General features: G+C 39.3%; 6 non-coding genes and 2 gene segments (V, D, J or C); 6 read left to right on the top strand and 2 right to left on the bottom strand.

Annotated features, from left to right (window-relative positions):
• Nucleotides 1–21,208: 21,208 nt before the first annotated feature.
• On the bottom strand, nucleotides 21,209–21,279 carry trnag-ccc (transfer RNA glycine (anticodon CCC)). The gene has a single exon. It is a non-coding gene; the product is annotated as a tRNA-Gly (tRNA).
• Nucleotides 21,280–25,826: 4,547 nt separating this feature from the next.
• On the top strand, nucleotides 25,827–25,899 carry trnav-uac (transfer RNA valine (anticodon UAC)). Its single transcript has one exon. It is a non-coding gene; the product is annotated as a tRNA-Val (tRNA).
• A 222-nt stretch (nucleotides 25,900–26,121) lies between these two features.
• On the top strand, nucleotides 26,122–26,194 carry trnai-aau (transfer RNA isoleucine (anticodon AAU)). Its single transcript has one exon. It is a non-coding gene; the product is annotated as a tRNA-Ile (tRNA).
• A 167-nt stretch (nucleotides 26,195–26,361) lies between these two features.
• trnag-ucc (transfer RNA glycine (anticodon UCC)) lies at nucleotides 26,362–26,433 on the bottom strand. The gene has a single exon. It is a non-coding gene; the product is annotated as a tRNA-Gly (tRNA).
• An 11,230-nt stretch (nucleotides 26,434–37,663) lies between these two features.
• Nucleotides 37,664–38,174, top strand: LOC132847894 (T cell receptor alpha variable 26-2-like). The segment is given in 2 exon segments: nucleotides 37,664–37,703; nucleotides 37,828–38,174. Coding segments are annotated over 2 exon segments (387 nt in total).
• Nucleotides 38,175–42,519: 4,345 nt separating this feature from the next.
• LOC132848104 (Ig kappa chain V region K-25-like) lies at nucleotides 42,520–43,055 on the top strand. The segment is given in 2 exon segments: nucleotides 42,520–42,586; nucleotides 42,736–43,055. Coding segments are annotated over 2 exon segments (387 nt in total).
• A 5,296-nt stretch (nucleotides 43,056–48,351) lies between these two features.
• Nucleotides 48,352–48,433, top strand: trnal-uaa (transfer RNA leucine (anticodon UAA)). Its single transcript has one exon. It is a non-coding gene; the product is annotated as a tRNA-Leu (tRNA).
• A 12,231-nt stretch (nucleotides 48,434–60,664) lies between these two features.
• Nucleotides 60,665–60,746, top strand: trnas-gcu (transfer RNA serine (anticodon GCU)). The gene has a single exon. It is a non-coding gene; the product is annotated as a tRNA-Ser (tRNA).
• Nucleotides 60,747–63,995: the final 3,249 nt, after the last annotated feature.

The following is a 63,995-nucleotide window of genomic DNA, read 5'->3' on the forward strand; positions in this document are numbered from 1 at the left end:
TGTTTTATTTTTTTATTTTAAGATTGGTTTATTAATGTTTTATATCTTCCTACTTTTTACAAAAGAATGGTTTAGTGAACTCCACAAAATTTTGTCCTTAATTAGTGTTCATAGAATATAACTTTAAAAGTAGCGGAACCTTTCTTTGGGAAATAGTTGCATCATGCGGTCGCCTCAGTCTATCTTGCGTATGAGGCCGATGATGACGCATGTCTTTTTCACTCCTCCCCTAAATATAGTCTTGTGGTAATATTTCTTCTCTGAAACGCATTTTTGACGCTAAGAGAATGTGATTAACATGATGACAGTTGATTGTGTTACTTATGTTAAAACTGTATCGGTTAATGTGTTTTTTTTAATTATTCAAAACGAGATATAATGTCGTGATCGTGATGCTAACTGTTTAGCATTATATGTACTAGTGTGTACCAGTGAGGGAGAAGCTGACGCCTTGGAATCAGTTCATCCTGCTGGATTTGTTTAAGAGGAGGTTGTTCAATAAATGTTCAGCAAAACATTTGTTTATTCATTTAGTACATTATTATGTTTCATTATTGGGGTGTTTAAAGAATTGATCTATTTTCAGGTTATTCTGCATCTTGGAAAAAAACAAGTTTAATATTCTAGTTTTAATGCATTCTGCACTAAAATTACTTATTATTCAGAGCTTATAAAAAGTGACAATTGCATAATTATAAGCATGTTTGTCTAACAGTATTTTTAGTGACTAGATTTAAGATAAAATATTCTAGTTTTAATGCAATTTGCACTAAATGTATGTATTATTCAATTCATATAAAAATAAAAACTGCACAGTTTTAAGCATGTTTGTCTAGTTTTGTCTGCATTTATTAGTGACTAGATATTTATGCTATTTTCAAGAATTCTTGTCAAGTCAATTTTGCTTACCCCATTGGCAGATTTTTTTCCTTGATTCTAATACACTTTAACTTTAAGCATATCTTGCTTGTTTCTGTTACGATGCAGGACACAGGCGAGTGAGGATCCAAATGCAGATTTTAGAGTTTTTAATCATCCAAAACACAAATGCAGCTAAACACACAGGCAGACAGAACAAGGCAACAAACAGGGCTAAACAGGAAACAGGAACAGGCACACCAACATCCAACATGCAAAAACGACCAACAACAGGGAAGTGAACAAACAGGGTATAAATAACAGACAAGAACCAATCACAGAGCAGAACTAATTAGAGACAAAGACAACACACCTGAAGGAGAGAAGGAGTACAATTAATGTCCATGGAAACCAAAGAGAAAAGAAAGACAGCAGACAGAAACAGGACAGAAACACAGACAGACTCATTACAGAGCCCCCCCCTAGGAGTGGATTCCAGACACTCCAACGCAGAACCGGAGGGTGGTGGAGCAGAGGCGGAACGGGGGGCGGGAAGGCCGGCCGGGTCCATGTGGCGACAGAGGGCAGGGCAGAGCTGGCGAAGCTGGAGGCCAGGGTGGAGCCGGCAGAGCCAGCGACCAGAGCGGGACTGGAGGGCAGGGCGGAGCCGGCAGAGCCAGCGACCAGAGCAGGACTGGAGACCAGGGTGGCGCCGCAGGCAGAGCCAGCGACCATAGCAGGACTGGAGACCAGGGTGGTGCTGCAGGCAGAGCCAGCGACCAGAGCAGGACTGGAGACCAGGGTGGCACCGCAGGCAGAGCCAGCGACCAGAGCAGAGTTGGCGGCCAGGGTGGTGCTGGAGGCGCTTTGAACCTATAAGGATGGACAGGAGAGGGAGAGACTGACAGAGACAGGGAGACAAAACTGGGGACTGATAGAGCAGATAGGCAGAGCCATTCGGTATCAAGCCCTTCAGGCAGGACAGAGAGTCTACGGTGCTAGGGCGCAACCATACTCGCTGGGTCCGTCGACCCGGTCGGTTCGGCTGGTTCTGTCGACCTGGTAGGCCCGGCTGGTTCTGTTGACCCGGTCGGTTCCGTTGACCCGGTCGGTCCGGCTGGCTCGGTTGACCTGGTCGGTCCCATCGACCCGGTCGGTTTGGCTGGTTCTGTCGACCTGGTAGGCCCGGCTGGTTCTTTTGACCCGGTCGGTTCCGTTGGCCCGGTTGGTTCGGCTGGCTCGTTTGACCCGGTCGGACCCATCGACCCGGTCGGTTCGGCTGGTTCTGTCGACCTGGTTGGCCCGGCTGGTTCTGTTGACCCGGTCGGTTCCGTTGACCCGGTCGGTCCGGCTGGCTCGGTTGACCCGGTCGGTTCCGTCGACCCGATCGGTCCGGCTGGCTCGGTTGACCCGGTCGGTTCCGTCGACCCGATCGGTCCGGCTGGTTCTGTCGACCCGGTCGGATCCGGTGTCTCAGCGGGTTCGGCGGGTTCGGGTGCTTCAGCAGGTTCGGGCGCTTCAGCAGGTTCGGCCGTTTCAGCAGGTTCGGCCGTTTCAGCAGGTTCGGGCGCTTCAGCAGGTTCGGGCGCTTCAGCAGGTTCGGGCACTTCAGCAGGTTCGGGCGCTTCAGCAGGTACAGGTGCGTCGGCGGGTTCGGATGCTTCAGGTGCCTTAGGTGCTCCAGCCGGTGCCGTAGGGATGCCGGCCGCCCGAACTGGCACCATTGGGGTGTCCGCCAGCTTGGCGATCAGCCGGTTCCCCCGGGCCTCGCCCGAGCTTTCCGGTCTGGCACCCATGTGGACGGGTTCGGTCACCGGCGTACACAGGCCTGAGTTGGGCCGAGGTACCGTAGGGGCCTCGGGCGTCCATGGCTGGCCTGGCTCCGCAGCCCACGGACCCTGATGCCTACTGCCCCCCCCAAAAAATATTTAGGGCCGGTGTCCGACTCTGTCCTGTGCACGGTTAGGGAGGACCCGCACAGGAGCAACGCTACGTTGGCCAGGTCCGTGAAAGGCCCCACCTCTCGGCCCAATGGCACTAGGTAGCGCAGCCCGTCCTCCAAACCATGCCGGAACAGGTCCTTGAGGGCCCTCTCCCCAAAATCCACCTGATTGGACAAGTCCAGGAACACCTCTACATATTCCTCCAGTGGGAATCCCCCTGACATAAACGGAACAAAATCTCTGCTGGATCCATGTGGTTGGTCGTTCTGTCACGATGTTGGACAAAGGCGAGTGAGGATCCAAGTGCAGATTTTAGGGTTTTAATCGTCCAACACACAAATGCAGCTGAACAGACAGGCAGACAGACAGAGACAAGGCAACAAACAGGGCTAACAGGAAACAGGAACAGGCACACCAACATCCAACATGCAATAACGACCAACACCAGGGAAGTGAACAAACAGAGTATAAATAACAGACAGGAACCAATCACAGCGCAGAAACAATCAGAGACAAAGACAACACACCTGAAGGAGAGAAGGAGTACAATTAATGTCCATGGAAACCAAAGAGTGGGCAGAGCAAACAATTAACAACCGGGAAAGACAGCAGACAGAAACAGGACAGAAACACAGACAGACTCATTACAGAGCCCCCCCCAGGAGTGGATTCCAGACACTCCAACGCAGAACCGGAGGGTGGTGGAGCGGAGGCGGAACAGGGGGCGGAAAGGCGGGCCAGGTCCATGTGGCGGCAGAGGGCAGGGCAGAGCCGGCAGAGCAGGAGGCCAGGGCGGAGCCGGCAGAGCAGGAGGCCAGGGCGGAGCCGGCAGAGCAGGAGGCCAGGGCGGTGCCGGCAGAGCAGGAGGCCAGAGCGGGACTGGAGACCAGGGTGGCGCCGCAGGCAGAGTCAGCGACCAGAGCAGGACTTGAGGCCAGGGTGGTGCCGCAGGCAGAGCCAGCGACCAGAGCAGGACCGGAGGCCAGGGTGGCGCCGCAGGCAGAGCCAGCGACCAGAGCAGAGTTGACGGCCAGGGTGGTGCTGGAGGCGCTTTGAACCTATAAGTATGGACAGGAGAGGGAGAGACTGACAGAGACAGGGAGACAAAACTAGGGACTGACAGAGCAGATAGGCAGAGCAGTTTGGTACCAAGCCCTCCAGGCAGGACAGAGAGTCTACGGGGCTTGGGCGCAACCATACTCGCTGGTTCCGTCGACCCGGTCGGTTCCATCGACCCGGTCGGTTCGGCTGGTTCTGTCGACCTGGTAGGCCCGGCTGGTTCTGTTGACCTGGTCGGTTCCGTTGACCCGGTTGGTCCGGCTGGCTCGGTTGGTCCCATCGACCCGGTCGGTTCGGCTGGTTCTGTCGACCTGGTAGGCCCGGCTGGTTCTGTCGACCTGGTAAGCCCGGCTGGTTCTGTTGACCCGGTCGGTTCCGTTGACCCGGTCGGTCCGGCTGGCTCGGTTGACCCGGTCGGTCCCATCGACCCGGTCGGTCCGGCTGGTTCTGTTGACCCGGTCAGTTCCGTTGACCCGGTTGGTCCGGCTGGCTCGGTTGACCCGGTCAGTTCCGTCGACCCGATCAGTCCGGCTGGTTCTGTCAACCCGGTTGGTTCCGTCGACCCGGTCGGTTCTGTCGACCCGGTCGGATCCGGTGTCTCAGCGGGTTCGGCGGGTTCGGGTGCTTCAGCAGGTTCGGGCCCTTCGGCAGGTTCGGGCGCTTCGGCAGGTTCGGGCGCTTCGGCAGGTTCGGGCACTTCGGCAGGTTCGGGCACTTCGGCAGGTTCAAGCACTTCAGCCGGTTCGGGTGCTTCAGCAGGTTCATGTGCATCGGCAGGTTCAGGCGTTTCAGCAGGTTCAGGTGCCTTAGGTGCCATTGGGGTGTCTGCCAGCTTGGCGATCAGCCGGTTCCCCCGGGCCTCGCCCGAGCTTTTCGGTCTGGCACCCATGTGGATGGGTTCAGTCACCGGCGTACACAGGCCTGGGTCGGGCCGAGGTACAGTAGGGGTCTCGGGCATCCGTGGCTGGCCTGGCTCCGCAGCCCACGGACCCCGATGCCTACTGCCCCCCCCCAAAAAAAAATATTTAGGGCCGGTGTCCGACTCTGTCCTGTGCACGGTTAGGGAGGACCCGCCCAGGAGCAACGCTACGTTGGCCAGGTCCGTGAAAGGCCCTACCTCTCGGCCCAATGGCACTAGGTAGCGCAGTCCGTCCTCCAAACCATGCCGAAAGATGTCTTTCAGCTCCTTCTCGCCGAAGTCCACCCGATTACATAGGTCCAAAAACACCTCAACATATTCCTCGATTGGGGAATTGTCTTGACAAACACAAAACAAAATTTCTGCTGCATCCATGTTGTGGTTGGTCGTTCTGTTACGATGCAGGACACAGGCGAGTGAGGATCCAAACGCAGATTTTAGAGTTTTTAATCATCCAAAACACAAATGCAGCTAAACAGACAGGCAGACAGAACAAGGCAACAAACAGGGCTAAACAGGAAACAGGAACAGGCACACCAACATCCAACATGCAAAAACGACCAACAACAGGGAAGTGAACAAACAGGGTATAAATAACAGACAAGAACCAATCACAGAGCAGAACTAATTAGAGACAAAGACAACACACCTGAAGGAGAGAAGAAGTACAATTAATGTCCATGGAAACCAAAGAGAAAAGAAAGACAGCAGACAGAAACAGGACAGAAACACAGACAGACTCATTACAGTTTCAAGACGGGAATTTTTTGCAGTGTATGAGTGCACAGAATTCAGGGCTGTGTTGCAAATGGCACAATGTAGAAGAAGCTTTATGTGGATTAAGAAAAATGGAATATAAATACTTTTGTGTTTAAGTTCTGCTAGCAAAAATGAGTAAAATGTATAGCTGTGTGATTTGGGTGTTGTCAAATCCAACACATTTTCAATTTTTTTGTACTGTATAAATAATTTCTCAAATTACCAAATATGATAAACAAATTCCCCTTAAAAACCACTGAAACCTGCTCATAATATGGTGAACTTCAACCATAGACTCACAATAATCATTTTATTAAGAAACGTACAAGCATTTTAAAATACAAGGCTCCTTAATCAACATGTAGATGAGCTACAACAGCAGACATCCACATCAAGTTTTGAGATTGTTTTGAATGCCATATGTACTACACATCCAGTACTTGCCAGAAATTCCCTGACCAGTTTACTTCTCTTTTCATCAATTTTGAGGGTAGTTCTTGGTAATGTCACTGTTGTGCCATATTTTCTCCACTTGATGATGACTGTCTTTTCTATGTTCCATGGTATATCAAATGCCTTGGAAATTCTTCTGTACACTTCTCCTGACTGATACCTTTTAACAATGAGATCCCTATGATGTTTGGAAGCTCTCTGTGAACCATGGCTTTGCTGTAAAATTCTACTAAGAAAATGTCAGGAAAAGCCTAGTGAAACAGCTGCACTTTATTTGTGGTTAATCAAGGGCACATTAAATGATGTCAGGTCTGCACTGACTACTATTAAACATGCGTTTGAATGTGATTGTGTCACATCTCAAATTATACTGTAAGAGAAAATATTCTGAAATGATTTATCCTGGTCTCATTTTTTTACATAACTGAAACCTGATATTTTAAACTTTTGTGTAAACTTTTTATATCCACTGTAAATTATTGTGTAGTTATATTGGGGGTAAACGTAAAGTTTGTCTTGCATTGAGTTTGATTTAGGAGTATGTCATTTTAAAGGACAAGTGGGTCATTATATGTGATGTTGTGTAGTTATACATGTTAGACAGTTACCATTAAACATGTTTTGTATTATAGTAAAGTTTGTGTTAGTTTTAGTGTGTAATGATATTATAATAAAATGAATTTTAAAAAAACAACTGAATTTGTATTTGAGTAGATGGAAGTGTAGGTTTAGCATATTCACTATGGGTGAATACACATAGGAAGGTTGCCGCCCCGTCAAGTGTTAGAGGAAATATATAGGCCGTTTGATTGCTCAAGGATTACACCACCTGAAGTTAAGGCAAGGCATCATATCTTCCGACGAAACGACAGGTAAGAGTTTTAACGTATTGGTAGGCTTGTTCAGTGACTTTGTTTTAATTTTTAGTAATTGTAATTATAGTGTTTTTAACAGATTTGTGGTTTAGGGTTTTTTTTTTCCAAAAAAGTAATGAGACTAGATATGTGGTTGATGAGTTCACGTTTATACCAGTAGATTGTGTAATTTGTCAGAGAAGCCGTTGTTTATTGTAAGGACGAGCAGGGGTATTATTTATCATGTAACACAAGATTCCAGTAAGATATATTTATATATTTTTATTGTTTAGCCTATTTATTATTTGTATTTTTTTTTTTTTTTATTAAGTGGTAACTTTAATTTAAAGCAAAAAAGATGTTTTATGCAGTATTGTGTTTGTTTTTTAATCATAAGATGGTGTTTGTAGAAACGTATTTAGTTTGTTGTTATAATTCATACATAAGGCTTTTTCAGGTGAATTACGAATGAATAGTATATTGACAATTTTATTCGATTCATTTAAAAGTACATGTAATAGAGTAGTTTTAGAGCATTTTCTGTTTCGTAGGTAGTTTCTGTTTTGTGTGAGAGTGTTTGTCATAGTTAGTAGTGAACTGTAGTAATTTTACTAGTTGGTAACAGGGAGTTTTAATTACTTAAAACTAAAGGTAAAATGAAGGTTGTTCTTTTTTATATATTGTTCTTATGTGATTTATTTGTATACATCTAATTGTTATTTTATTGTAGTCTAATAATAAGTAACAGTCTTATTTATTATGTAGTTGTTTAAAATGTTGTCCTGTTATTTGAAGTATGAAATGTAGGCATTGTAAGAATGTTTAGTGTTTTATTAAGGTGGTGTTGGTTCAAGTAAATGTTTATTTCAATTATGTGTAGTATGGGGTTTAATCAGATTAAGAGTTGATGCGTTTGATGTTTAATCCATTGTAACAAAATAATTTCAGAGAAAGGGTTGTATTTGGCATTTTGTATTTCAGAAATGGTAGTATTAAGTTTTTTTTTATTTTTTTTTATTTAGTTTCAAAATGTAATGCATTTACAAATATGCATAGAATTGTTTATTATATTTAGTGCAGCATTCTTGTTTAAATTTTACTTTGAACATATATGAAGTACTGTTTATATTTATTATTGTGGTCATTTATATTGTGTAGTGTAAAGAAAATACAGAAAGAAGTTCTACCTTGAATCTGCAATAATTGTTTTTAATGAAATGTCTTGTGCCGTTGTAAATAATCATATGTACCAATTTGGATTACAGTCTTGTAGAATACATGCTTTTAAACTTGACATTTTGATAATAAGTTGCAACTGTGTTTTACAGATTTCAATCTTGAACGCTGCTGTGTACAGTGTTTCGCCAGCAAGCAACACTGAATATTCGGGGGGAAAGATCTGGAATGTAGAACTTGTTGTCTTGCAGATGCAACATCATCTATAGACCTAACACTGTGGATCAAGCATATAGAGATGGTGGAAAACAAGAAGTCTTATAGTTTCCAGAATTTGACGACGAGAAAGTATCATGGGAACTTGAGCCTGACAACTACATGGGAAACTATATCAGCTTTGTCAAAACCTGTGGCTTGCATTGAGGTAAACAAATCTGTCTCATGCAACGTTGATGTGAATCGTCTGAATTTGCCTGTTGAAGGTGCAGCCATTCGTGTGCTGAGATTGTGTCCAAAATGCCAAACCCCCCAAAATGATTTGTCTACCATGGAAATGTTTCACAGATGCCAACGTTGCAAGATTTTAAGAGTATCCAGCTACATAATGACATGTAATGGTACTGTCACATTCATGTTGGAGGATGAGGAACTGTGTCTTTCCATCAATACCTCACAACTTTCACGATTTCTGAAAAGCGAAGGTAAATGTGGTGCGATGGATTTTCAGGACATAGAATTTTTGCTTACAGTGTTGCTTCAGTGACTGAGTATACTGCTGAAAAACCGATCACAAATCTGTCAAAAGGATGTGAAGCGGAGCAGCAGGAGGACCACTGTAATGAAGGCGTGGAAGAAGGAGGCAGCGACAAGGAACTGTGTGGTTTCTCAAAGAGCACAGAAACGTGCAATCATGCCAGAGTGTGCTGTACCTGAAGAATCTTCTGTATCCTCAGAGCTGACAGTTTTAACATCAGCTTTACCGACTTACAAAGTTCAACGGAAAAATGTTGCAGTGTCAACAAAAAACAGCAACAGACAACAACAGGCAAAATGGAGAAAACTTCAAGTTTGTCATCTGCAAATGCAGTAGTTGATGCTACAGATTTTGATGTTAGTTTTGAAATTTAATAATAATCTGCAATTGTGAACATTCAGAATGTAAATATATACATTATATATATATTTTGTTTGTTTATGTGCACTTAAAACATGTCAAAATGAGTACTTTAGTTAATATTGTGTAAATGTTTGCTTTTATATTTAAGTAGGTTTATAGTTGTTTATACTGTTTTACATTTATATGTAACTACAGAACGTTTTTCTTTTAGCAGAATGTTTCATTTTTACATATTATACTTAAAATTGTGAAGGAAAAGGTATCCTTCCTCTTTATTCAATTGTTAAAAAGCACATGTGTGTTTTTTTTCTTTGCACAGTTGTGTTCATTTTGTTTGAGATTTTTTTTTTTGTGGATTTTGTTTTTTTAGCTGTTGTAAAGTATTTTACAGTTTTAAGCCTTAGTAAATGTCATTTGTGCATTTTATTTAAAAATAAAAAGTATTTTGTTGATACTGTTTATTTTGATATTTTTAAAAGTTGTTTTGAATAAAAGATGTTAAAGTTGTGAAATGTTTCTGAGTTATCATTTTGTAGTTTTATTATTTCTGTTTAAGGTATAACTACAGGGCAAAACTTATATTTTTTTTTCTACACTTCTTTACAATCTGAATTTGATTCTAGTGGTCAAGTAGCAATAAAGTAAACTTTTTTTGTATATACATGTTTTGATGTCTCTTTAGTCCACTGATCCAATGTGTTTGCTACTGTATGTAGCGGCCCCTTGGATTTATTAATCAAGAAGAAGCAGAGAGTTCCAAACGGGTGTCGATTTATTTCTTCCTCTCAATGAGCATTATGCACCATAAGCACCATGAACACCTTGAAAACTACATCAGAAAACAGCAAAATACAAAATGCTTCTATGTAGTTTCACAAATAATTAGCACATAAATCATGTTCACATATTAATCATGTTTACACCAAATACAAATCATTTTAACATTTTAACTAATAATTAATATAGAATGAACAATGTTTTTAAACTGTTATGACAGATAAAATATCACATGCTTCTTTTAAATGAAATACAATATACTGTATTACAATTGCTCACAGAAAGAATATATTGCTTTTATCATGAGGACATGTGCAATTAACTCAAACAAATGAAGTTCATGACATTCTCTGTTCCCTAAACAAAATTTTTGATAATCTCTTCTGATAATAATACACACTCCACATTTTTGAGTTTCATACCTCATTCCGCTCTCCAAGGGCACTAATTAAAGAGTTTCCGCCATCAGCTAACATTCTGTCTAGCTCGACACGCACCCTCACAGTTCAAGGCTCTTAGAAATAACAGGTACGAACAATACAAGAATAATAAAGTAAATCACAATGTAAACTCTTTCCTTACAGGATTCAAATGGATGAACATGATAAACAACTAATGTGTTTAAGTTTTTTACCATTACATAAGAAAAACATAAGAAGAAGAAAACGGCGCTTTTCAAAATAAAGCAGAACAGACCACGTGGTGGCACTGTAGAACTACAATGTCTTATTAACACATAAATATAATACTGTGTAGGAGAATATTAATGCAATTTATCAGATATTTACAGTGGGTTGTAAAGTAACACTGGTATTGTTCTGACCTTTATTGGTGACTCAGTTCACTGTCACTGAAACTATGAAGTGATGATCTGTACAAAGTTAAACTACAGCAGTGTCACTTCCTGGGTGTGGCCTTCTAGAGACGTGACAAGTTCAGCACATACAGCACTATTATACAGAATCATCACAGAGCTGTGTTCAGAAATGGCTCAACTGTACAACTTACTGTACATAGTGAGATACACACCACTGATTCTCACTTTAGTTACAGGTCATTCATTGTATTATATAATATTTATGTTTGTTTTTAAAGCATATAGTAATTTCCTAATTTACCAGGTTAATATTTGCTTTTGAAAAATTCGTTGCAGATTTATTTCTTTATATTCTTTTTCACTCCAGGCAGTTTTGCAGATAAAATTGGACCAAAGGATGAAGATGCCAACATTGTGGGGAAAGAAACAGACACTGTTACTCTGAAATGTTCATATGATATAAACAGTGAATATGTTTGGCTTTATTGGTACAAACAATATCCTAACAGCGCACCACAGTTTTTACTGTTTAAAGGAGCGAGGTCATTGTCCCAAGAGCGCAAACCCTCTGACACTCGATTAGAGACAAGAACAAGCAGAGACTCTACTGAACTTACTATCAGAGGTCTAAAGCTCTCAGATTCTGCTCTCTATCATTGTGCTCTTAGAGACGTAACACAGCGATACAGAGTCAGTGAAAGGCTTTACAAAAACTTATAAAACCACATCAAAGATCCTCCCTTTACCAACCTGTTATCAGTTAACCACAGACAAACGATTATTGTGGTAATTATGTGGTATAAATGAATAAAGAAGCAAACAAGCAAACACTCCACAGTGTGTTACAGGTGCACAGGACATGAAATTAAGTTTATTGTACTTTTCCTGACAGTTTTGTTCATGATACACTGTAATCAATAGTCATTTAAAATTTACTGATTAATTAAATGGTGCATTCATTTAGTCATTCAGTCTTGTGTGTGTTATGCATGTATGTACAGCTGCATGTTACTTTGTAGGATGTGAACTAGAGCAATGTCCTTTTACAAACCTCTCAGAACAGATGTGAGTTTGATTGTAGAGATACAATTGTACAGTTTGTACAGAAGATGAAATGGATAAATAAAAAACTTCTCTAGAGAGTAGAAAGTTCAGTAGAAAGTTTGTCACTTTAACTGCGTGTACATTTGATTGCTAAAGGTCAATGTTTCTGTTACTGAATCTATTCTAAAACATGACTGTGAGATTACGGATGTCTCTGACGTTTGAGTTAACTCTATTCTGTTCCCACTAGAACTGTGACATTCAGGATTTCCTCAACACATTTCTATCTGCCAGCATTTGTTAGGTTGCAGCTGCAGGGCACTAAGCACTTGTTTATGATGTTTAGAAGGTAAAGTGGTTTGAATGTGATTATATAATACATTGTAGTTTTACTAATGTCAAAGACACACCTAATATGTTTAAGATAATGTTTGGGTAAAATACATTTATGTCTTTTGGCAATTTTTTCTTTGCTTGCGATGAAAGAGTTACGCAGATTTGAAATTTTCACCAAACAGTAGCACTAATTCACTTCTTATAACCAGCAATGAATAAAGTCTGAGGGTTTTACAGAAGTCACACAATAGTATGATGTTAATGGTGACTTTATGAAACATGATTATAGCCACAACTGTACACAATGGAAGCTAATGAATCCCTGATATTTTCATTTGCTCTGCTCATGCTAATTTACATAATGAATTGCCCACAAATGACCATATATGGTAAACAACTTTCCTTTAAAATAGCCCATTAGACTACTTATGTTGCTGCCTCATATGGACAACAGGAACCATGCCAAAATATCTAAGGAAGGAAACATCAGCAACGCCAATGCTTTGTCTCGAATCCCTCTCATCTCAGTAAAGAGTTTCCTGCACGTTTTAGAATTACATGCCAACTGACTGCATCTTGTGATCAACAAAACTGATAATAACTCAATTATTACAATTGCTTTTATAAGTAACAGTAGGTGGGAAAATAGCTTCTGTGAATCACTTTACCTGAAATTGTCATTTTCTACCACTAGAGGTCGCTGCACAATGTCAGGACTAATGTCAGAATTGACATGACTACACCTCAGTAGGTGGAGCTAGATGTGGTGAGATACAGTTTAGACAGTTTCACAGAGATACTGACATTTATATCTACTGCAAGAGACACACAGAACAATCATGTTATTCTTCTTTGTATTGATAGTTGTCAAACATTTTGGTAAGTCATTTATATTATACATAACCTTTAGGTCGATGCTGGAGATTTGTACTGTTAGATAAACAGGTCCTTAAGCAATGAAAGTAGAAATGTTTGTTGTTTTAATCTCTTTACAGCAGGTGCTGTTGACAGCAGCATTACACCAGACCAAACCATCATATCTTCAAGTGAAGGCAGCAACATCACACTGACCTGCACATATGATCAATCAGCTTTCTATCTCCACTGGTATCGAAAAAACCTTCAATCAGAACCAGAGTTTCTGCTGCTGATTCATAAATCCACAGATAGTGTCAATAAAGCTGAACAACTTGATCCACGACTATCTATCAAACTTCGTAAGAAGCAGAACAAAGTAGATCTGGAGATCTTTCCTGCTGCAGTATCAGACTCTGCACTGTACTACTGTGCCATGGAGCCCACAGTGACACAAAACTCTAACAGACTGTACAAAAAGTCAAGCTTGATATTTTTTTCTCAGCAGGTGGAGCTGTTTATCTGTTTCATTCAAATTCAGTTTTCTTACTTAATTCTCAAACTTTTGCCCTGCGATGGGTTGGCACTCCGTCCAGGGTGTATCCTGCCTTGATGCCCGATGACGCCTGAGATAGGCACAGGCTCCCCGTGACCCGAGGTAGTTCGGATAAGCGATAGAAGATGAATGAATGAATGAATGAATTCTCAAACTTTGATGTATATTTGTTTTGGCAATCTGTTGGTAATGTTTAGCGATTGAATAATCTGAGAATAAATCTTTTAAATATAAATGTTCATCTTTAATCAAAGATAATTATTTCTCTTAATGTCCATGCTGTTGTATTGTTTTTCCCCTTATGTATTAAAAAATGTAACAAAAATCAATAAGAAAATATATGTAAATAATTTAAGATGATAATGTTCAACACTAGTTATCGGAAGACCTCTCTTTATTATTCACAGCTTATAGAATAGCACTTGATCCAGCACACTGATATTAGCCATTCAGTCATCTCTGCAGGGCATCAGAGAGATCACTCACCAGAATATTGAAGCACTTCCGGGTCTTCTACCGCCACTGTGGGTATTTAAACAGGCAGTTCTTTAGACACCAAGCGAAGTATTGTTTGTGCTAGTTATTCTACCAAACCTTTTTTCCCAACCATTGCCACTCTGTGTTACTCACTTTGTGTATTGATCTTTGCTGTGTTTGTTGGATTTTCCTCTTTTTGGATATCGTTATTGTACCTTTGCTACACTGATTCCATTCTGGACCTTTGAATTTAGTGACTTTTTTTTTTTGGATTGTGATTTTGAGCCATTTTGGATTTGTTTGCTGTGCCTTTTCTACATTAAAACCTCCATATATGGGATCTAGAGAAAGGTTGGTTGCTTCTCTCTTTCTCTACTGGTCAGGGTCATGGTTGATTCAGAGTCTGTCCCACACATGATGTGGGAAAACACCCTGAATGTGATGTCAGTCCTTTGCAGAGCTCTATACACAAACACTTTCACACACTCATTCACACAAAAGAGCAATTTCTCCCAGCAAATTTCCTCCTGTCATGTATTTATTGGAGGTGATGAACACACAAATTGACAGTAACCTGAACTCAGCATCAAACTGAGGACCCTGAAGCTGTGATGCAGTAACACAACCTGCTGTGTCACTGTGCTATCACATTGTACAAATCCTTCTGTTTTCTTCTAGTGTGGTGTTGCGTCATTTTTACAATAAAGAAAGATCTTTCTTGATGCCAGTCTTTCACAGTTCATCGTGCACACACATTCACACACTCCTTTATTCCTTAGGGGAATTTGCAATTAAATTAGAAGTTCAATAAAGACAAGCCGTAGCTCCACATATAAAACACTGAACCATATAAAGTATCTAAGACCATTCACTCAGACCAGCAATGAGGTAATGAGGAAATCTCCAGAACTAAGGAAAGAGTTTTAGGCTTTGTAGGAGATAAGAATTAGACCTCAGACCTTAGACCTGTTGGGATGGAGTGTAAGTCTCTGTAATTTACCACTGCAGTGTGTGTAACAGGTTAAAGTGTTGTTGCTTCATTTTATATGATGTGTGTACTTTAAATAGTTTGTTTTACAGTTTTACACAGGAAACCTTCTCTCCACATAGCATTATCTATACAGATGGTATAACCACTACAGACCAATTCCCGGTATTTTTACATAAGTGACTAGAACTGACTTATTTTACATTTCTTTGTGAGTGAAGTATTAAACAAAATAGCTTAAATTGAAATTTGACTGCCCGCAAGAAAAACTAGCCCATGTAAAGTTAGTTGTCTTAAAGAAATGCAACCTCGTGCTCCATCATGCACCATCAGCATGGTGTTAGCTAGTACATTTCGGTTAATGCGAGTCTGTTGTATCATGACATGCTAAATAAATAAATAGATAGCTAGATAATACTTTATTTTGGATAGAAATTTTGTAGATAACAGATCAAAAGATTTTAACAGATCAATTTTTTTCTTGTCATCATGTAAAAAGCAATTTAATGTTTTTTATTAGTCTGCAGATTCAACTTCAAAGCAAGGCTAATCAAGATGATCTGGAAATGTAAGTATTGCATATTTGCTTGTGACAAAAGGGGATACTTGTTAAAACATTACAGACTTAAACATGGGAGCTATGCAAGCCAGCCTTTTCCATGCCTGTATCAAGAATGTTTATGTAGTTTTAAGTCTTTCAATAGCCTTAAAATACACTTATCCCGTTTTCATACAGCAACTGATAAACAACAATCGGAGGGAAAATTTGAAGCTAAGTTTCGCTGTCAACTTTGTGATTTTCTTGAACCCTGTCAGGGTTCTGAATATTACTGAATATTTTGCCCACCTTCGGCATAGACATCTCAAAGACCACCAAAAAGTTCAATGTCCATTTCAAGGCTGTAGCTTTGAAAGTAGTGTATATTCCACGTTCAGTGCACACAAACGTAAGCATCACCAAGATCAAAATGAGAGAATGTTTAAACCAGAGTTAATAGTAAGAATAGAGAGTAATGAGAATGAAACTGATGACAGTGTAATTGACACTCAGGATTGTGCTGTGCAGGAGATGCTTCCAGGTGAATTTGGCCAAGATGATTTCAATGCAGAAGCAAGCGAAACACAATCTCAAGATTTAGGAGAACAATTGGAACATAATTTAGCAGCTCTTTTTTTAAAAATGCAAACCATCCTTTACATGCCAGAGAACTCTGTTCAGGAAGTAATTCAACAGCTTTGCCAAATAGTTGTTGTCCCTGCCACTTTTGCACAAGAATGTGAAGACTGTTCTTCAGAAACACTTTGGAGATGTAGATGAGTCAGTTTTGAAAGAGGTGGTTGAGACTGTGGCAGAGAGTGATATATTGTCCAAATCATGTGGAAAAAATGGATGTCTTGCAACTAGTAAAAGGAGAGCATCATATGTAATGCGCAACTTTCCTCTGGTAATGCCTATAGAGTTTGTTGTTGAGAAAGGAAGAAAAACTTTAGCGTATGTTCCGCTCTTACAGATGCTACAAAAACTGTTAAACAAGAAAGACATTTTGGATAAGGCTATGTCAAAACAAGAACATAAAACACATGAATATAGGACATGTAGTGATGGCTTAGTTGTGATGAATTCACAATCGCTCTGGGTCTGTACATCATTGATGATTTCGAAGTGGCTAACCCTTTAGGAACATCTAAAAGAAAACATAAGATGTGTGCACTTTATTGGGTTATTGCAAACTTGCATGGAAAATACAGATCCACACTAAACTCAATTCAGTTTGCTCTTCTGTGCAACACTGAAACAGTTAAAGAGTGTGGTTATGAAAGAGTTCTGTACCCACTTCTTTGTGATTTAGCCACTCTCGAACAGCATGGGGTCTACATTGAACATCTTGTTAGAAGTGTTAAAGGGACAGTACTCTTTGTGTCAGCAGATAACCTCGGTGCCCATTATCTTGCAGGATTTTATGAAAGCTTCATTGTGGACAAAGCATGCTTTGTAAGTATTATTTATGCATTTTTACTGTCATAGGTTTATTATAATATTTTCAGCTGGAAATATGGAAACCTTGCTGTGCATTTATGTTAGTAAGAACAATTAAAAAAACACCAAAAACAATCTTATATTTTACATAAACATTGAATGAAATGGGTGAGGAGGAAGTTTTAATTTTAAATCATTCAGGAGAAATTTAAATTCATGTCATGACACCTTTGAAACACTTAAATACAATCAAGGTTAATCTCATAACGTTTTATTTTAATCAGTAATTCATGTCATATGCAAAGACTATACAAAAGAAAAACATACGCACTTAATGTTTAAATATAACTGAACTCCTGGATGCACTTGTGTACATAATTTACAAAAAAAATATGCAACTAAACAAAAAAATGTCCAATAAAATTAATATCTAGAAAAAAACTGTATACTGCTAAAATGTATTTTAGTAATCTCCAATCTCTTGTCCAGGCTTCTGATGATGGAGACTCGTACCAACATGTGCCAGTTGGAATCCTTAGCTTAGAAAATGAAGATGTGGCTCTGCAACCCCTGTCCCTCCGTCTCCACCCATCCTCGGTGGGAATCATCTTGGAGGGGAATGTTGTAATGGACAATTTAGACAACATACCCCAGGCCATGTGTCTTCTTTTTAGACTACCCAAAGTGCATGGGCAACACCTTTCTTTTCATTCAGCAAGTTTTGCTAGGTTTAGGCAAGAAGGAGTTGAAGGGCAAGATTCTGGCTGTTACAAATCAGCTAACCATGTAAACAGGTACGGTAAATTCATGTTTCTTCTGGTTCTCTTTCAGAATCGTTAGATAAAAAAAACGTTCCCTTTCCTTTCGTTGAGCTATGTCTTAGGGTTGGACAAATGTTCATGTTCCTTATTAATACAGTATAACAACAATGTGCTTGTTAAATATTTGGAAAAGTTTTAAAATACTGTTTTAAAGATTTAAAATTGGGTACTTAAGGTATTTCATTGTTTTTGTCAGTCTTTGAAAACTGATTTTGATAAGTGAATTCAAATAAATAGTAAGTTCAAATAAATGATTGTTAGCCTTTGTCTTTATTTGTAATGCAGGTGTATCTTTATTAAATCATTTGCAGTAAATAGCTATATTTAAATTAAAGTTTTTGGGTTCTGTCTACTCACAACATTCATCCAGATTGTAGGTTTCATGTATGGTTTCTGTGCATAACTGTAAGCCCTAACAGGTTGATTGAATTAAAAAAAATTATGGAAACTCGTTGCCCTAAAAAAGTTAATTTTGTCTTGTTGAAAAAACAACACATTTTAAGTTTAATGTACCTAAAATTTCAATTGCACTGCATTAAAAACTGTTAGTTCAATGAACTAAAGGTTTTCAATTAAATGCATTTGAAATCTTAATATAGTAATTTCCTAATTTACCAGGTAAATATTTGCTTTTGAAAAATTCTTTGCAGATTTATTTCTTTATATTCTTTTTCACTGCAGGCAGTTTTGCTGATAAAATTGGACCAAAGGATGAAGATGCCAACATTGTGGGGAAAGAAACAGACACTGTTACTCTGAAATGTTCATATGAGACAAGCAGTGAAAACGTTTATCTTTACTGGTACAAACAATATCCTAACAGCGCACCACAGTTTTTACTGTATAAAGGTGCAAGGTCATATAGTGGTGATTATAGCACTCCTGATGATCATCGATTAGAGTCAAAAACAAGCAGAGACTCTACTGAACTTACTATCAGAGGTCTAAAGCTCTTAGATTCTGCTCTCAATGAACAATGTGCCTTCTTGGTGGAAAGCAGAAGCCTGTAAAGGCCTGAGCATCTGCGGGTAGCGTGGCCGAGTGGTCTAAGGTGCTGGATTTAGGCTCCAGTCTCTTTGGAGACGTGGGTTCAATGTTTCAATGCTCTGATTTAGTGTCCTGTCTCTGCTAGAGTGGGGTGTGATAACCTAGCACTGGGTCTGCATCTTAACTTTGGTCCATATTTCTGTGCTGGTAAACTTACATGCTCTTTGGAGGTGTGGGTTTAAATCCCACCACTGTCAGAGAAACTTTTGAAGGCATAGCATAGTCTTTTTAGACAGTTTTTTATCTCACCTAAATGTCTGCTCAGTCAGTGTATTTGTATTTACAATAGTAAAATTTTGTTGCACAGTAACTTACACAAAGCACGATGGAGTTTAAAATCTAACTTTATGTAATATGTAAACACTACTGTACACTAATTTTTTATATGATATATTAATTATATCGAAAATAAATAATATACAGTGTGAAGTCTTTGCTATTTTAAATATGTTGAATAGTACACTGTGTGTACTGACCATGTACGAGTATATTGCATCTTTTCACATTTGCACATTTCACCTGATATTGAGCATTTTGCACATTTTTCACCCATATGTAACTGTAATTACTGTATGTAAACTGCTCTGCAATTTCTGGAGTTCGCTCCCAAGAATTTCACTCACCAAGGCACATGTGCTGTGGTGATGTGACAATAAAAGTGACTTGACTTGACTTGACATGTTTAACGCTTTCCATGAGGTAAATGGAAAGGGTGCCTGCTAAACATATTTCCTATAAAATTTATTTTATTTATTTTCATTAATGCAATTTAATATATAAGTGTATTTTTCTTATGGGCGTGTCCTGTCCCACACACATATAATGGTTCCGAAGCCCATGGATTTCAGAAAGCAGGAGCGTGGTCAATGCTGTAGGTAAAACACGGAATGGAGTTTAATTTATTAGGGCATTCCTCAAGCAGAATGGATTCGACTGGCGGCGCTCTGAAAAGTAATAAAAAAAAGGATAGAGACGGTAAAAGTGGGTGGGTCCAATATTATTGCTCTTAAAAAGTGGGTGGGTCCTGTCCCACCCACATGTAATGGTTCCGATGCCCATGACCACGGGTATCGGATTAGGATTGGTCACGCACCACCGATACCCGATCCACTCAAAATGCTTGGATCGGCATAGATACAATACAGAGCACTTATGTACGTCGCTCTGGATAAGGGCGTCTGACAAATGCTGTAAATGTAAATGTTATAACATAAAAATGTTAGAATAAATTGCTAGAAAAAATAGCAACCTTTTTAGAGCTTGACATGGAATAGAATCAGCTTGTAACATTTGACAGAAAGTTCTATTAAGAAGCTCAAATTGACTCAGGAGTTAAAGAACTTAGGAAGCCTTTTTCAGCACAGCTTGAAAGGAAGGAGAAGACAAACCTGTACCAGCCAGGAATAGAACCCCAGTACACCACTGGTGCACTCTGTACCAGGCTCTTTTGCTAGCTATCCAAGCATTGATTGTTCAGGGTGCCTTCTTAAGAAGCTGAAGCTTTACCTGTTAGGCCTTCAGCTTTGATATTCAAAGTCCATTTCAATGTTTTTTCATCCAGCTCACACATGTGACAGACCAGATTGTGAAGGTGATAATGAGCAGCAGCAAACAGAAGCACTTGGCAGTTCCTAAAGAACACCTTATAAACTGACCCAGAATTGACTCAAACCCATAATCCTCAGCTCCGAAGGTTGATGCCTTATCCATTAGGCCACTGGGCCTGCAGACAAACATTTCAGAAAAAACTTTTTTTGAAACCATATATCATTTTCTACTGCTATCGCATGAGTTTATTATCCGCATTCACTCCAATCCTTCACCATTTTCCAGATAGATCTGAAAAGCTCTGGAAAGCAACAATTGAGCCTTCTTCAAATAAGACATTTAAAGAAACACATCCCCAAAACATTCTGTTTAATGCAAGAATAAATGGCAGCTTGGCAAAATCCAAATCTTGCTGCTACCACTACGTTTTGGAGAGCATGACTTAGAATAGAATCAGCTTGTAACATATGACAGAAAGTTCCATTTAGAGGCTCAAATTGACTCGGCGGGTACAGCACTTATGAAGACTTTTATGGCAGAAAGGCAGCAAAGCACAAACCTGCACCACCCGGGAATCGGAATAAACGGCAGGCAGGAATTAATGGCTGCTTTGGAAAAAATTAACCTTACTTATACCTCTACCTTTTTACCTCTACCACCAGCTTGTAACATTTGACAGAAAGTTCTATTAGGAAAAAGTGTAAATCTTGCTGATACCACTACATATTGAAGAGCATGACTTGGAATAGAATCAGCTTGTAACATATGACAGAAAGTTCTATGAAGAAGTTCAAATTGCCTCTGGAGTTACAGCAGAAGACAAACCTGCACCGGCCAGGAATCGAACCCGGTTCACAAGAATGGGAATCTTGTATGATACCACTACACCACTGGTGCACTGTGTGCCAGGCTCTTTTGCTAGTTATCCTAGCATTTGTTGTTCAGGACCTGCAGGATTCTTGAACTTCAGGGTGCCTTCTTAAGAGCTAACTAGAAGTGCACCCAGATGCTACTCCAACCCACAATCATCATGTGAAGCTGAAGCTTTACCTGTTAGGCCTTCAGCTTTGATTTTTTGATTTGTTGATTTTTTTGACAAAAGTCAATTGGCCGAAACATAGTCTTATGCCCGTTTTCCACCGAGGCAGTTTGAGTGCTGGTTCGGAGCCAGAGCCTAATTTAGAACCAGTTCTTTCTGTTTCGACTGCCAAAGCACCGGCTCTGAACCAGGAAAAGTGGTTCTTAAGTAGCACCAAAACGTTGCTGGTCTAGACTTAAGGACCGCTTGTGTCAGGGGCTGGGGGCGGGGCTACTGTTAGCGCATTTGTTAATGTAGCTTAAGTATACTAATGTTTAATACACTTTTACTTCAAGCACACATTATAGTAAGTAGCTACATGTTAAGGCTACCTTTTTCTGTGTTAATGAAAAATAACATTATGTACTTTCTCGATTACAACCTCCGTTTATACAAATTACATGGAGCTGCACGTACACTTTGGATTCGCCGCGTTTGGATGCTAATGTAGGTTCACAAAGCCATGAGCAGTAACAGTAAAGCAACATCCGCCATTGTTGATGTGTTTGTGTTTGCCGCTGCTGCGCTAAAGTTGCTGGGACACGTGACACGTATACAGTGACGTCAGACTCGGCTCTGTGATGGCTCTTTAGCCGGTGGAAAGGCAAACCGGTTCTTAGAAGGTTCGCCAGTGGAACCAACTTTGAACCAGCACCAGTGCTAGCTCTGAACCAGCACTCGGTTCTTTTTGGTGGAAAAGAGGCATTAGTCACACACAATCGGTTGTAAATGAAAAAAAAACAACAACAATATTTCACTACTGATTAAGATTGTGACAAATTTTTGTCCTTGTACAAAAATGCTAATGCAGAGGGATTTGTGATTTCATAGGAGATGGTGTATAAGTGTAAGTATATAAATATTACAGATTGTAACTGTAATTACACCTTCATACTGTATTATTTTATTATAACTGAATTTTTATTTGAGAATTGACAAACGTTATATGTTTGTGAAAACATAAATAAAAAAGTTAGTATGTGATTCTCATTTTCTGAATTAATATTTAGAATATTTTTGTTGATGCTGTTATTGAATATGATTGTAGAGACTACTGATCATTCATTATACAAACAATGCATCTGTTTATCCACAGACTGTTTATAACTCAGTGTTAGTTGTGATGACATACAGTCACATCAATCAGCTGCATGAAGACTGCAGAGAACTGCTGTACAGGACCAAGATGGTATTATTAACAATAAACAACACTAAAGTCTCTTCTTGGTGAGTTGGGCTTCTGTTCCCCACATTCACTTCAATAATAAAAATAAATAAATATGTAATATATACATATTGAGCACTTTATTGTAAATATAGGTGTATTATAAAGATACACACACATATACCGGGACACTTTTCTGCAAGGAGCGTAGCTTCCCCAGCAGATCAGTGTGGCAAAGCATTTACTGCAAAACCCAAGAGGGCTTCCAGTGGCCTACTGGATTATGTTTCGGCCTCTTGCATCAAAGACAATGGGTAAGATGCCTAATGGATAAGGCACTGGCCTCCTAAGCCAGGGATTGTGGGTTCAAGTCCCACAATGGGGTGTGCTGAAGCAGAGTGGCGCAGCGGAAGCGTGCTGGGCCCATAACCCAGAGGTCGATGGATCGAAACCATCCTCTGCTAAGAGCAGCCTATGTTCTAACTAAATGCAGGTTGTCCAAAATCAAAAAAGAAAGTTTTAATCCAAACTTAAATACTGGACCTGAAAAAAAAAGACGCACTGTTAAAATAAAATACTGCTTTATTTGTCTCAACATATAAAGTTAATGAACTCATATAGGTGATCTAAGGACAAGAGGAATCCTGGATTGAATGACTGAAATGACTTTAACTTTTCATATACGAACAACTACTGAACTTTTCTCTTACCCAGATTGAGCTGTAAAAAGTATAATTTGCCCATTCCAAGATCAGCCTGAACAGGGCCAGTGGCGCAATGGATCAGAAGATTCTAGGCTCGACTCCTGGCTCGGTCTGTTTTCACATCACCTCCAACCTTCCTGCTCAGTAACAAAGTTTACAGTCAGAGATCCCTGGTTTAGCCCAAGTGAACAGATCAGGTCAAGTGTGTGATCATGAGAGTGGGTGGGTAAGTTTACATGTTGCAGAAGCTGAAAGATTTCCAGTATTGACAGAAGTCACCACCCCTGACTTGAAGAGGCAAAAACAGAGAACATATTAAAGCTGCTCACATTCTTTTCTCATCCTTTACACAATAAACCCTCTGTGATATAAACTCTACCTGTTCTTCTATCATACAAACTGCACAAATATGATCTTAACTAGGGTTGAACAATAAAGGGAATTTATGGTGATTAATTAGAAAATTGGGGAAATTTATATAAACTGTATCTTATAAAAACATAAATATAAACATTTTGTTTGGACATAAACTGACATGCATTCAATCAAATATAGATTTTTAAAAAATTACATTTTGACAACACTGGCTGAGGTGAAATATATCCACACATGAGATGGTGTCTGTGACATAGTTCTATATAATAAGTTTGGGAAAAATCTTGGGTCTGAGAGATACATTTAAAGACCCCATGGATTCATAGCGTGTTTTGGAAGCTTTTCTTCCTGATAGAGGTGATCCATTTTTCTTTGCACACGTGCATCATCACTGACCTCATCATAACCTCAAAACCATCGATTGTTGCACACAGAACGTTGGTCCATGCTAGAGTGGGGTATGAAAATCTAGCCCTGCGTCTAGGTGTTTTGCAAGGGTGTTATGAGTTGGACCCTGCTTAAGTGCATTAGCTTTAGGAAGCAAGCGCAGTACAGTCTTTGTACACAAGCCCTTAATGACCCTGGACTTAGTTGTAGGTAGCGTGGCCGAGCGGTCCAAGGTGCTGGATTAAGGCTCCAGTCTCTTCGGGGGCGTGTGTTCGAATCCCACTGTTGCGAGGAAACATTTCAAGGCACAGATAAAGCATTCTAACTGTTCCCTGAGTCTGTGCTAAAGTGGGGTGTGATAAGTTAGCACCGTGTCTGCAACTTTGGGCTGTATTTCCATGCTGGTTTAGTGCAGATGATTGTTAGTTCACATGAACAAGAACAAGATCAACACATTCGGGAGAGCATAAATGCTTCCAATTCCATAGGTAGCATGGCTGAGTGGTCTAAGGTGCTGGATTTAGGCTTCAGTCTCTTTGGAGGTGTTGGCTCAAATCCCACCACTGTCATAGACACTGCATATTCCTTCTAGACAGTTTTTTATTGTCACCTAAATGTCCGCTCAGTCAGTGCATTTGTATTTACAATTGTATAATTTTGTTGCACAATATCTTACACAAAGCATAATGGAGTTTTAAATATAACTTCATGTAATTTTTAAATATTTGTGTAAATACTCACCAAGATGGACATTTATTTACAATAATTTGTGTGCAGGATTCAAGAAATGATCTGTGTTATGTTATGGAGGAATGCACAGTGCATGTAAACAGTTTAATTGCTGAGTTTTACAAGTGATTTTAACATCTGTTTCCTTTAGAGACAGAAATACATGAGTGTTATAAAGACACCACAAACTACCTGGAGTTGTAAATACAATTTAATTATAAGGTCTAATATAAAATGATTAATCCAGAGCATACATGTGTGTCTGTATGACCTGTTTGCAGGGTTTTATTTATTAGTGTGTTAAGGTTTTTCTCTTCAGTGAACACAAGATGGCGCAGTCACTTATCTTATAGTGGGTCAAGTACTAGAGCACCACACAACCTGCTCACATTCTGAGATGATGGATTCTACTTTTCACACTAAAACTTTTGTGACATAGAGTATACTTGTTCTTCTATCATACATACTGCTGATATAATATCCTAACCCCTGCCCTGGTTACTGTTAGTGCCTAAGCTCATTTCAGAGATACCATTCTGATTAAACAACAGTGTAAAATAAAGTGTAAACAAACAGTGTAAATAAAGTGTATTAGTAAATAAAATTTGTTTGGATAAATAAGCATTGTGTGTTAATCGTTCACTTTGCAAAAATCGTGCACTGTACAAAAACTAGTTTTGTTATATTTTTAAAAGATACAACCATGTGCCCCCATTATCCTGCACTACAACCCCTCTACTTATTTTTCTCTTTTCCTCCTTTTCTTTCCCCCCTGCAGGCAGTCCCTTTTGCCCTGGCTCTGTTATTAAAGGTTGTGCATTGGCCAGGAATCAAACCCAGGTCAACTGCTTGGAAGGCAGCTATGCTCTCCACTATACCACCAACACCTTGACTGCAGTAAGCCCAACTTTGGTGACTGAAAGTTGATGCTTTTTAGTAACGCTTATTTATTTTGTTACTTAGATGTTTCCCAGGCCTCAGCAAAGGGTGGGCAGGCTTTGCTGTGGTTTCTGTAGTGTAGTGGTTATCATGTTCTCCTTACACGTGAAAGGTCCCCAGTTTGAACCTGGGCAGAAACAAGGATTTGGGCTTTTGGTTTATGGGAAATGAGTTGAGTTTGGTGCTCTGTGTCGGCCGTTCCTTCTGGAACACCCTGAAACCAGAATGATTCCCACATAGCGCGACAGTTTTCACGTGGCTGCTCATCTGCTATTGCGATCAAATGAATAAACAGTTTCTTTCTTCCTTTTGTTGGTTCCTTAATTTATTTTCAGACTGAGAGCCCAGTGTCACGCTTTGTAGTTTCTGTAGTGTAGCGGTTATCACATTTGCCTAATATGCAAAAGGTCCCTGGTTCAAAACCGGGCAGAAACATGCTGAGGCTTTTGAGCTTTGCTTCAGTAAGCAGCCTGTTGTTTCAGCTCGTGTGACACAGTCAGACATTGAGACTCTAACCGTGATAGATGCAGTTTCTCCACAACAAGGTGCCTCCCTTAAGTGTTTGTTGTAGCTGAAACAACGTACAGAAAACTTAAAGGTCGTGCGTTGGCCGGGAATCGAACCCGGGTCAACTGCTTGGAAGGCAGCTATGCTCACCACTATACCACCAACACATATCCTGCAATAATCCCAACAGAAAAAAAACAACCATCCACAACAAAAGTGAATATCAGAAAGAGCTCTTACATCAATTCACTTCTATTAACTATACTATTCTATCTATAATTTCAGAAGCATCGGTTGCATGTGTGTGTCTGTGTGTGTGTATGTGTGGGTGTGTCTGTGTGTGTGTGTATGTGTGGGTAAAGATGTACAAAAGCCTGGAGAAGTTTACAAACCCCTAAGATTAGCAATAGGACAAAAAAAAAACAAAGTGAGAGGAATAGAAATACAGGAAAGTAAAGCAGAAGGTAATGCTTTTCAATATGCAACGGTAATTGTAGAAGGGAAAGAAAGTGTCTAACATGTTATGGAGATTATAAAGGAATGCTGTAAAGGCTCGAGAAGTAAATTAAATGAGGACAAAACAGTATACAAGGCATTGATTTTAAGGGACTCTTTTAACTTTAAAGAAGTAGATGAAATAAAAATTCTAGGGATTTTGATTGGTAAAAACAAGAAGAAAGTAAGGGATGAAATGTGGGAGGAGCTTTTAACAAGAATAGAATGGAGACTAAACTTTTGGAAACAAAGAGCACTGAACTTGAAAGGGAAGGTTTTAATTTTAAATGTTTTAATGGTGTCTAAGCTTTGGTAGGTTCTATATGTATATGATATGCCTGTTTGGACAGAAACGAGGCTGAAAAAATGCTTTTGTGACTTTTTATGGGAGGGTAAACCAGCAAGAATAGCTTACAACATGATCTTAGGGGTGGCGGAGAGGGGAGGCTTAGGTTTAATGGACGTAGAACAGAGCAAAATGAGTCTAAGAGTGAAAGTAGTCAAGAAATATCTACAAGAAAAAAAACAATTTGAATGAAAAAAAAACAATGAAATATTTTATAAACAAATGTGGCAATTTTAATTTGGACAAGGGAATTTTATGGATGAAAACAAAAAATTGGATGACGGAAGGATTACCGGAATTTTATAGAGAAATGTTAAATGCCTGGGGAAAGCTGTTAAAGATTATTGAGCACATTCCACAAGGGAGAGAAAGCATTTTAAATCAACCTCTGTTCTTAAACAAAAACATTTTAAAACAAGGGAAAGTAATATTTTTTAAGAAGTGGATGGTAGCAGGGATAACAAGAGTACAGGACGTTTTATATGAATTTAAAAAGGAGTTTCTACCAGAACAGTTTTTTATTGATGCAATGGAAGAGGCAAAAGAGGAATATGATCAGAAAGAACTGAGGGACGAATATAAAATAATCAAAGATGCAATACCAAAAGAGTGGATAAGGAAAATAGACAACATGGAAGCAGAAAAAGAACAGACGAACATTTATCCGAAACAAGAAGAAAAATTTTATGGTTTTAAAAGCTGTACAGTTAAAATGTTTCATGAGATTTTTAGGGAAGAAGTTTTTAAGGAACCAAATACAAATGAGTACTGGTGTAAACTTTTGAAGGATTAAAAAAAGACATATGGAAAAATATGAAAGGGAAGTGTGTGAAAGTGAAACTGGAGAGTTTCAAATATTTTATAAGGCATGAAGCAGTATTTACAGACGTAATCTTAACCAAGATAGAAATTGAACAAAGTCCAATGTGTAAAGTGTGTCAGGAAAGGGAGGAAGGGTTTTTACATCTGTTTTTACATTGAAAAGAATTGGAATAGTTTTTTAAACAATGTAAAGTTCTAATCAAAGATGTGAGTGGGGACTGGAATGAAAATGATTTGGAATGGAATAGAATGGTAATGTTAGGTCGAGACAAAAAAGTCAAAACAAAAAGTTTGTAAATTTGAGTATGATGTTAATGAAAAGTCTAATATGTGAGAGAAGAATCATAGCCAAAAGAAAAGGAATTGTTTTAGATTTGTGGAGACTTTTTAAAAAGAAAACAGAATGATATATGAAATATATGAAAAGATTTATTAAAAGTCTAATTTATTTAGATATTTTGTTGTTTCCTAGGCATCCCATGTCCAGCAAAGAAAATGGGTTTTGTCTAATAACTTTTCAGTTTAGCTCTTAGATGCCTCCAGCAGATAACCAAAATGCCTGATGGTTGAAACAGCAGTGGTGTAACGGATAAGGCACTGGCCTCTTAAGCCAGGGATTGTGGGTTCAAGTCCCATCTGGGGTGTGCTTAAGCAGTGTAGGGCAGGAAAAGCATGCTTGTAGCAAAACCAAGTGATCAATAAATCATAACCCTCCTTTCCAAGGAACAGCCTACATTTTAACTAAGAAGAAAATAAATTTCAGAATGGTTGCTATCAACCCTAATCGTTGCAGGTCTTTGCCACAATCCTGGTGGCCTACTGGATGAAGCTAAGGCACTGGCCATGTATTGTAGGTTTGAGTAGGTTTGGCCATGTATTGTAGGTTTGAGTCCTATTCGGTGGGTGTGCTGAAGCAGAGTGGCGCAGCGGAAGCGTGCTGGGCCCATAACCCAGAGGTCGATGGATCGAAACCATCCTCTGCTAAGAGCAGCCTACTTTCTAATAAAAATTAAATGGCTTAATGTTTGTATTTGTTGCAGTTTAGCTCTTAGATGCCTCCAGCAAAAACCCAAAATGCCAGAAAATTAAAACAGCAGTGGCCTAATAGATAAGGAAAGTTCAGAAAATCAAAACAACAGTGACTTAATACACCCTTCCTCCAGTGGCCTCCTAAGGCCTCCTCTTAGAGGCTTAAAGTTCTGAATTGTTGCTGTCATCCCTAATTGTTGCCGGTCAACGCCACGATCCTGGTGTCCTACTGGATTATTCAAGTTTTTCAATTCAATTCAAGTTTATTTGTATAGTGCTTTTTACAATAGACATTGTCTCAAAGCAGCTTTACAGAACAAACATAGAACAGAAGGTAAGCATAAGGAATAATATAAAGAATTATTATAATAAAAAATTCAAGATTATTATTAGATATACACTGGAGATCAAAATTAGAGAACAATTCATAAACATTTGAACAATTCTGAAATAATGTCATCTTCACTGCTCAACAGTTAAGATGAGTTTTTGTCCTGTCTATACCATGCTACCAGAACACCTTTTCCACAAAATAACTAAGGCATTTCAACAAAAAACATTATTTTGCAGAAATCACCCTGATCAAAATTAGAGAACCATGACTGTAGCATGGAAAAAGATTACAAAAAAATTCTGAAGGTTACAACAGTCAGCAATTAGTAAGGAAGTGTACAGGCCTCTGCTCTGGATGACTTCAGCACATCTGCGGCCACAGGACAGCACTAGTCTCTCACACTGCTCTGGTGTGATTTTGGTCCAGTCTCCTCCACAGTTCGGTGACTGCAGTGGGTTTCTTGGCTATAACTTTGTCGCCAAGGATTTTCCAGAGGTTCTCTATTGGGTTGAGATCAGGACTCTGGGCAGGCCATGTCATTATTTCAATGTTTTCAGTTTCAAGGAACTGCTTTACCCGTTTTGCTGTGTGACATGGAGCGTTGTCCTGCATGAACACTGCGGACTGATTGGGTGATGAACGCAGGGAAGGAACCATATGTTGTTGAAGAAGGTTCTGATAAACATTTGCATTCACTCTGCCATGTAGCTGTACAAGAGGCCCAACTCCTGCTGCAGAAAACATGCCACAAACCATGACACTTCTTTACACACTTTGGGTTCAGTCTTTCTCCAGTTTGTTGCCGAACATGATATTTCCCATCGGACCCAAATAAATTAAACTTGCTTTCATTACTGAAGTGAACTTTGGACCAGTTCTCCTCTGTCCACACAACATGCTCATCAACAAAGCTTAGTCTAGCCTTTTGATTCTTTCTGCTAATGAGAGGTTTGGTCACTGCAGAGTGGGCTTTCAGTCCAAATGCTCTTAAACGTCGAGACACTGTATGATGAGACAGATCCTTACCCTGTTCAGTGCTGAAATGGTGAGCAATTCCAGCTGCAGTGTGGAAATGATTGCCCATTGAGATCCTCCGCAGTATCCTGTCCTCTCTTGTATTTGTCTTCCGTGGACAACCAGCCTTCTTGGGGGACTTGAATGAGTTTGTGATGTTGTAAAGATTCAATGTTCTTGAAATCACAGATTTGGAACGACCAACTTGTCTTGCTATGGCTGATAGGGTCATCCCTTTGGCCTTCATCTGGACAACCTGCTGCCGGAGGCTTTCAGTCACTTTAGAACGGCCCACCATCTTGCAGAGTCAGTGAAACTGGAAGTTAGGCTGCCAGTTAAATATGGGTTGACAGATAATCAAGGAAATTAGCACCAGGTGCCAAATTAACACCAATAACTGGGAGGTATCTGAAAGTGTTCTCTAATTTTAATCAGTGTGTTTTCTGCAAAATAATGGTTTTTATTACTGTACATTCTGCCAACATTTCATATTCATCTATGTGTAATGTTGGCAGAATGTACAGTAATAATATAAAGATACATATAGATGAAAAAAGTGTAGATGAAATGATAAATAGTAAGTTTTTCTGCGTGAGAAATACAATGTGTGGCGGGAGAGCGTGACAAAAGACCAAAATGAGTGACTGTCATGCTCAATGTGTGACACTTGATAGCCCTGGTACAGTGTTGTCATTAAGACTGTTAGAATATAACACATAAAGGGCAAGTATTGCAAGTGCAAAGGATTGTGTGTGTGTGTGTGTGTGTGTGTGTGTGTGTGAGAGAGAGAGAGAGAGAGAGACAAAAACAAGGGATGTAACTGTCAAAATGTCAAAATACCTTAGAATATCACATTAAAACTGTGGTCGATGGGGGAATCCACAGCTTCTTAGGACCACATTTTATTATTAACAAAGTATTTCTTCAGAGATTACTATAAAGTGTATAGAGAACAGCACAGTTGTCATGAATATGCATTATACATGAATACAAGTAGGTGGAGCTCGAGGTGGAGATGAACATCAAATATTAACACTGACATTCATTTCTAAAGCTAGAGGTTTGAACTAAACACTCAGGAAAACAATGTTGTTCCTCTTCATTGTGTTTTTTACTCTCAGTGATGTTGGTAAGTCATATACACTGCACACAAAATGATTATTTTTTCTACTTAAGACACAATTCTCCATGTGAAATGTGTCATTTATGATTAAAATATCACAATATTGTTATAATTTTTTTTAGCAGAGGCTGCTGACAATAGCATTAAACCAGATCAAACCAATGTATTTTCAATGGAAGGCGGCAACATCTCACTGTCCTGCACGTATACTGGATTAGTTAACAGTCTCCACTGGTATCGACACAAACCTGGATCAAGACCTGAGTTTCTGCTGCTGATTGATGAGAGCGGTAAACATGTCACACCAGCTCAACCACCTCATCCACGATTGTCTATAAAACTTAAAAATGATCAAGATAAAAAGAGTAAGAAAGTGGATCTGATCATCTCCTCTGCTGCTGTATCAGACTCTGCTCTATACTACTGTGCTCTGCAGCCCACAGTGACAGGAAATCCAGCTGCACTGTACAAAAACTAACACAGTTTTGTTATATTGAAAGCAGTTCTGTCAGTGCTTTAGATAAATTCACTTGCCCTTTTTGGGGAAGTCTCTCTTTCTTTCTCATGATTTTTAGAGTTTTTTTTATTCGCACATTTCATTCATTCATTCATTCCTTTGTAACTATTTACCAGAGACTTTCCTGGAAACACTGGGAGGAATGTGAATATTTGGAAAACATTCAAAACTCCACACAGTTACCTGAGCTCAAAACTGAATATTTCTGTACAAACCTGACAGCTAGATCCATCATGCTATAGCTCACACAGTCCACATGTCCTGCACAGAATAGCATCACTCTGCTGGATCTCAAAAGAAACCACACTGCATTGCCTTTCAGTCAAATTTCACATTGATTATAAAATACTAGTACTGACCTATAAAACACTGAATGATCTCATGCCACAGTACCTGAGCTCCTTCTTACAGGAGAACAATATCCTCGAAGAGTTTCAATCAGGTTTCAGGCCCCATCATAGCACAGAAACTGCTCTTGTTAAAGTTACAAATGACTTGTTCTTAGCTTCGGACAAAGACTGTATGTCACTATTAATTCTACTTGACCTTAGTGCTGCATTCGACACTATAGATCACAACATTCTCCTAGATCGCTTACAAAATTACACAGGTATTCATGGACAGGCTTTAAGTTGGTTTAGATCCTACCTGTCTGATCGATACCATTTTGTAGAATTAAATGGTGAATCCTCCAGTTTATTACCAGTTAATTATGGGGTCCCTCAAGGATCAGTTCTAGGACCTCTGCTTTTCTCGATATACATGCTTCCATTAGCGAACATTATTAGAAGACATGGGATTAGCTTCCATTGCTATGCTGATGACACACAGTTATACATCTCATCAAAACCAGATGAAATAACTAAATTGTCCAAATTAACTCAATGCCTTAGAGAGATAAAAGACTGGATGAGCTGTAACTTTCTGTTGTTAAACTCTGATAAGACAGAAATACTACTTATAGGGACAAAAATCAGTAGACAGAAACTCTCACAACTTAATTTCCAATTAGAGGGATGTACTGTTACTAGTAGCTCGACAGTGAAAGACCTGGGTGTTATATTAGACAGTAACTTGTCTTTTGAAAATCATATCGCCCAAACCACAAAAACAGCCTTCTTCCACCTTAGAAATATTGCCAAGCTGAGAAACATCCTGTCTATATCTGATGCTGAGAAGCTAGTTCACGCTTTCATGACCTCTAGACTGGACTATTGTAATGCATTACTAGGTGGTTGTCCTGCATCTTTAATAAATAGGCTACAGTTAGTCCAAAATGCAGCTGCCAGAGTTCTCACTAGGACAAGAAAGTATGACCATATAACCCCAATTTTATCATCTCTACACTGGCTACCTGTTAAGTTTAGAATTGATTACAAACTGCTGCTACTTACGTACAAGGCTCTTAATGGTTTAGCTCCCATGTATCTAACTAGTCTTCTAACACGTTACAATCCTTCACGCTCTCTGAGATCACAAAACTCAGGACTCCTGGTAGTCCCCAGAATATCTAAGTCTACTAAAGGCGGAAGAGCGTTCTCTTATTTAGCTCCCAAACTTTGGAACAGTCTTCCTGATAGTGTTCGGGGCTCAGACACACTTTCACAGTTTAAATATAGATTGAAAACTCATCTCTTTAGTCAGGCATACACATAATACATCCCATAAATATTGTGCACTATCACACTAGACTTGCACATTCTCATGAACAGCAGATATGTTAATCCCTCTGCACTGCTCTTCTCTTCTCTTTTTCTACCCATGCTGAGACACCCATGCTATGATCGTCTTCCGTGCGTTGAAATTTTTGGACCTCCACTGAGACAAGGCTGACTCTGTGAGAACCCTGAGACATCTACAGATCTACCGGCTCCAGTTGGACTCTGTGATACTTGTATATTTGTAACCACACCATCTAGTGTCACCCATATGAGGATGGGTTCCCCTTGAGTCTGGTTCCTCTCAAGGTTTCTTCCTTTACCAATCTAAGGGAGTTTTTCCTTGCCACTGTTGCCTGAGCCCCTCAGACTTGCTCATTGGGGACAAATACACATACACACATACATACATACACACTGTGAACTGTATATATCTTGAATTTTTATTATATTAATTCTTTATACTTCTCCTTATGTTTATCTTTTGTTCTATGTTTATGTTCTGTAAAGCTGCTTTGTGACAATGTCCATTGTAAAAAGCGCTATACAAATAAACTTGAATTGAATTGAATATATTGGGATATAGGCATAACAAAAGTACAATTTCTATTAACCCATACAGGAAGATTTGCTTATTGTGTCATCCCAACCACAAATAATGTTACCATATAGGCATAATAAAAGTACAACTACTGTACACTTACTCAGTATGATTTTCCAGGGAACTGAAAGCAGGACACTCGTGGGCCTTTCTTGTGCAAGGTGCCGGTGATGCAGCCACAGTCCTAAATGAAAATTGAAACTGTTGTTAGTAATTACCAGAGGATTCATAACTGATAATATATTGCATCACTGATAAGAATGGAAGCGGCTATATGTCTGTCGATAGGCCACTTATCGGTGACATTTACAGCTTTCTGATACATTTACACCTCGGACGATCACGTACGCCAATAGCCTGGTATAACGCATTTCTGACATTTACCACATCTGATATTCGGCAACAAAAACTAAGTTGGTGAACAATTTTGGCCTATAGCATTATAGATATTTATTATATCATTATATAGGCTTTATATATATATATATTGTAGGGCTCTTCGAGAGATGGGACACGGAAAAAAGGGCACAGAGACGGTGTGAGAGATAACACAAAAAATGAGGTATTTATTTCCTCACTCACTTAAAGCAAAAACCAGAAATTAGGAAGGCAGAAAACTGAGTCCTTCCTGTAGGGGCGGTTGGGCAGAGAACCAGGCTCCACAACCCGGTAGCAAGAGGAGGACGGCAGGAGAATAATACAGCAGCCCTCCCAGGATATTAGCAAGGCTCAGCCAGCAACGTGGAGTCCCAGGTCAGTTGGATGTCTCTGAAAAAACAAGGGAAGAAAGATAACAAACATTAGTTCCGTTTAGCACGCCCCCCTTTCCTTTCTTCAGTCGCTGAGCCTTGCTTCCTGCTGTGCTTTCCTCCTGGAGGGTGAATGCTCCAGCGGCGCTCCTGATTGGTCCGGGATTTTCGGCGGGAGTTTCGGACGCTCCGCCCCTCTCTCACTTGCCGCGGTGCTGACCAAGGTGCTGGAGATCGGGGGCTCGCGGTTAGTGCCGCTGGCCAGGGTGCTGAACCACCGCGTGTTCCACTCTCCCGCTTCCGGGTTGCCGATGCCGTGGGCGAAGAGCGGTTTTTCCTCCGTGTGTTTGCGGTGGTGCACGTGCCGCCGTCACAATATATATATATATATATATATATATATATATATATATATATATATATATATATAATCATTATTTATAGTTAAATACGCGCTTTGAACAACATTCAAAAATATAACTGGCCGGTAAGGATATATTTCATATTACCAATTTTACTTTATATTGAAAAGCTGATTTTAGTCTGACAATAGCCTGTTTGGAAACATCCAAATTTAGATATAAAATAGGTATAGCTGAGCAACATTTTAAATCATGAAGGTAATAATAAAAGGCTTACTCGTCAGGAATTATATCTTCCACTGGGTCCAGACGTTCTTCAAAATGCAAACATTCGTCATCCGAGTCATGTTCTTCCTCTGAGGAGAAAGTAGCATCTTCGTCGCTGTCCAGGACCATCCAAAGTGCTTCTTCACCTGTGTAGCGTGCCATCATGCGAACGCACAGAAAAAGTAACTAATTCTGGGATGAAGATTGACATTTCATGCCATTTCTCTGGGGCGTGTACGTGATTACCTGAATCACCTCAGTTCATTTTCATATGAACAGCATGCTCAGAGGGAGGCGGGAACACATTAGCTATAATTAGGTGAAACAGGAGAAACCAGACCACCCCTTACTTACTTACGCATTACATAAAAATAGATCATTTGTTTATTGATTATTATTGGGAGGTGTGCTGAATCAGAGTGGCGCAGCGGAAGCATGTGTCCAGCTGGGGGTAAAATATGATCTACCAATAAGCTTTACACACACACACTCACACACAGACACACACACACACACACACACACACACACACACACACACACACACACTCCTTTCTTATTTATGAATTTAGTTGCATCAGTCAGCTTTGGCCTGGAGATATGCTGAGTAATGTTTCACATTTATTAGTCAGTGGTTATCCAAAATAATATTTAATAATTTCTACTTATTTTACTCAAAACATGGCAAAATTTCATAAGGTTTATCGTTCATAAATTAAGTATAAGAAAAAAAAACATAAGGAGGTAAACAAAGTTTTATTCACATGAAATTATGGCATGTTTTTGAGTGTGTGTGTGTAGCCTGTTGTTGGTTGATTAAATGACATCAGGGGGCCGTTTCAAAAAGGAGGTTCAACCAACTCTGAGTTTAAACTTGAACTCTGAGTTGACAAACCCCGAGATGGGACAACTCAGAGTTTCCCATCTCGGGGTTTGTCAACTATATATATATGTACCTGTCATCTCGATTCATCATGCTATAGCTCACACAGTCCACATGTCCTGCACAGAAGAAAAGAATAAACAGTTGATTCACTCCTATCTTATCCACACTGCATTGTCTCCCAGTCATATTTCACATTGATTATAAAATACTACTACTGACCTATAAAATACTGAATGATCTCACAGTGATCTGACAGTGCTTTTAGTTTGTCACATTACCTGACAAAATAACGTTTTTCCATGTGTGTGTTTTTCCCCTTCCTCTGTCTCTGTTTAATACACATATTAACGCAAACTTTAAACACTTAATAGCTTAAAACACATTAACATAACAACAAAATAAATCTACATAAATTATGTATTTACCACAACTAAAGGATATTTACAACAGAACATTTCACTTACTTTTTCTTTTTCTGCCACACATCTCTGGCAGCTTTCTGAAACTCCTTCCAGGTGGTTTCTTCATCCATCCTCTGATGTTGGTAAATAGAAAAGACTTTAAAGGACAGTAAATATATTTCCCAGCAATTCCAGTGAAGTGTGTATGTAGATATGGACTGTTTAGGGCCTGCTCATGAGAAATGACAAGGTTATAGCTGGACAGAATCTCAGAGGGGTGGGAAATTTTACAGTATTACAGAGAGAATAAAATCTAGGGTGAGTCATGATACAGCAAACCTGGAGCAGAAAGTGTTAAAGAAGTTTCTAAAAGGACCAACAACAACAGCTTGGTAGTGCTGGGGCTTGAACCCCAATCCTCTAATAAACAACCCAGAGCCTTAACCAGTTGAGCCACCGCTGAGTACCTTCACATTCTTTTCACATACTTTTCACAATAAGCCCTCTGTGATATACTCTACCTGTTCTTCTATAATACATACAGCATGAATAAAGTCTTAACCCCTTTCATGGTTATTCTCAGTGCAGTTGTATTAATGTTGTATGTTTCATATGTAACTACCACTAACCTTGTTGTTGGATTCTTCCAGTCCACCTCACTCCTGAATGTAAAGCCACACACTGGTGACACTGTCATGTGATGCTGTGGGGTGGAGCTTCAAGAACCTTTATGATCTTAACATATTAGTCCATAAAGACCTCAGAATATTTTCATTCTGCTAAAACCAGTCATCATGATCACTGTTATATTCGTGTGTCTGTGGCTTTCACTAGGTGAGTTTTCATTTGTTGTTTTTTAAAGAAATGTGTTAAATTTGTGATACTTATTGAAATAAATTATGTATTTCTACTTTATTTTGTAAAGGTTATAAACATTATGTTCTGTTCTCTATGACAGGTGACTCCATGGCAGATTCACTAGAGCCAATTTTCACTCATAAAGTTGTAGATGAAGGTGATGATGTTACTCTGTCCTGCAGATACAAATTCAGCAGTGGTACAAGCAACTACCTGCAGTGGTACAGACAATATCCAAAATCTAAACCTGAGTTCCTTCTTTATATTCATCAAAGTGGAGCTCTAAGTCCCAACACTCCCCAAAGAATGTCTGCTAAACTTCATGAAGGTGAAGATAAACTAGTCGATCTGATCATCTCCTCTGCTGCTGTATCAGACTCTGCTCTATACTACTGTGCTCTGAGGCCCACAGTGACAGGAAATCCAGCTGCACTGTACAAAAACTAACACACTGTTTTGTTATACTGAAAGAATTTCTATTGATGATTTTGAATTTGCTTGACATTTTTAGGAAATTATGTCTGTCTTGTTTATATTTTTGACACATGTTGGATTATTATTATTAGTATTATTATTATTATTATTATTATTATTATTATTATTAGAGACTCATTCATTTAGAGACAAATCTATCACTAGTGATCCTCAGTGATCAGTCTGTGCTCTTCTGCTGGTCTTGAATTTTTATTTTTTATTTTGTATTAATATCCAGTATGATGTTGATAATCTTTATTAGTTTTTAGTAAACTGCTAAATGTGTCTGAACACTACAGTTCCTGAGATCATGAAAACTCTGCCGACGCACAAGTCTGCTTTAAAGCACAGCTTGTATAATATCTTCAAGTGTGCTGATGATAATACAGTGTTGAGCTTCATGAGCAAAATAGTGAGTGGAGAAGTGTGAAGTCTAGTGTAGAAGCAACAATCCAGAGACAAAACTAGAGAGATGACTGTTGTTCTCAGGAGCACAGTGATCAACCTGTGCTGCTCTGCTGAGACAGGATTGAAGTCTGAGACAGATCTTAGATTCTGCACTCTATCATTGTGCTCTTCAAGTAGGATCACAGTGATACAGAGTCACTGAAAGGCTTTACACAAACAAAGTGTGTCAAATCCACAGAAAATAAGACACTTCCTTTTCCAACTGATCAGTTAACCACAGACACAAAGAACAAATTCAGGTAACAAATGCAGCTTAAATAAACAGAAAATGAAAGGAAATAAAAGAGAGATGAACAGCTACACATGATTATTCACAGTAAATTGTTCATTTTTTTATGATAGAAATATAATTTAATGACACTATTAGAGACATAAAGGTTAGGTGTCACTAATGGACACAATACGTAATACAATTAATGCAACTTTTCTGCTCAGTTTACCCCAAAGATTCACTACATTCATTAAATAAATTACTGAATGATTGATTCATTGATTTGTCGATTCACTGATTGATTCATTCATTCATATGAATATGTCTTTGTATTAGATTTCTTTGGCTTGTAAAGATGCAATGAAGATGAAACATTTGAATAAGGAAACTGTTATTGTTTGATTTATGATTATTACTTGTACACAACTTTGATGAATATACACAGAGAATCTAAAACATAATTATGTGATCAGGGATGGCTCTAGCCTTTTGAGCTGGATATTTTTTTCTGTATTTATGATTCCAACTTTATCAAAGCTTCCTGTAGCTGATTGTTTAAATGATCACATTATTAAGTTGAATAAGTGTGTAAATGAGTGTGTACATAGTGTCCTGCTTTGGACTCGTGTCTCATCTAGGATCTATTTCCTGCTTTATGCCCAGTGGAGTTAGGATATAATTCAGATCCACTACAACCCTGACCAGGATAAAGCAGTTACTGAAGATGAATAATGAATGAATGAACATTTTTGTCTGCAGCTGCAAGACAATAAGCAGCTGCTTATATTGTTTATAAAGTAAAGTGGGTTTAAACTTTATTATATAATCTGTAGGTCTCATAGCAGGTTTGGGATTTTTCAAGGCTTAATTACAAAAGGATTAAAGTTGTAGTTTTATCAAAGTCAAAGATATAAAATCTGGTCTGTATATCTAAAAGGTTTAAGAGGAAGTCATTCACTTAGGGAACAATGCATTTGGGAATCTGAGGCTTTGAACATTTTTCTTTTTCTGCAATGCTGCAATAAGGCATGATATCCTAAATCAGCAAAAATATGAGAAAATAGTACTTTACCTGAATAAACAGTACAGGATTTTTAATTTTTATAATGAATGACACAAAGCAAATTTTCTTTATAAGATGCTGAGAAAATCTGAATACTGTTTGTCACAAGAAAGGAGAAAAAAGATGAATTCATTGTCTTTACCCTTTAGTTCTAGTTTAATTTAATTGCTGATGGAAAATAATTTTTAGTCTTCGAGTGTTAAAAGCAGACTGAATAAATGAAATGAGACGAGTGAAGTCAAGTCAAGAAGCTTTTATTGTCATTTCAACCATATATAGCTGTTGCAGTACACAGTGAAATGAAACATTTCTCCAGGACCATGGTGCTACATAAAACAAAGACAGAGCTAAGGACTTAGTAAGTAAGTCTTAGCCACATAAAGTGCAACTGTGCAACCTGATGCAAACAGTGCAAGACAAACAAGACAGTGCAGATCAAAAGACAGTGCAGACAAAAAAATTACAAGACAATACAAAAAAGACAATACACAAAAGACAATAAACAGAAATAGTGCCGACCAATGTAAATACTTTATGTTCAAACAATATTGCGTGTGCATTAATACTAGAATGAACACAGTGTTATAGAAGCAGGTCCCTGAGATAATGTAAAGGATTGCGCAAAACAGCAAAGGACTGAAATGTGAGACAGCATGTGCAAAGAGCAAAACATGTGCAAAAACAGCATGTAAACAAGTTGATGGATGTATATTGGAAGTGTGTGTATTTGGTGTAGCCCTCTGCAGTCCGTACAGTTGATGTGTGTGTATGTTGTGCTCAGTACAGTTCAGTTCAGTTATTAAGGATCTGATAGCTTGTGGAACGAAACTGTTACACAGTCTGGTTGTGAGGGCCCGAATGCTTCGGTACCTTTTTCCAGAAGGCAGGAGGGTGAAGAGTGTGTGTGAGGGGTGTGTGGGGTCATCCACAATGCTGTTGGCTTTTCGGATGCAACGTGTGGTGTAAGTGTGCATGATAGAGGGAAGAGAGACTCCAATGATCTCAGCTGTCCTCACTATCCGCTGCAGGATCTTGTGATCCGAGATGGTGCAGTCCCCAAACCAGATAGTGATGCAGCTGCTCAGGATGCTCTCAATGGTCCCTCTGTAGAACATGGTCAGGATGATGGGAGGGAGATGTGCCTTTCTCAGCCTTCGTACGAAGTAGCGATGCTACTGGGCTTTCTTGGTGATGGAGCTGGTGTTGAGTAACCAGGTGAAGTTCTCCGCTAGATGAACACAAAGAAATTTGGTGCTCTTGACAATCTCTACAGATGATCCGTCGATGTTCAGTGGAGAGTGGTCGCTCTGTGCTCTTCTGAAGTCAACAACCATCTCTTTAGTTTTATCAACATTCAGAGACAGGTTGTTGGCTCTACACCAGGTAGTTAGCACCTCCTGTCTGTATACAACTCGTCGTTCTTGCTTATTATGAAGCATAATAGTGATGATGATGAAAAAATAATGAGTGTGTGAAGCTAAATGTGGAGACATTACAGAAACAACACTGATATTTAGTTCTAAAGTTACTTTTATTTTCTAAAACTAACAAGGTTTTCTTCACTATGACTGGTCTTGGTAAGTCATAATCATTACACATGAAGCACAGTTTCCATGTGTATATTGTCATTTATGATTAAAATGTCACAATATAATTGTAATGTTTTTATAAGAACTGTTTAGAAAGCAGCATTGCACCAGACCAAACCAGTGTATTATCAAGTGAAGGCAGCAACACCACACTGTCCTGCATATATACTGGATCAGTAGAGCCATGCTTTTCTCACAAGATGGAAATATTTACACATTTACATTCACTTCATCATCAGTCTGTCAGATTAACCAGCATTTAACCATCAAGTGTAGAAACAGTGTATTTTAATGAACACAATATTGGAGTTGTGACTGGTTATTACTAGACCCAGTAAACAGTGACAATCAGAAACCCAGTAAACAGTGAAGTTTCTGGACATCTTGTATTATTACAGTTAGAACATTAATGCTCCATTTTATTTATTTGTTCTATTCTAGGACTAGACGTGAATAGACGTGGACTAGGACTAGACGTGAAACGTACTAGATTGGATTAAATGTTGGTTGTAGATCGGGGGAATTTGAAATTAAAGACAAGCACTAAAGACAAGCCGTGACTACACATATATAACACTGAACTATATAAAGCATCTAAGACCATTCACTCAGACCAGCAATGAGGAAATGAGGAAATCTCCAGAACTAAGGAAAGAGTTTTAGGCTTTGCAGGATATAAGAATTAGACCTCAAATCATCTCTTAAACGTTTTGAATTTTATTATCCTTTAAATATATCCTACTATTTAGGAATAAATATTTAACAGTGATTAAATAGCACATCTAATGCAGTGGGATGTGAATTAACACTGGTATTGTTCTGTGTTTTATTGGTGTTTTAGTTCACTGTCACTGATACTGTGAAGTGATGATCTGTACAAAGTTACACTACAACAGTGTCACTTCCTGGGTGTGACCTTCTAGAGACGTGTAAAGTTCAGCACATACAGCACTATTATACAGAATCATCACAGAGCTGTGTTCAGAAATGACTCAACTATACAACGTACTGTACATAGTGAGATACACACCACTGATTCTCACTCTAGTTTCAGGTAAGTTACATCAGTTAATTAATGAAATAATCTAATACTAATGTTTAGATAGAATTGTTAGAATTAATTAATCATTTTTTATGTGAATTTTTGGGGTATAAAAGAAATGCTTTGATATCTATTTCCACCAATATTCTTCTCTACAACAGGCAGTTTTGCTGATGAAATTGGACCAAAGGATGAAGATGCCAGCATAGTCACCAAGGAAACAGACACTGTTTCTCTGAGATGTTCATATGTGTCAAGCAGTTATTATGTTCGCCTTTACTGGTACAAACAATATCCTAACAGCGCACCACAGTTTTTGCTGTATAAAAATGCAAAGTCAGCTGTTTCTAGTGAACACAACCCCTCTGGCTCTCGATTCAAGATAGCAGCAACCTCAGACTCTACTGAACTTACTGTAAAAGACCTAAAGCTCTCAGATTCTGCACTCTATCACTGTGCTGTTCTAGTAGGAGCACAGTAATACAAAGTCATTGACAGACTGTACAAAAACCTATGATATGGTTCATTTGAAGTTGAATGTTAAATATCAAAGATACTTCCTTTACCACCTTATCAGTTAACCACAGACACAAAAGACGTTTGTGGTAACCTTTGCAGCTGAAGTAACAGAAAAAAAACAGGCACTGTGTCACTTGTTGCTCGTGTGAACTGTTTTAAATGAAATTAATTTTATATTTTTGGTCAGTTTTTCCCATGATTTATTCTAATTTATTTTCATGAATACAGTGCCAAGAAAAAGTATGTGAACCTTTTGGAGTTTTCTGAATAAATTTGTCATAAAATGTGACCTCATCTTCATCTAAGTCAAGGGTATTGACAAACATAATGTGTCTAAAAATAATTACACAAAAAATTGTGATCTTTCATGTCTTTAGTGAACACACTCATTCAACATTCAGAACGGCAGAAATAACCTCAACCAGGCGCTTCCTGTAGCTGTGGATCAGAATATTATATTAATGTTCATGAAATGAATCTGTCAGGATTTAGGCCACATCATAGCACAGAGACAGCACTGGTTAAGGTTGTACATGACTTGTTACTGGCCTCTGATTAGGGTTGTGTCTCTTTGCTAGTATTACTTGAACATTTGATACCATTGACCATGCTATTCTACTTGATAGGTTAGAACATATTGTTGGTGTTAAAGGGACAACCCTCTCCTGGCTCAGGTCTTATTTGACGGATTGCTATCAGTTCGTAGATCTAAATGGTGACTACTCTAAACAAGCTAAGATAATGTTCAGTTTTCCACAAGGCTCTGTTTTAGGCCCATTGCTTTTCTCCATATATATGTTACCCCTTGATGCAATTATTCATAAACATGGTATTGGCTTCCACTGTTATGCTTATGACACGCAGCTATATGTTTCAGCTAAGTCAGATGTCACCAGCTTAATAAGATTGAAGATTGTGTAAAGGACATTAGACAGTAGATGCTTACTAACTTCCTCCTGCTAAACTCTGACAAGACAGAAGTGCTTTTACTAGAACCACAGGCAGCCAGAAGCAAGCTTTCTGATTAGAGTAACTCTGGATTGTCTTTCTGTTACATCATGTGCAGCAGAAAAATACCTTGGTGTGATTATTGATACCGGTCTCTCAATTGAAGCTCACATAAATAATATCACAAGGGTAGCCTTCTTTCATCTCAGAAATATTGCTAAGATAAGAAATACTGTATGATGTCATTACATGATGCAGAAACACTAGTTCATGCATTTGTTACCTCTAGGTTGGATTATTGTAATGCTTTAGTGTCTGGATGTTCCAGTAGGAGCATAAACACGCTCCAGTTAGTCCAGAATGCAGCAGTTAGAGTAACTAGAACTAGAACATATCACCCCTATCTTATTCTCATTGCATTGGCTCCCAGTCAAGTTTTGCATTGATACTATTATTAATCTATTGAGCACTTAATGATTTCGCACCACAGTACCTGAGAGATCCTTTGGTTTTTTTATAATCCGCCATGCCTACTTTGATCAAAAGGTGCAGGCTATTTGGTGGGTTCATGGGCATAGAGTGTTTGGTGAACTGGGATGTCTGGATGCTGTCAGCTTACCATCCTCGCAAGTCGCTCAGGTTTGCAGACTGTGGAGTGGTGGGACGCTTTAGATCCCAGGAAGCCCTCATGTCTGTCACGCCTTCTGGCTCAAGCCTTTTAGTTATGTTGTCATAGCTAGTCTTGCCGGAGTCCCTGTCTGCACTTTTCACATAATTTACATTGTCCATCACCTGATTACAATCATACTAAATTTTTCTCTTTCTCTGTCGAGCTATATATGCCACTCCCGAGCTCAAGGTGCCTGATCGTCTCTTCTTACGGAGCTACTTCTTCAATCCTGTTGTTCTACCCCTGGCTAGAGTCTCGGTGGTCACCCTGCTTGCATGGTTAGCAAGTGTCTCCTGGGATTGTTGTGGATGGAGACCCCTGGAGACTGTCATGCCTTCTTTGAGCCAATGTTGTGTCAGTCAGCTGTATGGTCTGGTCTTTATCAGCAATCAGGTCTGTGCTGAACTCAGAGTTTACAATGACCCATTAGTTCCTCAGGAGCTCACGGTTACAATATTATAAACTGTTGTAGAAAGGACATTATTTACATTTACATTATTTACTGTAGAGTGTCACCCAAATGAGGATGGGTTCCCTTCTGAGCCTAGTTCCTCTCAAAGGTTCTTCTTCATATCATCTCAGGGAGCTTTTCTTTGCCGCCGTTGTCTCCAGCTTGCTCATTAGGGATTCGGGACAGATATATAGTATTTTAAATTTTGAGTTTATATTTATCCTTATTTTTTCTTAATATTATTTTTATTATTATATATTTATTTCTTCACTGGTATATTTCTTTAAATTCTTTTTCACTCCAGGCAGATTATGGCAGATAAAATTGGACCAATGGAAGACAACTTCAACACTGTGGGGGAAAAACAGACAATGTTACTCTGAAATGTTCTTTTTGGTTAACTACAGAAACAAACAACATTTTTAATAATATTTGCTGGTGGAGAAAATAACTGAGAAAAAAGGAATAATAAGTGATTAACACTTCAACTATACAACAATCATGGAACATTCACAAATTTACTGAAATATGTTTCATATTCCAGATGTTGCTGGTGAACACAATGTGTAATTAAATTAGTAAAATCCCATAATCCACTGTAATGAATTATCATTCGTTCTGGTTGGACTCCTGTGTTGGACTGGTGTCTCATCCAAGGTGTATTCCTGCTTCATGACTAGTGTTGATCAGAGAAGCTCCAGATCCACTGTAACCCTGAGCAGGATAAAGCAGGTACTGAAGAGGAATGAATGAATGTAGGTGTATTAGTATATTAGGTGTATAAGTTGCTTATAGTATTGTTTAAGGTAGAGTTGGTTTGAATGTGATCACACAATGTGCCTCATTTTCAGGGTGGATGGGCTGCTGGACCCACATGTCTTTGTTGAACATCTAATTCTAAAGTCATGGCCTCCTATTTCAGATATGTGGGTCACAACCAGGCATCTACAAACTGTTGGCTATATAGTGTATGTTTTGCATGATTACCACCTACCTGTCTGTCCATAGAGATTTGGACATTGACATTGTGTTATTCTTATCATTTTATTATATATATATTATTTATATAAGATAATTTAATACTTCTGTCTACTGTGTTATGAATAAGAGTAAATCTAAATGTTAATGTAGGCCACAGGAAGAAAGTAAGACACATAAAGCAAATAAACAGCCCAGTTTAACCAGCAAACCTCATGAATACACACCATACACCACTCTCCTGTGAGGACTAATGGCTTACTGGCATCTTTGATATTATTATCAACACCAGCAGATATTTTTTCATCAGCTTACTGAAATACATTAGAACATGTTTGTTATCCTATGAAATAAAGAACAAAAACTTTTTTACATTCAGGGAAGTAACAGACAGCATCATGTGCAGAGTTTTTCTTATTTTAACACTGGATCCTTACCAGAAACATTACATGTAGTAAACCACCCACTTTGTGCATGTTCCCTCCCATCTTCCTAACTCTTTTACTCTTCTGCCATCAAGTCATTCTCCTTTCTCCACAAGATGGCAACATCAGTTAGTTTAAGTACAGTATTAGTTTCCTGCTCACATACACCAGAGATGTAGATTTTTAAGGTTTCTAATCCTCTCTTTCACTCTCTTAGGAAAAGCTGAACAAATCATAATTATATATTTAATATATTTATAGTATTATTTATAAAAAAAGTACAAACGTCTCAGCAAATGTTTGCTATTAACCAAACTCATTTCTGATCTTAAAGTAACATATACAGTATATGTGTATAAAATCTGAAAGAAATACAGATGCTCTCTTTTGTTCCTAAAGACTCCACTATGGAAATTTCAGGAGAAATAAATCTGTTACAGCAGCATAAATTCCTGAACAGAACTGTATATTCCTCACTATACACAGCCTTTGTGCAACTGTTTAAATGCATCATTACACTAAAACTTCATAACATAATATTTTAATGTAAATAAAAGAGACTTATGCCCAGGAAATGGAAATGCCCAGCTTAAACACAGCCATGACAGGCCTGCCCAGGATTTGACTCAACTCTACCGGGCATAGGATTTTCTGACGATCTAATTCTTTGGGATTTGACGATCTCGCTGAGGATGAAGGTATACATAGCTGCCTTAGTCTTAGGTTTCTGCACTACTGTAGAAAGCTGACACAAAAATAAACAGAAAAACACTCACAGCCATCAGTCTAAGGTCATGTTGATGCTCTATCCTTGTTTGTTTTTTTTTATATGAAACACTCATATTTGGTCTGGTTTGCTGATGACGGCACGGCAGGCCGCACCAAAACAGAAAACACTTAATTATTATTTTAAATGTTTTGAGAAGTACTCAGTGGATTATAACTGCTAAACAATGCTGGATATTTATATAAAAGAAACATGTCGAGGCAGCAGCATGAACTTGTTTTACTCTTTTGTTAGTTTTATTAATTTGTGTAAATCATTTGTGTAAATTATCTGACATGGCACAATAGTCTAAATGTTGACCTTTTCTGTGTTGGAGAGCTTTTACATAGTAGATTTTAAAACTAAGCAAATAAAGTACATTCTTTAGCGCAAGACTTATTTTTTGCTACATACATCTAAAGACCCCATGCTTATCATAGTGTGTTTAAAAAGCTTTTTTTGCCTAATGAGGTGGCTGAGAGGTAAAGACGATGGACTGCTAATCCATTTTTTTTCTGCACGTGTGCGTTTGAATCCCACCTCGTCGCTGACCTCTTAACCTCAACACCTTCAATTGTTGCACACTGAACATTTTCCACCTGTACTAGAGTGGGATGTAAAAATCTAGCCCTGGGTCTAGGTGTTTCTAAAGGGTGTAATGAGTTAGACCCTGCTTAAACGCATTTGGTTTAAGAAGCGTGCATGGGACAGTCTTTGTACACAGGCCCTTTGTCCCAAGGCTTACCTGTAGGTAGTGTGGCTGAGTGGTCTAAGGTGCTGGGTTTAGGCTTCAGCCTCTTTGGAACTTTTTAAGGCACTGATTAAGCTTCCTAACTGTTCACTGAGTCTGTGCTAGATTGGGGTGCATTAAGCTAGCACTGGATCTGCATCTTTCACAACTCTGGGCCATATTTCTGTGCTGGTTGGACACAGATGCTTGTTAGTTGACATAAGCAAGTTCATACCAGAATGTTCCTTCTTGGTGGAAAGCAGGAGACTGTAAAGGCCTGCATGGCTGAGGGTAGCGTGGCCGAGTGGTCTAAAGCGCTGGATTTAAGCTCCAGTCTCTTTGGAGGCGTGGGTTCAAATCCCACCGCTGCCAAGGAAATGTTTTAATGCACTGGTTTAGTGTCCTTCCTCTTCTGTGAGTCTCTGCTAGAGTGGGGTGTGATAACCTAGCACTGGGTCTGCATCTTAACTTTGGTCAATATTTCTGTGCTGGTAAACTTGCAGCTCACACTAGCTTGCATCCTGTTGCTGCTCTTTCAATCCCACCGCTGTCAGAGAAACTTTTAAAGGCACCGCATAATCTTTTTAGACAGTTTTTTATTATCTCACCTAAATGTCTGCTCAGTCAGTGTATTTGTATTTACAATGGTAAAATTTTGTTGCACAGTAACTTACACAAAGCACGATGGAGTTTAAAATATAACTTTATGTAATATGTAAACACTTTATCTAAATACTCACCAAGATGGAAATTCTTTAACATTATTTTGTGTGCAGGATTCAAGAAATGATCTGTGTTATGTTATGGAGGAATGCACAGTGCATTAGTGGGTTCGGCCTTAATAGTCCTGCAGTAGGCGAATTGCTGGGTGCATGGGATTGATGAATGTGCAGGGTAGAAATTCAGCTGAAATTGGAGTAAATCTGGTTGTTTTAATCAAGATTATCCTACAAGATTTTTTTTCAACTACCTTTAAGTTCCCTATTATAGGCTAACCTGCAATTTTGTAAACCTACCTCAAACAAGAGGCTGAGGCTATAGAGTGCCAATGAACTTTGCAAAGCGTTGTGGGGTCTTAACAAAACAAAGGCTTTACAATGTTTGTGGCTCCCATGCCCTCTAGATATGAATCTTAGGAAAAAGAGTTAGAGTGGGAGAGTGTTAGACTGAAGATCTAAAGGTCCCTGGTTCAATCCTGGGTTTTGGCAATCGTTTTTTATTTTTAGAGAGGTGGCATATGTTTGTATCATTGGCTAGGGAGTGCCGATGAACCTGCACAGAGCACAAACATGAAAGTGTTGAAGATCAACAATAGGAAGAAAAGACTGAAGTCATGTAGAAATTTAGCATTCTGATTATTGATCCAAAAGGAATATAACCATATATGAATATGTTAATTTAATTGAATAGATAAAACATTATAAGTGAATACATACACAGATACAAATACTAGGTGTGTTATTACAGCTACAGGATTATAATAACAGTAAAATGCTATTGGAAGACACAAAAGACCAGTCATTTTATGAGTCTTGTTGCACTCTTCTACTGCACATATTCATCTTACACTTATGAGTGCACAGAATTCAGGGCTGTGTTCCAAATGGCACAATATACAAGCAGCACTGAATGCTCTGAAGAAGGTTGTAAGTAGAAGAAGCTTTATGTGGATTAAGAAAAAAAGAAGATTTGAATGGAATATAAATACTTTTGTGTTTAAGTTCTGCTAGCAAAAATGAGTAAAATGTACAGCTGTGTGCTATGGGTGTCGATAAATCCAACACATTTTCAATTTTTCTGTACTGTATAAATAATTTCTCAAATTACCAAATATGGTAAACAAATTCCCCTTAAAAAGCCCTGAAACCTGCTCATAATATGGTGAACTTCAACACTACACAATGAAATAAATATGCTCTAGAATCACAATAATCATTTTATTAAGAAATGCATTAAACGTAACAACTAAGCATCTTAAAACACAAGACACTGATTCTTGAGGTAGATGAGCTACAACAGCAGAAGTCCACATCAGGATTTGAGATTGTTTTGAATGTCACATGTACTACACATACAGTACTTGCCAGAAATTCCTACAGCTCCTTTAATGTTGCTGTGGGCCTCCTGGCAGCCTCCCTGACCAGTTTACTTCTCTTTTCATCAATTTTGGAGGCTAGTTCTTGGTAATGTCACTGTTGTGCCATATTTTCTCCACTTGATGATGACTGTCTTTACTGTGTTCCATGGTATATCAAATGCCTTGGAAATGCACAAGGCCTTGAAATGAATTCAAATTAATATTAACAATGAGATCCCTCTGATGTTTGGAAGCTCTCTGTCGACCATGGCTTTTGCTGTAAGATTCGACTAAGTAAATGTCAGGAAAAGCCGACTGGAACGGCTGCACTTTATTTGGGGTTATTCAGGGGCACTTTAAATTATGGAAGGTGTGTCCTGACTCCTATTTAACATGAGTTTGAATGTGATTAACATGGGTTTTTATATCCACTGTATGAGACACAACACAGATCTGTAACTCTAAGATATGTTTAAGAGGTGAAGTCAGATGCAATGGGTTGATCAGCAACAGTGGAATAGTTCTGTGTTTTATTGGTGACTCAGTTCACTGTCACTGATACTGTGAAGTGATGATCTGTACAAAGTTACACTACAACAGTGTCACTTCCTGGGTGTGGCCTTCTAGAGACGTGTAAAGTTCAGCACATACAGCACTATTATACAGAATCATCACAGAGCTGTGTTCAGAAATGGCTCAACTATACAACTTACTGTACATAGTGAGATACACACCACTGATTCTCACTCTAGTTACAGGTAATCAGTGAATCAACTATGCTTTTTAATATAAGGAATTTTCATCAGTTACTTCATTGTATTAATTAATTAATGCCCATGTTTGTACTCATGTATTGATTTCACATTTCACTGTTTTGTTTGTTATTTTATTGCTTTATATTCTGTTTTATTTTATTGCTTTATGTTCTTTATGTTATGTTATTTTATTTTACACCAGGCAACATTGCGGATAAAATTGAGAAAAAGATGCCAACATTGTGGGGAAAGAAACAGAGACTGTAACTCTGAAATGTTCATATGAGACAAGTGGGTGGAGTTACATGAACCTTTATGATCTTAACATATACAGAAATAATATTTATATTCAGATAAAACCATTCATCATGTTCACTGTTATATTCATGTGTCTGTGGCTTTCACTAGGTGAGTTAACATTATTGTTGTGGCCATGGACTTTAGCCATGTGTTTTATGTTCTGTGTTCACATGTCTGCCCTGCCCTTGTCTCTTCCTCCCTGCCTCTGCACACCTGGTCCTTATGTGTTTAATTTTGTCATGTATTTAACTGTGCCGCATTGCCCAAGGCAGCGCGGAATCCTCGTCTTCGGCTTGTCGTCTGATGTCGTGTCAGTGTTTCATGTTTTTTAGTTATTAAACCTGTTTTTCTTTTACGCTATCCTGCACTTGGGTCCGTTTTTATTCCCGCGTTACTGACATGTTGATTATATCAGAAATATCAAGTGTTGTATTTATAGTATGTATGGCCTGTTCTGGAAAGATCTGCGTGTGCGTGTGTTCCAAAAGTGAGTAATGGTTTTGTTTAAAATGTATATTGTTTAAAATGTACGGAGATCTTATTTGAGGTTTAAAGGTGGTGTGATTGTGGAACATGTTTTGTTTTCTTTTACAGTCCTGCCACTACCGTATTACTTTTTTTTTTGGTAATACTTCTGGGAATACTGTTGCTACTAAAGTGATTTACTTTTGTTACTAAGTTCTAGTACTTCTACAAGTAAACTGTATTGCTTTTGTTATTTCTTTTATGAGTTTGGTTATTGATTTTATTATTTGTTTATTGGGGAAAATAGACCAAGTAGAGTTAAGAAACGAGTACATTAAGGTTATTTTGGAAAGGTGATTTGTATATCACGATTTAAATAGAGAAAAACCTGTCAAATTGGATTCTTAATTTTATTTCTATTTTTCATTTCATGACCCTTTTGAGGGCTGATTCTCTGTCTCCAATACACTTACTATTCGGGAATAAAAAAGAACCCCATTTGTATTTGTTGGTCCTGCGCATCATTTCCAGCGGCCACAAATTTGGTACCAGGAGTGGGGTCTTCCAAGAGACTTTAGAGAATTGAGTTTTTATTTTGCCTACAGTGTAATAAGTAATACGGTAGTGGTGAAGACCAGACGGAGGATTCCTGGAGGCTGGGAAAAGGGTTTTTGTGAAGAGGAGTGTCGCCGAAGTCCTGTGAGAGCGTATCAGAGACTTTCAAGAGACTTTGAGAACTGTGACATCATATTAAAGGGACATCGGACATTTATCCTTTGCAAAGCTGTGTACGAAGATTTGTAAGGACTGAGTTTTCACAATGTCAGAACCAGATGATACTTCTGATGGAATTGACTGGCCAGCACAAATTAGAGAACTGCAAAGCAAACATGATGAAACGATGGCAGCAATTTCAGCACTAAATAAGAGAGCTGTTGTGTATGTCCCGAGAGAGAGACACATAGCGCCATTCTGCGGTGACATAGAAAAAGATGGAAGGTCAGTTGATGATTTTATAGAGGAAGTGGAGCGGGTGCTGCGCGCTAGGCACCAGTCTGACCAAGATCAGTATGATTTTGTTATCTCTCTATTAAGAGGCACTGCTCTGGAGGAAGTGCGCTTGCGTGATACTGATGATGATCAGGTTACAGATCTTTTTGAATACCTCCAAGAAGCATTTAGAGACAGACGTAGCGCACCACAGCTCCTACACAGTTTTTTCAGTCGTAAACAGTTAGAGGGTGAAAATCTAAGAGACTTTTCGCATGCCTTGGCTCAAGCCCTTAGCTTGGTTACGAAATGTTCCCCTGACGCTGTTGCAGAAGAGAGGAAGGTGCTAAGGGATCAGTTCGTAGAGGGGGTCCGGGATGCCTCTCTGAGGAGAGAGCTGCGCAAATTTGTAAGAGACCACCCGAGGAGTACAATGATAGACGTTCGAGAGGAGGCACAACTGTGGTCCTTAGAAGAGCCTCCAGCAGGTTTGAGGACCAGTAGATCTCGGTGTAGTGCTACTGTGGCACAGTGTACAGCACTTAGGGTACCAGAAACTAAGTGCGTCACTCTTGAAGATGTCCTAGAGGTAGTAGCTGAGCAAGGTAAAGCAATTAGTGAATTGACCCAAGCGGTAAAGAACCTAGCTGTGCAAAGCAGTAACACCAGAGCAGAAACCTATAGGCCTAAAGCACCCCTAAAATTTACAGATGATGGACAACCAATATGTTTCCGGTGTCAGATTGCTGGGCATGTAGCAAAGGATTGCCCTCAGAAACGAAGTGTTAGAGCAGCCAGGCCTATGCCCACTGAAACTCAGGGAAACGGGGACCCCCGGTTGTTGTGAGTCGGGCAATTAGGGGGCGACATACAGACTCAAAAGATTTGCCAGCGTCCAGTGATCAGTGGTTGCAACGGGCTGTCGGAACGTGTCCGGTGGTTGGGCTTGTGATTGGCGGTGTAAATACACAGGCCTTACTGGACACAGGCAGTCAGGTAAGCACCATTTCTGAGCAGTTCTTTCGAGACTATTTATATGGTAAAGATGATGACATGCTTTCTATGGCTGGTCTGTTAAAGCTTACAGCTGCTAATGGGCTTGACATACCCTACCTCGGATATATAGAGTTGGAGGTGGAGGCCATGGGTATTAAGATGTCTGACTGTGGGTTTTTAGTGGTGAAAAACATTTCCAGCCCAGGGAATAGTGCACCTTGCATTGTGGGTATGAACATAATTCGTCAGTGTAAACAGTTTGTCCAAGCTGAATTTGACACCACTTTAGGGGGAAAGTTGGATTCTGACTGGAGACATGTTTTCCAGCAGGCACAGACTTGTGTTGTAGATAGAAAATCTGTTCTACGGGTAGCTGGGAAATGGCCAGAACGAATACCTGCTGAGTCCGTGGTGACAATCACAGCCACAGGCTTCAATAGAGGTGATGGCGGCCCTATGTTGCTGGAACCCCTCAGCACTCCGCTGCCAGGTGACTTGGTAGTTGTACCCACACTTGTTGACCTAAACAGACCTTGTATACCAATTAAGATTGTGAATCTTTCTCAGGAGGATGTGTTTCTGTCACCTAGGACCCAGCTGGGCATTCTGTCGAAGGTAGAATGTGTAGACAGCGCACAGCAGTGTCAGGTAAAATTTCAACGAATCTCAGCTGACATTGAACAAGTGACTCTGAATGTAAAAGATGAGCATAGTAACAGTGTGCAGGCAGTCTTGGAAAAGATTGATGTTGGAGGCAGTGAGTATGAGCAAGCTCAGTTCAGGTCGTTGTTAACCAAGTACATTGATGTATTCGCTGAAGATGATGAAGACCTCGGTTATACAGACAGGGTCAAACACGAGATTCATGTAACTGATGAGGAGCCTGTTACACAGCCCTACCGTCATGTCCCGCCTGATCAGTACCGTGAAGTAAAAGAACACATCTCACAGCTGGTAAGGAAGGGCGTGATACAGGAGAGTAATAGCGCTTATGCGTCGCCAATCGTATTGGTGCGTAAGGCAGATGGTAGTATCAGGCTATGTGTAGATTATCGCAAACTAAATCAGAAAACCAAGAGAGATGCATTTCCTCTCCCGCGGATCGATGAGAGCTTTGATGCTTTGCGGGGGGCATGTTACTTCTCCACAATCGATCTAGCAAGTGGTTATCATCAGGTGGCAATGGCGGAAGGGGACAGGCATAAGACCGCCTTTTCAACCCCTTTTGGCCTATATGAATACTTACGTATGCCTTTTGGAGTCTGCAATGGACCCGCAACCTTCCAAAGGCTTATGCAAGCCACAATGAATGACCTAGTATTTCAGATTTTGCTAGTGTACCTGGATGATATCTTGGTGTATTCGTCCACTTTCCAGGAGCATATGACGAGACTGGAGACTGTGCTCAGGAGATTGCAAGAGACGGGACTTAAAGTCAAGTTGGAGAAGTGCCATTTTCTGCAGTCAAGTGTTGTGTTCTTAGGGCATCAAATATCCAGGGAGGGCATAGGCACCGACCCTAAGAAAGTGGCAGTCGTTAAACAGTGGCAGGTCCCCTCCACTCTCAAGGAGTTGAGATCATTTCTTGGTTTCTGTAGTTACTATAGACGATTTATTCAGGGCTTTTCCAAAATAGCTGGTCCCCTCCATGATGTGGTGAATGCATGTTTGAACCTGGGAAGTCCTAGCAAAGCCAATGCCTTCTTGAAAAGCTTGTGGACCGAAGAATGTCAAACTGCATTTGATGGCCTTAAAGATAAGCTTACGAGCACACCTGTCTTAGGGTTAGCGGACTTTACGAAACCTTTCATTGTAGAGACTGACGCAAGCAGTCATGGGTTAGGCGCTGTTTTGTATCAGCTACAGGGGGGCGCAAAACGTGTGATTGCCTTTGCAAGCCGTCGTTTAAGAGACGCTGAGAAAAACGACAGAAATTACAGTAGCATGAAACTTGAACTCCTCGCTCTAAAGTGGGCGGTTACTGAGAAGTTTCGAGGTTATCTGTTGGGGTCCAGGTTTACTGTGATCACTGACAATAATCCGTTGTGTCACTTGGGGACGGCCCGCTTGGGGGCGATTGAGCAAAGGTGGATTTCCCAATTATCTGTCTTTGATTTTGATGTACAGTACCGTCCAGGTCATCAGAATACAGCTGCTGACTCACTCTCTAGGCAGACTTTTGCAGGGGAGCCTGAGCCTGTATCAGAGGATGCAGAATATGATGAATGTGTAGCCATTTGCGGTAGGATCAACCGTGGTACAGACCTGGATCCAGCACTGGTTGCCGCGGGGTTGTGTAGTTGTAAAGTGCGGCAAATCCGGGCTGTGCAGTCCAACGCTGATTGGTGTAAAGACCTTAATCAGGAGAATACGCCTACCTTTCCGGGCTATTCAGTTGATGAGTTGCATAGTTTTCAACAACAGGATCCGGTGCTTAGTGTATTTAAGCAGTTCTGGGATCGCAGGAAGAGACCCAATGGTAAGACACTGAAAACTCTACCGAAATCGGTTAGGTTACTGCTGAGATACTGGGACAGTATCAAGGAGTGTAGTGGCCTACTGTATCGTGTTAGTGAGGAAAACAGGCATGGAGAATGCTATCAGTTCCTTTTACCTTCCAGTTTAAAGAAGTCAGTCCTAGAATCTGTACACGATTCTATGGGCCATCAAGGTATTGAGCGTACCTTGCTGTTGTTGAGGCGCAGATGTTTTTGGATAGGGATGCATAAGGATGTGGAGGCGTGGATTAAAAATTGCCAACGCTGTGTGATGACTAAGTTACCACAGCCAAAGGTTCAGCCTCCTATGAAAGCGTTCCTGGCATCTAGGCCACTGGAGGTAATTGCTGTTGACTTCACTGTGTTAGAACCTGCGTCAGATGGTAGAGAGAACATTCTCATTGTTACAGACATCTTTACAAAGTTCACACAGGCATTCCCGACCCGAGACCAGAAAGCAGACACAACAGCTAAGGTACTGCTTCGAGAGTGGTTTATGAAATATGGCATACCTGAGCGTCTGCATTCAGATCAAGGTCGTAACTTTGAGAGTGAAGTGGTGGCTGAGCTTTGTAAACTCTATGGGGTGAAAAAGAGCCGCACCACTCCATACCACCCTACCGGAAACGCGCAGTGTGAGCGATTCAACAGGACGCTCCACGACCTGCTTCGTACTTTGCCCGCTGAAAAGAAGCGCAGATGGCCAGAATACTTACCCGAACTCGTTTATGCGTATAATGCAACACCGCATGCGACGACTGGGTATTCACCCTATTATCTACTGTTTGGGGTAGAGCCTTACTTACCAGTAGATGCCCTGTTAGGGCAGGAACAGATTTCTGACAAGCATGATTGGTTGGTGGTTCACCAAAGGCGTCTGAATGATGCACATGCGCGAGCTAGGGAATATGCTGGACAGAAGGCTGCAGAACGCATTGCCTTGCAGAAAGACAGAGTATATTGCCCAGAGATTAAAGTTGGAGAGTTTGTGTACCTGAGAAACAGACCGTTAGGTCGCAATAAAATCCAAGATGCATGGAGTCCAACAGTGTATCGGGTAGTCGAGGTTGTTAACAGCACCTACACGGTGGAGCCATTAGAGGGTGGGCCTACCAAGAGAATTAACAGGGTTGACATTCAGCGTTGTGTAACTCTCCCTACTCCTGCACCCAGGAGACTGAGGAAGGGTGCAGAGGAAAGGTCTAAGCCTGCTGAAGAAGTTTGTTCTGAGGAGTTGAACGAGGGTGTATTTGTGATAATGGAGAAGTCTCCTACAGATACTGTGCAAGCTATTGTTCCTGAGCCTGTTGGTGCACCAGATATGGACCACAGTGCCAGGATGGAACCTAGTGTAGACATGGTAAATTTAGACCCTGGTAGTGCTGGACTAGCATCCACTGAGTCAATGGAGGCTGAAGACATTCCAGTGGCAGCTGCTAGAGCGTCGACTCTGCCGGTTGCTGCACCACGCAGATGTAGTAAGAGGCCTAATGCTGGACAGCATTCCAATTTGTATCATGAACCTAGATCTGTCAGTAGTACTTTAACTCCTGCAGCGGTTTCACAGATATTGGCTGAGTTGAGTTCTGTTTTGTTTCGTGAGGCTGTTAAAGAAGTTAAGAATACTCTGAGTGTAGCTGAGTAATCGAGGACGATTACCCTGGTGCAGGGGAGAATGTAACCAGATGGTGATTAATGACCCTTATTTCTATTATACTTATAATATAAATTAGAGAAAAAGAAAACGGGTCCCTTTAAGGGCGTGCGTGTGACGTCATCGCCTGCGCGAGCGCGGTGCATGTCGGACAGGTAAAGCACGAGGAGCAGAGTTTTTTTGCATGTGCTGCTATAAATGTGTTTTGTGCTCCATTTATTGGGTTTTTGCGCTGGATTGCGTGTCTTATCCAATACGTGCCAGTTTCGGTGAGCGAAAATCATCTTATGAAGAGTTTTCATTAAAAGTACCGAGTTATTTGGACGTGTGTATGCGTGCGGATGCCTATGTGTAACGGTGCAGCCATTAGCACGAAGCTAACTCACCTGGTGTACCTGGGGCCTGTTCTGGAAAGATCTGCGTGTGCGTGTGTTCCAAAAGTGAGTAATGGTTTTGTTTAAAATGTATATTGTTTAAAATGTACGGAGATCTTATTTGAGGTTTAAAGGTGGTGTGATTGTGGAACATGTTTTGTTTTCTTTTACAGTCCTGCCACTACCGTATTACTTTTTTTTTTGGTAATACTTCTGGGAATACTGTTGCTACTAAAGTGATTTACTTTTGTTACTAAGTTCTAGTACTTCTACAAGTAAACTGTATTGCTTTTGTTATTTCTTTTATGAGTTTGGTTATTGATTTTATTATTTGTTTATTGGGGAAAATAGACCAAGTAGAGTTAAGAAACGAGTACATTAAGGTTATTTTGGAAAGGTGATTTGTATATCACGATTTAAATAGAGAAAAACCTGTCAAATTGGAAATATATAATTATATATATTTAGGGATTAATTAGTCTGTGTGGTGTTAAAGAAAACACAGAGTGTGATTCTAACATCTTGTGCTCTCACCAAAACCAAGCCAGCCAATGAGCGGTTAATGCTCAGTTCCAGTCACGAGCACAGATAAAATTGGAGGGTTGAGTCAGGAAGTGCATCAGACATAAAACCTGTGCCAAATCAAAACATGTGGATTGGACGATCCGCTGTGGCGACCCCAAACATGGAGCAGCCGAAGGACAACAACAACTTGCTTATTCAGTCATCATACACAAATCAGATAGATGAAACACTGTAATTTACCGTCATATTCATATGTGTGTGTGCAGGTAGAGCAGATTGCTGCTGTGCTTCAGGCGAGGGAAGCTGGCCAGGACGTGGTAAGTACTCTGATGCACACAATAATTCTTAGAAAAATGCTACACAATTTTATTCTGCAGTCATTATACACACTTTGCAATTTATAGCCAAAATATACAGTAAGCTCCCTAGATAGGTCGAATGTTTGGCCTGAAATGAAACATGTCCCATTTGATACACAGTATAAGGACAAGCTCTCTTCTGCTTGATGAAGAGCTCTTAAGAACACTTGCTAGGGCAAAATGGAGACCAGATATTTCTTCAGTCTGCTCAGTAGAAACCTGCTGAATAGAATACATGCAGAAAGACAATAATTTTGGAATATCATAATTATTAAGACCAGAGCAATAATAGTATAATATTGTTATAATATAATAAACTGTTATTAAAATTTGGTAATTATCATTATATATAAAAGAAATATAACAATATAATAATCAGTGCATGTCTACTTTTATTTTTCAGCATTTTCCTGCACTCAAGAAGAAGAGGAGGAGAAAAAACAGCCAATTTCAATAAATTGTATAAACTGTATATTATTGTATGTACTTCAGCCTATAAATAATTATTAGGCAAAACTGTGTTTATTCAATATTTTACTGCATTTATTCTTGTTTCAGATTATTTGTTGAATATTAGAATGTTCATAATTTATTTCCAATACTTCACCACATGAGTGGATAGATGCTACAAAAAATAAATTACTTTGGTGAATAAATCATTTAGTATATTTCATGCATCAGGGTTCACATTTCTGTGCATTGTTTCATACATACACCTTTAAGATATGGTTAGAATTTATTGCTAAGACAAATTTACCTTAAAATATTACTTGTCAAAGTACCACTAACTTTATATTTAAATCTAAAAACATTCTCACTACATACAATGTATTTCTTAAAAAGATATTCTTAAATATCAGTAGTTATGACTAGACTGATGTACAAATGTTAAACTCATACAAATATCATATTCAGATTTCAAATATCAAAATATCAATATCAAAATTCAGCTGAAATTGTAGTAAATCTGTTTTTTTTTTTTTTCACCACAATCATTCCGCAAGATTTATTTTACTTTACATTCACTATTATAGGCTAACCTGCAATTTTGAAAATTCCTAGTTAATTCAATTAATTCTCACATTTTACTGTTAATTCCAATGGAAAGTTTTCCAGTCGTGAAAATTCCTGGAATTTTGCAAGCCTACCACCAACAAGAGGCTAAGACTATGGAGCGCAATGAACTTTGCAAAGCGTTATAGGTTCTTGGCAACTCGAAGGCTTTACAATGGTTCTGGCTTCCATGCCTTCAAGGTGTGAATCTTAAGGAAAAAAAAAAAGAAAGCGTTACCAGACCTCAAGAAACTCACATGCTTAAACGAGCTCACATGCTCATATGCAATTGCTGAAATAGCTCAGTTAGGTGGGTTTTAGACTGAAGATCTAAAGGTTCCTTGTTTGATCCTGGCTTTTGGCAATTGGTTTGTTTAGAGACAGATGGTGTAAGTTCAGATCCTCAAGCTATATCGTCTAAAGAGTGTCAGTGAACTATGCACAGCCCTTGTGGCATTGAAGCTTGACAAGACTGTTTTAAGCCTGTTCAAGCATGCATCAGAGCTACATTTAAAGACCCTGTGCTTTTCATAGTGTGATTTGGTTTCTTTTTGCCAGATGAGGTGGCCGAGTGGTTAAGGCGATGGATTGCTAATCCATTGTGCTCTGCATGCGTGGGTTCGAATCCCACCCTCATCGATGACCCCTGCTTTATGTTAACACTTTTGATTGACGCACACCAAACACTTTTCGCCTGTGGTATATGGGTTTACTGTGTTAGACCCAGCTTAAGTGCATATGCTTTGTAGACAGGCTCCTCATGACCCTAGCCTTACATGCAGTTAGTGTGGCTGAATGGTCTAAGGTTCTAGAGAAGGCTCTGGTCTCTTTGGAGCTGTGGGTTCGAATCTCTTTGAATCTTAAAGACTCTTCCATGAGTCTTTTCTAGAGTGGGGTGATAAAACCTAGCACTGGGTAAGCTCACACTAGCTTGCATTCTGTTGGTGCTCTTTAGAGTTATGGATTTAAATCCCATTGTTGTCAGGGAAACTTTTCAAGGTACTTGAATTCTAGCAACTAAATCCAACTGATTAAGCTTTCTAACTGTTCCCTAGCACTGGGTCTGCAACTTTGAGCCGTATCTCCATGCTGGTTACACACAGATGCTTCTTAGTTCAGGTGAGACAGCAGAAAACTTCTCACTAACAGCTTTCACGGGTCCTCCGGTAGCATGGCCGAGTGGTCTAAGGTGCTGGTTTTAGGCTTCAGTCTCTATAGAGGTGTGGGTTCAAATCCCAACACTACCATAAAGACCATTTAAGGCACTGATTAAGCTTCCTTGCACTGGGTAAGCTCACCAGCTTGCATCCTGTTGGTGCTCTTTGGAGTTATGGATTTAAATCCCATTGTTGTCAGGGAAACTTTTCAAGGCACTGCATAGTCTTTTTAGACAGGTTTTTTTTATTATCTCACCTAAATGTCTGCTTAATCGGTATATTTGTATTTAAAATTGTAAAATTATGTTACATACACACAATAACTTACACAGAGCACAATGGAGTTTTAAATGAAAATGTATGTAATATGTAAATACTTTATGTAAATACTGGACATTTTTTGATATTATTTTGTGTGCAGTATTCAAGAAATCATCTGTGGTATGTTATGGAGGAATGCACAGTGCATAAGGGGGTTCAGCCTTTATAATCCTGCAGTAGGTGAAGTGTTGTGTGCATGGGATTGATGAATGTGCAGGGTAGAAATTCAGCTGAAAGATTATTTTTCAACTACTTTTAAGTTCCCTGTTATAGGCTAACCAGCAATTTTGTAATTGTTTCATTCATTTTCTACTGCTTTATCCAAACTACCTTGGGTCACGGGGAGCCTGTGCCTATCTCAGGCGTCATCGGGCATCAAGGCAGGATACACCCTGGACGGAGTGCCAACCCATTGCAGGGCACACACTCTCTCATTCACTCACGCACTCACACACTACGGACAATTTTCCAGAGATGCCAATCAAACTACTGTACCATGCATGTCTTTGGACCGGGTGAGGAAACCGGAGTACCCGGAGGAAACCCCAGAGGCACGGGGAGAACATGCAAACTCCACACACACAAGGCGGAGGCGGGAATTAAACCCGCAACCCTGGAGGTGTGAGGTGAACGTGCTAACCACTAAGCCACCGTGCCCAATTTTGTAATTTTCCAGTTGATTTCATTAACTCCTATGAATTCCCATTTATTCCTGTTAATTCCCATATTTTCCCATTAAATCCCATGGAAAGTTTCCATCTGTGATCATTCCTGGAATTTTGCAACCCTAGTCACAAATAAACTACAGTGGGGCTCGAATGTTTTGGGCACCCCAGGTAAAAATTTGTATTAATGTGCATAAAGAAGCCAAGAAAAGATGGAAAAATCTCCAAAAGGATTCAAATTACATATTAGACATTCTTATAATTTGTCAAAAAAAGTTAGATTTTGTTTCCATCATTTACACTTTCAAAATAACAGAAAACAAAAATATGGCATCTGCAAAAGTTTGGGCACCCTGCAGAGTTAAAGATTTTTCCATCTTTTCTTGGCTTCTTGATGCACATTAGTACAAATTTGTACCTGGGGTGCACAAACTTTTGAACCCCACTATATCTGTGTTCTTTTCTACCTTTAAAACTAAAGAATGTATACTCATTTAGTAATTAAGATTTATTTGTTTCTGGTAAAGAAATACAAAAATGCCCATTACTGGATGAAAAACAAGAAACCTTAAAAAAGTATTAATGCAGTAGCAAACAGTACTTTTAACAGTTAGTGGTATAACAATCTAAACCATATATACTGCAATTATTAAATAAAATTATTTTCTGAAGTAAAGGCAATATTTTAAAGTGAATTAAATTAGAACTATTGAAACAGCAAAATGTATTAAACTGTAAAATAACCCAAATGAGCGAAATATTGGAATCGGATGAATCGGAGGAATCGGATTGGAAGAGAAAAAGTGGTATCGGTACATCTCTAACTTATACACAAATTTTTTATATGATATATTGATTATATCAATAATAAATAATATACAGTGTGAAGTCTTTGCTATTTTAAATATCATCTGTGTCGGGTGGAAACCTCGTATGTCCAAATTTTGTCAATTTCATATTTTTTCACATATCGATGCTATTGGTCAGTCCCCACGTGGGTCTGTTATTTTTACAAGTTATTAACCAATCTAAAGTCTTGAAAATAGCTTGAGCACAAATCTCTTAACTCCATTGGACACTTCAACTGTCTGAGAAACCTCGTAACTCCACCTCTTCTTCACTCAGCGGGAGAGCTTTGCGGCATATTTCTCCTCAAGATTAAGAGTCGCAACGAATCAACACGTCTTAAAGTGATATCTAAAGTGATTTTCGTGGGGCTCAAAGAAAAAAAATCTTGATCCCCGCTAGTTCTGGTGCTCGTCTGAGGACAGGAATTTAGCGCAAGACAATCCACTGCAACCCGGACTAAACCCTGTGCACTGCAGATAAGATAGGATTGTATCTTACAATGTCAAGGCAAACCGTTATGTTCAACAAGTAGCTGCCTTTGCCGTCATGCTCATCACTTTAAGCAATTTATAGCAATTTATTAATAGCAATTTAATATATAAGTGTATTTTTCTTATGGGCGTGTCCTGTCCCACACACATATAATGGTTCTGAAGCCTATGGATTTCAGAAAGCAGGAGCGTGGTCAATGCTGTAGGTAAAACACGGAATGGAGTTTAATTTATTAGGCATTCCTCAAGCAGAATGGATTCGACTGGCGGCGCTCTGAAAAGTAATATAAAAAAAGACATAGATTCAATACAGAGCACTTATGTACGTCGCTCTGGATAAGGGCGTCTGCCAAATGCTGTAAATGTAAATGTTATAACATAAAAATGTTAGAATAAATTGCTAGA

The sequence above is a fragment of the Tachysurus vachellii genome, chromosome 7 (assembly GCF_030014155.1).
Source record: "Tachysurus vachellii isolate PV-2020 chromosome 7, HZAU_Pvac_v1, whole genome shotgun sequence".
NCBI classification, from domain to species: domain Eukaryota; kingdom Metazoa; phylum Chordata; class Actinopteri; order Siluriformes; family Bagridae; genus Tachysurus; species Tachysurus vachellii.